This window comes from Hibiscus syriacus, unplaced genomic scaffold, assembly GCF_006381635.1.
Source record: "Hibiscus syriacus cultivar Baekdansim isolate YM2019G1 unplaced genomic scaffold, ASM638163v2 tig00006507_pilon, whole genome shotgun sequence".
In the NCBI taxonomy this organism is placed as follows: Eukaryota; Viridiplantae; Streptophyta; class Magnoliopsida; order Malvales; family Malvaceae; genus Hibiscus; species Hibiscus syriacus.
The window spans coordinates 44,904-116,992 of record NW_024062101.1 but is presented as its reverse complement, the minus strand read 5'-3'; the positions used below and the strand labels follow the sequence as shown (position 1 = coordinate 116,992).

General features: G+C 34.8%; 4 protein-coding genes across 4 annotated transcripts; 1 reads left to right on the top strand and 3 right to left on the bottom strand.

Annotated features, from left to right (window-relative positions):
* Nucleotides 1–36,572: 36,572 nt before the first annotated feature.
* LOC120200729 (protein FAM133-like) lies at nt 36,573–39,357 on the top strand. The gene is made up of 5 exons (XM_039201494.1): nt 36,573–36,839; nt 37,698–37,799; nt 38,450–38,591; nt 38,690–38,736; nt 39,015–39,357. The coding sequence occupies exons 1-5, from the start codon at nt 36,753–36,755 to the stop codon at nt 39,231–39,233; spliced, it is 597 nt and encodes a 198-aa protein (XP_039057425.1). The 5' UTR covers nt 36,573–36,752; the 3' UTR covers nt 39,234–39,357.
* Nucleotides 39,358–43,041: 3,684 nt separating this feature from the next.
* On the bottom strand, nt 43,042–46,591 carry LOC120200728 (mitogen-activated protein kinase homolog MMK1-like). Its single transcript, XM_039201493.1, has 6 exons — nt 46,320–46,591; nt 46,076–46,205; nt 45,001–45,138; nt 44,132–44,464; nt 43,794–43,974; nt 43,042–43,318 (listed from the first exon to the last, which is right to left on the bottom strand). The coding sequence occupies exons 1-6, from the start codon at nt 46,568–46,570 to the stop codon at nt 43,137–43,139; spliced, it is 1,215 nt and encodes a 404-aa protein (XP_039057424.1). The 5' UTR covers nt 46,571–46,591; the 3' UTR covers nt 43,042–43,136.
* Nucleotides 46,592–48,576: 1,985 nt separating this feature from the next.
* LOC120200727 (dihydroxyacetone phosphatase-like) lies at nt 48,577–58,517 on the bottom strand. The gene is made up of 8 exons (XM_039201492.1): nt 58,513–58,517; nt 53,704–53,810; nt 53,020–53,089; nt 52,718–52,877; nt 52,264–52,345; nt 51,113–51,329; nt 49,949–50,013; nt 48,577–48,904 (listed from the first exon to the last, which is right to left on the bottom strand). Exons 2-8 carry the CDS (start codon nt 53,794–53,796, stop codon nt 48,650–48,652), a joined length of 942 nt encoding a protein of 313 aa, XP_039057423.1. The 5' UTR covers nt 53,797–53,810; nt 58,513–58,517; the 3' UTR covers nt 48,577–48,649.
* A 3,939-nt stretch (nt 58,518–62,456) lies between these two features.
* On the bottom strand, nt 62,457–63,826 carry LOC120200719. The gene is made up of 3 exons (XM_039201485.1): nt 63,552–63,826; nt 63,112–63,395; nt 62,457–62,896 (listed from the first exon to the last, which is right to left on the bottom strand). The coding sequence occupies exons 1-3, from the start codon at nt 63,824–63,826 to the stop codon at nt 62,457–62,459; spliced, it is 999 nt and encodes a 332-aa protein (XP_039057416.1).
* Between the last annotated feature and the right edge of the window lie 8,263 nt (nt 63,827–72,089).

The following is a 72,089-nucleotide window of genomic DNA, read 5'->3' as shown; positions in this document are numbered from 1 at the left end:
TCGAAACAAGGTGTATGATTGACAAAAACTGTATGTGGCGTATGATTGCAAAGAGGATAAAAGATTGCGAAATGTTTCAAGTTAGGACTTTTTATTGATAAACATACATGTTCAAGAACCCAAGTTTTTCCTCACCATAGACAGGAAAACAAAAAGGTGTTGGGTGGTTTTCTGGCTGAGTTAATGTTTTTGAATGGTAGGGTATATCGGGGACATGAAATTATGACTGGAATTAATGCTCGGTTCAAGATTAGTATCTCATATTCTCAAGCTTGCAGAGCCAAATGTTATGCCTTGGAATTGTTGAGGGGGTCGGCAGAAGCATCGTTTGCCCAACTGACGACTTATTGTCACAATTTAAAGCTGAAAAATCCTGGGTCGGTAACTCATATCAAAACAGATAGAGATGGACACTTTGAGTTGCTGTTTATCGCCATTGGTGCTGCGGTTAGTAAATCAATATAATTTTGTTGACTCATTTTTGTTTAGTTACATGCATTTCACATTTAAATGATTATATTTCTTGTGTATATGATTTTGTAGATTCGTTCGTTTATTAATTGCATGCGCCCAGTTATTATAGTTGACGGAGCACATTTAAAAGGTCGATACCTTGGAGTAAACTTATTAGCAGTAGCCATGGATGCTAACAATGGGATACTGCCAATAGCTTACGGGGTTGGCAAATCTAAAACCTCTGATTCATGGACATAGTTTATGGGGCATCTTAGGGATTGCATAGGTCCTATTAGCAATCTGACAATCATATCGGATAGGGCAAACTCAATTGACAACGCTGTTAGAAGGTGTTTCCCAGATGCTTTTCATGGACTTTGTGGTGTTCATTTGTATAGAAATCTAAAATCAAGGTCTGCTGGTATAAAAAATCACAAATGGACATACTGGAAGGCTGTAAAAGCTTATCGGGAAGTGGATTTTAATAAGAATATAAACTGTTTAAGACGTGTTTTGCCTCAGTGTGCTCAAATACTAGAAGATGTCGGGTTTGAAAGATGGTCAAGAGTACATCAACTTGGAGCAAGATATGGTTTCATGACGTCTAATAGTGCATAATCAATCAACGCTCTAATTCGTCATTCCCGGAAATTACCCATTACTATGTTAATGGAGTTTTTTCGAGCCTCTATTCAACAGTGGTACTACAAGAAAAGAAACCATGCATATATTATGTCTTTAAATTCGTAACTTATCATATATTTTACTAAGTATTATTTTATTTAAATTTACAGGAACATTGGAACATCGTGTTACACCATGGACAGAAAAAAAGATAACGAAACGTGTTGTGAAGTCAACGTCATAGAGAGTTGAACCATGTTCAAACACTTTGTTTGAAGTACTGGATAATAACTTAAATGGCCTTGTCGATCTAAATGCAAAGACGTGTAGTTGTATGAAATGGCAAACATCTGGTTATCCGTGTGGCCATGTTATAAAAGTTTCTCTTCATCTAAACCAAGATGATTCAAGCGCATACGCTATGGATTGCTACACTCAGAAGTATATCGACAGACTTATGGAGAGATTGTCTACCCTATTCCACATCATTCTGAGTGGGACATACCAGATGACTTACAAACAGTTTTGCCACCAACCATGGACAGAAGGCTACCTGGCCGACCAAAAAGTCACGATCGTATACCGTCTAAGGGTGAAGAGAAGAAGAGATCGACATGTAGTCGGTGCAAGGAAAGTGGTCATACAAGGTTGACATATGGATCACCAGTGCCATCACAATCATCTTTTCCTCTACCAAAATATGGATCCTCATCAAAATCCAAAGCTCATATGGTGTCAAGCAAAAGGCAATCAAAATTGCAATCATCTTTAAAATCCCAGTCACAACCGGCTTCACCTTTTGGGACTGTTAACTTAGGTGCTTTTTAAATGCAAACGTTGTATTATGTGGATTTTATGTGTGAACTTTTAACATTTTCAGTTAGGCATGTATTAGTTGTTATCACTTATTAGGCATTCATTTGACTATCGCAACACGGAAATGACGTTCGCAATCATCTTAATGTCTATCACAACGCGGAAATTACTATCGCAACGAGAGAATTGCAATGCGAAATGAAAATCGCAACGCGAATATGAAAATCGCAACGCGAAAATGACTATCGCAATGAGAAATGAAAATCGCAATGACAAAATCGCAACGCGAAACTAAATTCGCGTTGCGATTTTCATTTCGCTTTGCGATTCCCTCGTTGCGAGCGATTCTCTCGTTGCGATTTTCATTTCGCATTGCGATAGTCATTTTTGCCTTCAACATAATGCAGATTGAAATCAACAAAATCAACCATTACATTTCAATCAATTAAACAAGCACAAATAAGAATTATGTTCACATCAATTAAACAAATCAACTTTTACAAATCATCTTTTACAAATCAATTAAACAATCAAAAAATAAGCAATAATTCTTATTTCCTCATCTACTATTGAATCAACTTTTGCAGCCATACATCATTTTCACGCAGCTCACTTCTGAGATTAACCTGCAGAAACCAAACATTTGCTCAAACAACACTTTCTACACATCTAAAACCTACAAACAGTAAATTATTGAATTCTAGGTACTTAACCAAACATTTTCAAACCAAAAGCCTATAAACTTACCAATTGTTTATGGACATTTTTATAACGCGGATGCAGGTAGGCAGCGTCTCGTATATATCGATCTAGCCATATAATATCAAAACCACAAACCTACGGCAGCTCTATCTCTATCGGTGGGAGGTAGATACTTTATACTTTCTGTGATCAAACGCTCCAACGCCAAGCATACGAGAGGACCACAATCCCCTCTGACTCCTTCCGTTTGTTGTGGTGCGGTCTCATCTCTGCTAACTGTAATATTGAGCTTCTTTGGCTTCTTGTTTCCAGAACGAGTCAAATAATTTATCTCATCCAAGAATTTAGCCAAATGAGAGCTCCATCCCTTAATAATATCTCTTAAATCAGCCAATGATATGTAATTTATCATGCTGTCATATACTATTGCCTTAAGGGATGGGAGCTGAAGCTCGACGAGAAGCCAATGTTTACGTTCCAAAACAGGGATAAACACCTGCAATCATAAGTAATAATTCATTCATTTGCGCACTTATTTATGAATACCTTTAAACTCAATCTAAAATAAATACTAACCTTATCGACCTCCCACCATGCAGGATAAAGTTTAGCTTGTCCATTGCCCAACGCAAATGATTCATCTCGTTGATTCTTCAAGTGAACGGCGTTAAAAGACGTCGTCATAATTGTATATCGTGTATTTCTTTTATTTTCCTTAAGTTTCCTAATTATTAGAAGACGTGACACCCACGGATCGATATGTTGTTTTACAAAAAAAGACATATATTAGTGACTTACATAAATTTCAAAAAAAAAATAATCAAATTGAAATATAAGAAAAATATAAGACTTACCCCTCCATCGAAATAGCCATTATCTTCGACCCCTAATAATACACCCCACCAAGACCGATCAAGCAACAAATATATATCATCGTTGAGCTTGCATATGTCAGTGAAACACCCCTGGCTCCGCTCATGTAGATAAAAATCAACTGCGGTCTTAGCCCAAAGGGTGTTATCCAGAATTGTGTCCGGTAGTTGTCTCCTCTCCACTTCAGATACCGGAATGGTACTGGCCGGTAACTCATACGAGAGCCAACCCTCATCCATCATGTCCGGCACGTCAGAGGGTTTCTCAAGAATCTTACATATGACGCCATGTGAATCGGGCTCTTGAATGGTGGGAGGGACCTCTTCAACGATGACAGTGGCCTCTTGAACGGTGGGAGGGGACTCTCAAAGAATGATAGGGGCCTCTTCAACGATAGGAGTGGACTCTTGAGGGATGACAGGCGAGTCGGGCTTCTTCTTGCGGTGTCTTCGCACTATTGGGGTGTACGGAGACTTAATAGCACGTGTACGCCGTCTGATGCGTGAACTCTGTCGTGCAAGAAAAACCCGACGTAAAGCATCCACCTTATCGAGCCGCTAAATAATTAAATACAAAAATCAGTAAATAAACATACATGATATTTATCATCAAGTTAAATATGGAAAATCTTAAACTTACCTCGTTGTGTAGAGTATGAACCTCATTCTGCAACGATACTACCATCTCACGTAGAGCGGCAACCTCACCACGTAAAGTAGATACCTCTACACGCCATGCACCATTGTTATCGCGTAGAGTACCGATCTCATCACGCAAGGCATTGACCTCATCACGTAACTCCCTTGACTCATCCCGTGGAGGTGGAGGTGGAGAACAGGGAGATAGAAGTCGTGGCATCTTTGTCGGTCGCCTATCATGAGGTGATGGTGGAGAAGAGGCTCGATGATGTGACTGGATAGGTGATGGCTCTCGTTGTAGAGGTGTATAGTCGGGTCGATCAGGTGATGGCTCTGGGTGAGGTGATGACTCTCGAAGTGGAGAAAGTGGAGGCTGCTCATCATTCGTGCCATCAAAAAAACGCTGACTAGCTTGCCACCAATCAGTGGCAAGCTCAGCCTCCGTGGGTGTCAGTCTCTGTAATGGAGTGTTGGCCTCCTAAAAATATAAAAACTCAAACAAAGTTAAACGTCTACTATTAATAACTTGTTTATATATGATAGTATTTGTGTTAACTTACATTATTTATTGTCGCATATGGTATTAAGTCTTCCCAATCCAACATACGTTTCCTCTTCCAGGAAATAGCCCTAGGAATATCATTTGAAGTTTTTAATGCATATGTCTGCATGCTGGGGAAAGCCTCGAATATCCAAATCTACAAACAATATAATAACAAACATTAGTAATTGTTAAATAATTAATTATAATTTTGAAAATATTATATAGAAATTTCTAACCTTAATGGCCCAAACAAAGCCTGACAAAGTGTATTTCGACCCATCGCCACGCAAACTTTGCGGTCATCAAAGGCAGACGACAACTTAGTCCAGGTAGCTTTCCATATATACGAACCCCACGGAAACAGATTCCATGCATTTAGGTCCTCTACCAATAATATTAGCTCCTGATGAATAGGTTGTCTGGCCTCTCTGCCTAAAAAGCCGTCATACGAAAGTACTAAAAGGCATACTCGGACAACATCGACGTCATTCATCCGAGTAAAACCATCTTTCTTATTAAACAGTTTCTTCAGGTCTTCGACATGTAAGTTCGGCTTCTCTATTGACTCATTAGGAAAAACCCGGGATAACCATGATGGGCGGGTGATATGACGAGTGTACCAGCCTACATCATCGTGTCCGAATCGTAGACCAGTGATTAAGCAGAACTCTTTCCGCCCAAAACAAGTATACGCCGGTGAAAAATGAAACCATATCTCTTCCTCACCACGTTTTATACTGTCGGGTAGATCGCTAGTCATGGTCTGAAGCCACAAATGGGTCAAATTAGCATCTCCACCCGGATGCTGTACTCTTAGCCATGGCCCGAAGCAGGCTTCCTCAAACAATTTTCTTTATGCAGGTGAAAGCTTCGAAGCAATTGTAGTGGCTAGGCTAACTTTATTCCTTAATGTCAATGAAGCCGAAAAAAATTTATACAAAAACAATAAACATACCAAGTTAGATATACCAAAAACTACACTGTGAAGATATACCAAAAACAATAAACATAAAGAGTAGTAGTTTATTCTTGAAACTAAAATTTGCAACATTGTTTTGTCTTTTGGTTGAAATGAAAATCGCAATGAGAGAATGACTATCGCAACGCGGAAATGACTATCGCAATGAGAGAATAGCAACGCGAAATGAAAATCGCAACGCGAAACCAAAATCGTTGCGATTTTAATTTCGCGTTGCGATTTTCATTTCGCGTTGCTATAGTCATTTTCGTGTTGCGATAGTCATTTTCGTGTTGCATTAATTTAACCAAAAGACAAAACAAAGACAAATACTAACTTCATAGGGTTAAAGACTAAACAGTTTAGCAGTATTGGCAGCAATCGAATGAATTTAATAAGAAATCTAAGTGAAATGGTTAATCTATTATTGAAATTACCAGTAAACTTATCATCAATTTCAATATGAAAAACCTAAAATAATGCAAAAATTTCAAAATAAAAATAATTAAAAAAACTAACCCTCGGAGGTTGATTTTCCATTTCTGAATGATTGTGAGAGATTTCTGACCGTGAATGGTTGTGAGGGATTTCGCCGGAGATGGGGACGGAAATCTTCGGAGATGGGGACGGATTTCGCCGTAGAGAGTGAGAGATGGAGATGGGACTGAGTTGTGATTTTAGGTTTTAGGTTATGAGTTGCGATTACGGGATATACTGTGGATGGTTCAGTGTTCCGATAATTAATATTCGTGTTTGGAATTTGAAAATAAAATATGCGTCGCGATTCTAATGGCGCTTTAAAAATCGCGTTGCGATTTACGGATACGCGTTGCGATTTTACGTATTGTCGTTGCGATTTACGGATACGCATTGCGATTTACGTATTCTCGTTGCGATTTACAGATACGCATTGCGATTTACGTATTCTAGTTGCGATTTACGGATACGCGTTGCGATTTTACGTATTGTCGTTGCGATAGTCAGAATCGCGTTGCGATTTATATGTTCGCGTTGCGATTTTCATATTCGCGTTGCGATTCTGGAAAATCGCAATGCGAATTTGTACTATCGCATTGCGATTCTTCATAATCGCGTTGCGATTCTGGGAACTGATTTGCGATTCTGGAGATCGCGTTGCGATTTTTATTTCGCATTGCGGTTTTGTTGGTCATTTTGGCAAATCCAAAAAAAGTTGGTTAAAATCGTATATTATAAGGCATTTTTGGTCACTGAGGTTATTTTCTCATTAAAATATATGTCCACAACCTGAATCAAGTTACCATAGTGATTAAGGGGTTTATTGTTATCCCTTGAGGTCTCATGTTTGAGTACCGCGTATGTAGGAGTACGAGTGTTCATTGTCAAATATTGAGTTTTTTTGAACATATACTATTATTACATTGTATTCACCTCAAATTTATCAAAAAATAAAATAAAATCTATGTCCATAGACCGGTCGATAAAGCAGAGGCATGTTGTGTGCGATACTTGGGTTCGATGCTAGGATTGTAACTGAGACGAGATAGATCGCAAGTTATTCTATATCAACTCGGTCAAAGTTTGGTCAATACCGAATCGAATCAACTCGATTCGAGAACTCGAATCGAATTCTTAGTGAGCCAAATCGAGCTACTTAATACTCAACTTGAAAAGCTTACGAGCTAATCGAAAAATAATATATTAAAATTTTAGATTTTTAAAATTAAATATTAATAATATTAACTTTTATATGTTATTTAAAAAAATAAATATAATTCTTTCATGTATTTAAGGTTCGGGTTCGAAATCAAGTCGAGCTTTAAATTTTTTATTTCGAGTGAAGCTTGAAAAATTTAAGCTCGTGAGCTTTCGAGTCGAGTCAAACTTTAATTTTTTACTCAAATTTGAGTCGAACTTGATAATTTTAAGCTTACAAATTTTTAAATCAAATTTAATTTTTAAAATTTTCAAATCTTAAACTCAACAATAGTTGAAGTCAACTCGGCTGGTTTACGTCCATGATGAAGTTTAAAGTTCTTAAAATGAACTTCTAATATTCACCTGCACTCAATAAAATCCATAATTTGGCAACACCATCCAATTAAGCCACCAGATCTAAATTTCATTCAAAGTAGTCCCTCAAGTATCAAAATTTAATTTAATTAAATCCTTTCTACTTTTCATTTCTTCCAATTAAGACCTAAACTTGAAAAAAATATTAATTTCGATCTCTGATTCACTCACACGAACGTCTAAATCGTATTTCAAAATGTTAAAAAATATGCCCAACTATTGCACTTTTAATGTGCCTTACTAAGCTTTAATATTTTAACATATGATTTATTTTCTTACATAGGTAAAAAAAAATACACACAAGAAAGTGATTTAGATCCACAAAAAGTGTTTGAGCCACAATCTTTTGCACTAAGCATCATCTCATTTCCCTTATGTATATAAATATTTGAGTTTTGCATTTTGATAATATGCTGATGTGAAGTGTGCATGAAAATAGCTTAATTTGATTTTAAGAGGTTAAAATAAGTTAATATGATAATCTAGAGATGTTGGCTTGTTAACGTGTTTAAGTAGTGCATTTTAATCATTTGATATGTTATAAATTGTTGATATCCAAATATTACATATAGATGCATGATTTCTTAATTTAAGATTATGTGTACATAAGCGTCTCTTCCTCATCCACCAATCAATGTATGATCGTTCACACAACATATGAATATGGGAGATGAACATTCGTGGAAAAATTGAGGCCCAGAAGAAGGAAGAAACGATCGGGGTAGGGCAGATTGGCACTGGAAAAGGGATGCTGAAGGTAGAAGCGTGCATGGAAAAGAAGCTGGAGAAGATAAAAGGGTTATGAGAAGGCTATGTGCATCAGTTTTTTGTGGATAACGTCAACAAAAGAGAATCGCAGATGATGCTGAAGGATTTTTTCCAAACTTACGGAGTCGTACTAGATGTCTACGTAGTATATTCGAATCCGAAGAAGAAAATGAAGAGCTCAACGTTTGCTTTTGTCAGATATAGAAACTTGGATGAAGCTAAGCGTGCAGTCGTAGAGGTTGATGGAAGATGGATCATCGGTAAATCGATTAGGGTGTTTCTAAGCTTGGAAAATAGAAACAACACTCCAAATAGGAAGATAATGGTCACAAAAGTTTGGAAAAGGTCAGACTCACCTAAGGATAAGAGGTATTTCAAAGAAGTAGCGACAGGCAAAGAAAACCTCACCCCGAGCCTGGAAGCGGCATTAGCCAGAGTGGACAAGTTATAAATGTAAGGTTTCTCGATGATAAGCCAAAGAGTGATGCCTCGCATGGAGACATTCCGTCGAACGAGATAGCGTTGACAAAGGAAAAAATAGGTTGGAGAAGCAAATGTCTGGTTGGCTATATTAAAGGCATGTACAATACCGACATAGTCCAAGAGGAACGCAAATCCGGCGGTTTTAGGTTAAATGTGTGTCCCTGGCATATCTTGTTGACAGTTTTGTTTTTTGATAACAAGGAGGAAGTAAAGAAGGCTTGGAAGAGTAGAGCGGAGCTACTCCACTCCTGGTTCGATTTACTGGAAAAGCTTGAAGGCTTCGACGGGATGTGGAGCATAAAAATCTGGGTAACCTTACAGGATGTCCAATTCAACTATGGTGTGATAGATGTTTTTCTGATATCTGTAGCAGGTGGGGAAGAATCCTGAAAATAGACAAAGAGACGACCAACAATGATCGCTTGGACATGGCGAAAGTATTACTATCTGTCCAAAAATAGTTTTGTGTTCCTGACAGAATCTCAATTAATGTTAATGGAAACGTCTCAGATATAATCGTGTGAACAGAGGAGTATGACGAAGACCAATTATTCATTGATGGTCGTTCGCCTTATGAGACGACGGGTGAGGAGAACTTGATCGTGCCTGGTACAGTGATCGAGCAGGATGGAGAGAATGATGACGACAAAGTTTTTAGTCCCGAGAATGATGGAAATGATGAAGCAAGAGCCAACGGTTTTTGTCAGGAAGTGGCAGGTAACACAGTAAACGTGTTGTCCATGCGATAGGAGAGTTTTTACCATGTTAGTAAAGAGGAAGGTTTTGAATGAGCAATTACATGACGTGCCTGTGGAATTTGGAAGTTGGACGATATGCATGGATTCTTTGGATCGAAGTGGGCCACCGATTGTCCCATTCCCCTCGATCTCAAATGGGTCAAGACTCTAAGGTGGTGTTTGTTTTTGAAGAGGTAAAAGGTCTGTGGTCTGCGGATTACATCTGTAGATATCTGTAGCAAAAAAGGTGGACCAAAAGTCTGCAGTCTACAAGTAGAAGACTGTTTGTTTTTTAACGTCTGCAGACTGCTAAAATAAACTGAAATATAAAATAAACTGATTTTTTAAATTTAAAAGAGTTTTACAATACTGAAATTTAAATAATTTTAGTTTTATAATACTGAAATTTAAATAATCCATACAACTACAATAATAAATTTTTTAAAATAAATCAATTCATATTTTAAAATAAATCAATCCATATTTTAAAATAAATTTTTTCATAATTTAAAATAAATCAATCCATATTTTAAAATAAAATTTTCCATATTTTAAAATAAATTAATCCATATTTTAAAATAAAAAAATCTATATTTTAAAATAAAATTTTCCATATTTTAAAACAAATCAATTCATATTTTAAAATAAATTTTTTCATATTTTAAAATAAATTTTTTATATTTTAAAATAAATCAATCCATATTTTAAAATAAATCAATCCATATTTTAAAATAAATCAATCTATATTTTAAAATAAATTTTAAATTAGATTTAAATGATTTTAATTTTCCCGCATACCTTTGAAGATATAAAACTATGTCTGCACCAAGAAGAGTTCGCGCAGACGTTTGAAGAGCTTCTGTCTTCTAAAAAACAAACGGTCTACAAAGCCTAATATTTATGTGTAGTCTACGCGACACACACATAAAAAGATTTAAAAATGTTAGTACAGTAAAAACAAACTACCCTAAGACGTTCCAATCGAGATGGTGAAGTGAGTGAGTTGGTGAGACGAGGGCACATGTAGGGATGACAACTCAATCCGAATCCGACGGGTTCCGACCCGACCCGACCCGATCGTGTCGGATTTTTTTAAAAAAATTTCGGGTTCGGGTCGGGTCGGGTCGGGTTTAGGGTGAAAAAAATCCGACCCGACCCGACCCGAAAATATATATAATTTTATCCTATATTTAGGGATAATTACAATAATGTCCCCCATATATAATTTTTTTCAATTAAGTCACTGTTTTCATTGAATAAATTTTTTTTTATTATTATTTCGGGTCGGGTCGGGTCGGGTCAGGTTTCTAAGTCATATATTCGGGTCGGGTCGGGTCGGGTGAAACCTTAATTTTGTCGGGTCGGGTCACGGGTGAAAAATCCTTTCTTCTCGAGTCGGGTCGGGTGGCCCAAAAACCCGACCCGACCCGACCCATTGCCATCCCTAGGCACATGTAGCATCCTCAGACAATTATATATTGTTACCTTTAACTGCCACGCAAGTAGAAAGTATTCCTATTACGGGTGGGTTAGACCAAATTAAAAGAAAAAAATATGAAGAAGACAAAAGGGAGGGGAGGTGGAATAAACCGCAAGGGAATGCAGTCAAAGGGTAAAGGGTATGAACCTCAAATTGATCCCCTAGACATCGACAAAACATATCGGAGAGAAGGGCAATCGGAGGCTGAATTGACATTAATGGTGGTGAAAATTTTAGGAGTGGAATTCCATGAACAGGACAGAGAGGTGATAAGAAGACTTGAACTACTTGAGAGTGATATTGGAAGATAATCCAATCGATTCAAAATCCTGGTAAGTGTGTTTCTGTAAAGATTTACATGAATTTTGTGATTGTGTCGTTGAACGTCAGTGGGTTGGGTAAAAGGGATGAAGTGAGAGCAGTGAGTAGAGTCTTGACAGAAAATAAAGCAAAAATGGTGTTTATTCAAGAATCAAAATTATCATTTGAAAATAAAATGGTGATGAAGCGTTTACAAGGAAAGTCTTTAAGGGGGTTGTGCAACTGCGCTGACGGATAGTGCGTCGAGTGGCCTAATAACATTATGGGACCCAGATTTTCTCTTGGTGGAAAATATCAAAACAGAAAGAAGGTGGATTGTAGTTGTGGGTTGTTTCTCACAGCATAATTTGCATGTTGCACTAATCAATGTTTATGCACCTAATGTGTTAGCTGAAAGAATATCATTTCTGCTGGAGCTGGAAGCATTTATCAGAGGATTGAGAATGCCAGTAATCTTGGGTGGAGTTTTTAACTCGGTGAGAAATAACGAGGAGAAATTCATAGATTTAGCATGTTCGGCTGGGATTCAGGTTTTTGAGGATTTCATCCAGGGATTAAATCTGATTGACCTTCCGTTGGAAGGTAACTCCTACACCTGGTTTAGAGGAGGTCATTCTGTGAGTGCATCCAGGCTAGATAGATTTTTGGTGACATCGAAAATTTTAGGTTGTTTAACGAATTTGATGCAAACTACGAGACCAGGAAGCCTCTAGGATCATAATCCGGTGGATTTGAGCGTAATATATAAAAATTAAGGTCTCCGCCCTTTCAAGTGGTTTTCCCACTGGGAAGATGACAAGGGGTGCGTTAATCTGGTGAAGGATGTAAGTAGGAAAGTTCGAAGGCGTGGAATTATATCATTGCTGAAGGATGTTAAAGGGGTTGTCAAAGGTTGGGTGACAGCAGAAAAAATTAAAAAATCGTGTAAGCACTGCTGATTTAGAAAGAAAGCTAGACTCTTTAGAGACATCAACCCTGGATTCGAGAAATAATTTGAGCATTTTTTAGGAGATTCATTCAGTGAAACAAAAGCTGTGGTCGAGATACATAAGAGATGGAAGAGAATGGTGACAATAATCGAGGTTAAAGTGGTTCAAAATGGGCGACCAGAGTACAAAATTTTTCCATATTTCAGCTTCGTTAAGGAGAAGAAGGAATTTCATCTCGAAGATCCGAGTTGGGAATGATGAGATTAAGGAGCTGAGAGCGGTTGTTAAGGAGTTTGAGAAGCACTTTAGAAGGTCTTTTAACGAAAGTTGCACACTGCCGGTGAGAAAATTTGGCTTCCAGTTGCGAAAGATTAGTTCAACTTCAATGAGAGCATTGGAATTGCCGTTCTCAGAAGAGGAAGTGTGGGACACAATCAAATCGACAGACGGATCCAGAGCTCCCGGGCCAGATGGTTTCAATATTGATTTTTTCAAGAAGTTTGGTTCGAGAAAAAAATGAGAGGTGATGGTATTTTTTTTGAAGATTTTTATAGAGGTACAGTGAGAGATCAATCTTTCAATCACTCGTTCATTGTCCTCATTCTGAAGAAGAGAGACGCTAAAAAATTTTACGATTATATACCAATCTCTCTAGTGGGAAGCCTGTACAAGATATTGGCACGAGTTTTATCAAGGAGGTTGGTTAGCTGCATCAACGAAGTTGTTAGCGAGACACAATTTGCTTTCCTGGCTAGGAAACAAATAGCCGATTGTGTCTTAATTGCCAATGAATTACTTGATGACATTCGCCGTAGGAAAAGAGAAGTTTTCGTCTTGAAAGCAGATTTCAGAAATGCTTACGACTTGGAAGACTGGGGCTTCTTGGAAATGATTCTCCGAAAGATGGGCTTTAGGGGAAAATGAAGGAAATGGATGAATCTCTGCTATTTATCTTAGTTGGAGAATGTTGAATCAAAATAGAGTAAAAACTCTAATTGATTGAGAAAAAGAAAAATTCTCTTTGGAATAATCTCACAAAATTGTAAAAGGGAAGAACTCTTAAGAAAGTTTTCAAATGCTTATAATTAAGCTTTGATTGTTGGATGATAAAACTCAAATACAAGTAGGGTATTTATAAGTTACAAGAAACAATCTAAACCACTCATTAAAATAATCACTAAATAATCTAAACTACTCATTAAAATAATCACTAAATAATCTAAACCATTAAAATTAAAACATGAGAAAAATACTTAATTTTCACCTAATTAAATTGATGTAAGCAATGACATCAAAACTAAATTGATGTAAGCAATGACATCAAATTAATTTAGGTGTGAACTTATTTAGGCTAATATTGAATTTTCAACACTCTCTCTCAATGTTAGCCTCCATTATTTGAATCACGCCATGCTGACGACGGAAATGTTCAAACTTTCCAACACTCAAGCTTTTTGTAAACAAGTCAGCAATTTGCTCATCTATCTTGATTTGTCTCATCTCAATCTCTTCTTGCAAAACTTTTTCCCTAACAAAGTGGTAATGTACTTCCACATGTTTAGTTCTTGCATGAAAAACAGGATTCTCCGCCAGCCGAATTGTCGATTGGTTGTCACAATACAACGAAATTGCATAATCTACTGGTTGATGTAGATTATTCATCAACTGTATCAACCATGTACTCTCTTGAGCTGCCATTGTTGCTGCTCGATAATCAGCTTCAGTGGTTGACAATGAAATCATTGGTTGTCTCTTGCTACACCAAGAAATTGTTCCGGAGCCAAGCTTAAACAAATACCCAGTTGTTGATATCCTGGTGTCATGATCTCTTGCATAATCAGCATCACAATAACCAACTAACTTGCAGTCTTCACCTTTCTTGTACAAAAGACCATAGTCAATTGTAGTCTTCACATATCTCAGTATTCGTCGAACTGCTTCCAAATGAGGCTTCTTTAGATTTTGCATATATTGACTCATCACACCAACTGTATAAGAAATGTCAGATCGGGTCAAAGTTAAGTAGATTAGACTACCTACCAATTGTCGATACATTATTGCATCTTCCAAAAACTTTTCCTTCATGTGCACACATTTTGACATTTGGTTCCATTGGTGTTGAAGTTGACTTGCATTCGAGCATTCCAAACCTCTTCAACAAATCTTTAGCATATTTCTGTTGACACAGAAATATTCCTTCGTGTGTGCGATCAACCTCTAGACCAAGGAAGTTCTTAAGTTGTCCAATTTCCTTCATCTAGAAACGAACTGATAAATTCTCCTTTGTCTGAAGAATTTCTGCCTCATCATCACCAGTTATGATTAAGTCATTCACGTACACTAGCACGATAGCTAGCTTACCTTCATTGACTTTGACAAACAAGCTAGAATCTGCAGGTGTTACTGAATAGCCACTTTTTGTTAGAAATTCAGCAATCTTACCATACCACGCCCTAGGTGCTTGTTTCAATCCGTAGAGTGCTTTTCGCAGCTTACACACATACTCAGGATGATCTTGACTCTGAAAACCCCTTGGTTAGGTAATGTAGATCTCTCGATCTAGCTCTCCATGAAGAAAAGCATTATTCACATCCATCTGCCACAAATTCCAGTCTTTGTTGGCTGCAAGTGCAAGTAGAACTCGTACAGTTGTAAGTTTTGCCACTGGACTAAATATTTCATCATAGTCTAGTACATATTATTGAGAAAAACCACGAGCTACTGTTGAATACATTTTGATATTTCGATATAACAAATTAATATAAATGAATTTTAAGATTTTCCAAAAGATTTTCTAAGTATATTCGATATAATTATTCGAATATCAAAATATTACTCCAAATCTTTCAAAAGTCATTTTTAATCCTTACTCAAGTGTAAAATTAAGTTTTAATCTTAAAATAATTTTACAAAGTATTTCGAACCGTTTCAAAGCCAAAAATTACAGTTTGTCCAGAGGAAACCGATTCCCCCCAAAGGGGGTACCGATTCCCCCCTGAATGATTTTGCTCCGAGAAATAACAGTGTGCTCGGAGGGAACCGATTCCCCCCAGGGGGTATCGATTCCCCCCACTGTTCAACGGTAGAATATTTGAATTTTACACTTAGGGAACCGATTCCCCATGAGGGGTACCGATTCCCCCCACGCTCTAAGCAGAAATATTAATTGTTTTCACACTTAAACGACTCCAATAACTTCATTAATGATCCCCAACATTCAGAAATGATTCAAGGTGTATTTAAACAAGCTTAGAAGCCATTGATCAACAACAAGAAACTTCAAGCAACTAGAATCAAGAGAGAATCAAAGAGAAAGCATCAAACCTCAAGTTTGTGCATTTCAAGCCTATTTTTCATTCAATATTCATTTTACTTTCAAGAACACTTATTGTGCTCAATTGTATTCATTCTTGAGTGTTCTTTTTTTTGTTCTAGAATTATGCAAACAATCTACCTTGTGAGTATTTCCTTGTAAGTTTGCAAATTTGTAATCTTCTCTTTGGGAAAGAGTGTTCTCAAGAATTGGGGAATAATTCTTGAGGGTGTTGTAAGGTTATCTCTTTGGCCACAAAAGAAAGAAAAAATTAATGAATTTGTTGGGAAATCCTTAGTGTTGATAGCTAAGGTAGTGGACGTAGACTTTGATTGAGAAAGTCGAACCACTCTAAATCGCTGTGCAATTACTTTCAATTTTTTGCAAAAGCTTCCACAAAATTTTAATTGCCAATTCACCCCCTTTTGGCCGATTCTGTCAATCGATTAACTTAACAATTGACATCAGAGCCTAACTCATTTGAAGGTTTAATCACCTCTTGAGTTGATTCGGGAAGAGTTACATCGATAATCAAAGTCATCAATGGCCTCTACTTCAAACTTCGACTCCGGTCTCGATTCGATGCCCTTCAACAAGCCTCCTTTCTTCAATGGGGCTAACTATGCCTATTGGAAAAATAGGATGATGTACTTCATTCAAGAAAGTGACATGGGAGCATGGAATGCCGTAGAAGAAGGATACATCAAGCCTCTCACTCATCCAAGATTGTGGAGTGAAGGAGAGACAAGAATGTTCCAGCTCAACTCCAAAGCCATCCATATCATATTTTGTGCTCTTGGACCAGATGAATACGGAAGAGTTTCATCTTATACAACCGCCAAATAAATATGGGACAAACTTCAATTCACTCATGAAGGTATCGATGAGGTAAAGAAATCTAAAATTAGTATTCTAACGCATAGCTATGAAAATTTCAGGATGAAACCAAATGAAGATATCAAAGCTATGACGGATAGATTTTTCAACGATAGTCAATGGTCTCAAATCATATGGAGAGATCATTTCAAATGAAAAGCTTGTGAGTAAGTTAGTCCACTCCCTTCCAAAATCGTGGCAATCAAAAAAGACGGCAATCATCGAGTCTAAGGACCTAACGTCCTTAACTCTTGAAGAACTAATCGGTTCCCTTCTCACTCATGAAATGATGCTTGAAGATGAAGTGGACCTCAATAAGATTGATGAGACACCAAAGGAGAAGGAGAAGAAGAAAAAACATTGGAGTTTCTCTCAAATCCACAAAAGATGAGAGTGATTCGAATGACGATGATGATGACGAGGAAATGCCATTATTTTCCAAACGATTCAGAAAGTTGATGATGCCCAATCGAGGAAGAAAATTCAAACGTCATGAAGGCTTCAAAACTGAATCGAATGAGAAAGACCCAATCATTTGCTATGAATGCAAAAAGTCGGGGCATGTCAAATATGATTACCCACAATTGAAGAAAAATGGTCAATCCAAAAATAAGCACAAGGCTCATGTAGCTGCATGGAGCGATGAAGAAGGTTCCGATGAAGAGGAACAAGAAGTTACAAACTTGTGCTTGATGGCTATCGGGGAAGATTCTAAGGTAACCTCTAAATCATTCGATTTGGATGAATTATCTTATGATGAGTTATTAGAGGATTATAATGGGTTGGCTTTGGATTATAAAACTATATTTTCAAAATACAAAAATGATATTTCAAAATTGAAAAACGAAAATATTCTTATATCCAAGACCAACAATGAGCTTGAAAGTAAGATCAAAGAATTGCAAATCAAAATTAATGATTTTGAAAAGAAAAATATTGATTTCCATAACTTACTTTCAAAAGTTCATGATAATCATCAAAAGAAGATTGATGATCTTAAAACTTCTTTTAATAAGGTTGGAACAAATTTTTTTGAAAAATGTGAGAATTCAAAATCCAACTTTGTTAAGAAAAGTTTTAGAAGCTACAATCATAGAAGTTCTCAACGAACCTTGAATGGTAAAATTGTTAGGATTATATGGGTTCCTAAAGAATTCATTACTACTAAAGATAATGATGTCCTTCATAAATGGATACCAAAGGGGACAAGGATTTTAGAAACTAATGAATATGGACCCAAAAGAATTTGGGTACCAAAAATTAGAAATTAATCTATGTTTGTAGAAAAAGGAGCATTGCTACAAGGCACAGAAAACAAATCCAAATTCATGGTACCTTGATAGTGGATGCTCGAGACACATGACCGGAGACAAAATCCGGTTCATAGAGCTTAAAGCCAAAAATGGAGGAGAAGTGACTTTTGGTGATAATTCAAAAGGTCACATTGAAGGTATTAGTACTATAGGTAATACCTCTTCCATACAAATTAAAAATGTGTTATAAGTGAATGTATTAAAGCATAATCTATTGAGTATTAGTCAATTATGCTATAAGGGATTCAATGTCATGTTTGAAATTAATGGTTGTAAAGTCATTGACATTGCATCTAATCGGGTTATGCTTGTTGGTAATAGAATAGGAAACATATACATGGTGCATTTAGATTCTATTATTAAGATTAATTTGTGCCTAGTTGCTAAGGATGATCATGATAGTTGGTTATGGCATATGAGACTAGGACATGCTAGCATGAGTGTTTTGCAACGGTTAGTTCAAGGAGAATTGGTTCGAGGGCTGCCTAAACTAAAATTTGATAATGATAAAATCTGTGATGCTGTGCTAAAGGAAAACAAAAGTGAGTTTCTTTTAAATCCATTAATGACGTATCAACTAGTAGAGTATTATAATTGATCCATATAGATCTTTTTGGGCCAACTAGGACTACTAGCTTGGGTGGAAAATAATATGCATTTGTCTTGGTAGATGACTATTCTAGATATGCTTGGGTTCTATTTTTAAGTACTAAAGATGAAGCATTAGAACATTTCATCACATTTTCAAAAATAATCCAAAATGAAAAAGGTTACTCTATAACTAGTGTTAGGAGTGATCATGGCACTGAATTTGAAAATCTTGGATTTATTGAGTTTTTTTAATTCTAATGGTATTAGCCATAAATTTTCAGTACCTAGAACCCCTCAACAAAATGGAGCTGTTGAGAGGAAAAATCAAACTTTAGAAGAAATGGCTAGAACCATGCTTTGTGAAAATAATTTTCCAAAATATTTTTGGGCAGAAGCCACAAATACCGCTTGTTATGTTGTAAATCGAGTAATTATTAGGCCAATTTTAAAGAAAAATCCATATGAAATTTTCAAAAATAAAAAGCCTAACATTATCTATTTTTCATCATTTTGGATGTAAATGTTTTGTTTTGAACAACGATAAAGAAAACCTTGGCAAATTTGATGCTAAAAGTGATGAAGAAATTTTTCTGGGTTATTCCTTAAATACTAAAGCTTATCGAGTATTTAATAAAAGAACTTTAGTTGTAGAAGAGTCTATACATGTTGTTTTCGATGATAATCCCCTTCCGAGGAAGGATTCTTGTGTGAATGATGATGTAGGTATTATAAATACAAATGAAGTTAGACATGATGTTGGAGAACCATCATCAAAGGAAGAAACAAAAGATGAGGTAACTCATGATCCTCTTGAGAATCCAACCATTGAAGAAAGGGAAGTATCTTATCCAAGAGAGTACAACTATGTCAAGGATGGTGAGATTATAGGTGATCCATCCAAAAGGGTAACAACTCGATCTTCTCTTAGAAATATTTGTAATTATGTTGCATTTATTTCATGCATCGAGCCTAAGAATATTAAAAGAAGCATTAAATGATGAACATTGGATTATGGCTATGCAAGAATAGTTAAATCAATTTGAGAGAAGTAAAGTATGAACATTAGTTGAAAGGCCTAGTAATAAATCTACTGTAGGTACTGGATGGGTATTTAAGAATAAGCTTGATGAGAGTGGTAATATAGTGAGAAACAAGGCTAGACTTGTTGCTCAAGGGTATACTTAAGAAGAAGGCATAGACTATGATGAAACATATGCTCCCGTAGCTAGGATGGAAGCAATTAGAATGTTATTAGCATTTGCATGTTTTCATGAATTTAAATTATATCAAATGGATGTTAAAAGTGCATTTTTAAATGGTTTTATAAAGGAAGAAGTGTATGTGGAAAAACCTCCAGGTTTTGAAGATTCAAAATTTTCGGATCATGTTCTTAAATTGACAAAAGCTCTTTATGGTTTAAAATAAGCTCCTAGAGCTTGGTATGAAAGATTGTCAAATTTTTTAATTGAAAAAGGTTTTTCAAAAGGGAAGGTTGACACTACATTGCTTTTAAAGAATAAAGATAAAGATTTATTAGTAGTTCAAATTTATGTTGATGATATAATATTTGGTTCTACTAATGACGTTCTTTGCCAAGAATTTTCTAAGCTAATGCAAAGTGAATTCGAGATGAGCATGATGGGGGAGCTCTTATTTTTCTTGGGACTCCAAATCAAGCAAATAAAATATGGTATCTTCATCAATCAAGCTAAGTACGTCAAAGATATGCTCAAGAAGTTTGGACTGGAAAATGGCAAACCTCATGACACTCCAATGATCTCTTCAACAAAGCTTGACTTAGATGAAGGAGGTAAATGTGTAGATGTTAAATTATATAGGTCTATGATTGGATTTTTACTTTATCTAACTGCAAGTAGACCGGATATTATGTTTAGTGTTTGCTTATGTGCTAGATTTCAATCATGCCCTAAGGAATCACATTTATTGGCTGTTAAGTGGATCTTTAGATACCTTAAGGACACTCCTAGTTTAGGACTATAGTATCATAGAGACTCTAGCTTTAGTTTGCATGCCTTTTCTGATGCGGATTATGGAGGATGCAAATTAGATAGGAAAAGCACCTCCGGTACTTGCCAATTTCTTGGAAATATGTTGATTTCTTGGTTTTCAAAGAAACAAAATTGTGTTGCATTATCTACCACTGAAGCAGAATACATTTCAGCCGATAGTTGTTGTGCACAAGTTTTATGGATGAAACAATAACTTTTTTATTATGGAATTGAAGTAGGTACTATTCCTATCAAGTGTGACAATACTAGTGCTATTTTTCTCACTAAAAATCCCATCCAACACTCTAGAACTAAGCACATTGAAATAAGACATCACTTCATTAGAGACCATGTCACTAAGGAAGATAGTTCTAGAATTTGTTGATACTTTGCACCAATTAGCGGATATCTTTACAAAGCCTTTAAACAAGGAAAGATTTTGGACACTTAGGAGAGAATTAGGTTTAACTGACTTATCTTCACTTAGTGTTTAAAATAGTTTTTAGCACTTTTAAGAATAAATGAAAAATGCTTATAATGGTATTTTTTATTGCATTCATTGCTATTAGTTAGGAGGAGTTTATGAATCTTGGTGAAAATTAATTTTATGTTCAAAAGTAGTTTAATGATATATTTGATTGATTGAACATAATCAATTTTTGATATATGAGTTTCCAATACCACTAGAGAAGATTAATTTAGCATTTTGTGTGTTTAAACTTGGATTTTAGCATTTTGGGGCAGAGGGAATCGATACCCCCTTGAAGGGGAACCAATTCCCCCTAGGGGACTCGATACCCCCTGGGGTTCTGGTTTTAACACGGGCAGAACCCAATATTCTCTCAAAACCCTCTCTTCTATTTTAAACATCGTTCATCCTCTCTTTCTCTCTAAATCTCCACTTTTGCCAAAATCATCAAATACAAGTCGGAATTAGATAGTTCTTCAACTTCTGATCCTGCTAACATCATTAAATCCTTGCAAACAACATCACATTCTCATAAAATCCAAAATTTCAAGGTAATATTTCAAAATCCTCTATTCGTTGATTTTTGAACTTAAGAATAGTTTTAATTAGTTCTAAGATGAACATTACATCGGACATTGGTTATATGATGATTTTACAACCAATTTCATCAAAAACACTCAATTTTTCAAAATTATCTTCAAATTTCGAAATAAATAAAAATTCGAAAATTGTTGTTTTAATTGATGTTTTTGATTCAATTATATTGTTTTCATAAAAACTATACGTATTATGTTTTTCAAACATTATTTTCCAAATAGTTTTTCAAAACATTGCCCTTTAGGATTCGGTTTAGAAAACCTTGAAATATTGAGAACTCATTTGAGTATTGGGTTTGTTTATATTACATACATGTGTTTAAATTTGCAGGTTACATATTCTATTTCGATTCTTAAACCATGTCAAATCCTAAACGACCTAGGACATTGTCTAGTCGCTCAAGTCAAAACCAACCTCTTATTCCTCCACCCAATTCAAATAACCCAAATATAACCATTCTGAACTCTTGTTTCACGTACCTGGTCGTAGAAAAGATCTATATCATAAGTACCATACTTATTTTGAGTCATACAAAATCCGGGAAGAACGTATCCCTTCGATTCAAGCTATAGAAGATATGGACTTCCAATATCTTCCTACTGTTAAATCCTAGAAGTTTGATAAACTCTTTAAACTCAAACCTTTGGTTTATCATCAATTAGTCCGCATTTTTCTATTCCATTATGGTATGTGTCCAAAACGAGCGCCGATATGAAATTATAGGAATTCAATCCTATATTTTAGGACAATTCATTTTTATTGATTCCGGCACAATCGCTACCCATTTTGGACTAGATAACTCAGGTTTAATGAAAAAGAGACTGTGGATTCACCCTATAAGTTTAAGGATAGTGAGAGTACCCTAAGATCTTATCGTGATAGATTCCTTCATTATATGATCTCTTGGTGGTTTAGACCATCCGGAGGTAGATACTCCTCCCTTAGGAATATAGATATACGGTGGATATACTGTATCCAACATAAAAAGAAGATTAATCTACCACAGATCATATTTAGTGAGTTTCCATAAACACTATTCCTTCCAAGAATATAGAAACCTTGGTTTATGGTTGTCTCCTTAGTAATTTGTTTATCAAACTCGGTCTTAGGGTATCTTCTGATATTCCTATCCCTCTTCAAAACCAAATCAATCTTACTTCCTTGAAGAAAGCAAGATGGAAAAAGGATAAGGAAACAGACCAATGGATTTATCATCCCGAACTCAAAACTTTGAATTATGAAACATTTTGATGTTCATGGATTATTTTATTTTGGATGTTTGAATTTGATGGATAATTGGATATTTGAACTTATATGCTTATATATTTGGTTTGGTTTTAACTTTCATTTTGAGCTTAATGTTTATTAATTTTTGCATCATTTCCATATTAGTTGCATTATGACCAATTTTGCCATGTCACATTGTTTATGAATATTGATTATGAAACTAATGGCTAACGTTTCTCTTGATTATGATCTTAGCAGCTTAAACTATATATAATCAATTGGCTAAATGATTTCAAAACCTTGTTTAAAATCTTTTATGAGTCTTTTTGATTTAACAAAAAGGGGGAGAAATGTTAAAAAGTGTTTTAAAGAGGAGTAGTGTTAGAGTAAGGGGGAGTAATTTCAAAACTTGATTTCAAAATCTTAAAATTATCAAAATGTTTTGTTATATCAAAAAGGGGGAGATTGTTGAATACATTTTGATATTTTGATATAAAAAATTAATATAAATGAATTTTAAGATTTTCCAAAAGATTTTCTAAGTATATTCGATATAATTATTCGAATATCAAAATATTACTCCAAATCTTTCAAAAGTCATTTTTAATCCTTACTCAAGTTTAAAATTAAGTTTTAATCTTAAAATAATTTCAAAATAATTTTACAAAGTATTTCGAACCGTTTCAAAGCCAAAAATTACAGTTTGTCCAGAGGGAACCGATTCCCCCCAAGGGGGTACCGATTCCCCCTGAATGGTTTTGCTCTGAGAAATAACAGTGTGCTCGGAGGGAACGGATTCCCCCCAGGGGGTATCAATTCCCCCCACTGTTCAACGGTCGAATATTTGAATTTTACACTTAAGGAACCGATTCCCCATGAGGGGTGACGATTCCCCCCACGCTCCAAGCAGAAATATTAATTGTTTTCACACTTAAACGGCTCCAATAACTTCATTAATGATCCCCAATGTTCAAAAATGATTCAAGGTGTATTTAAATAAGCTTAGAAGCCATTGATCAACAACAAGAAACTTCAAGCAACTAGAATCAAGAGAGAATCAAAGAGAAAGCATCAAACCTCATGTTTGTGCATTTCAAGCCTATTTTTCATTCAATATTCATTTTGCTTTCAAGAACACTTATTGTGCTCAATTGTATTCATTCTTGAGTGTTCTTTTTCTTTGTTCTAGAATTGTGCAAACAATCTACCTTATGATGATTTTCTTGTAAGTTTGTAAATTTGTAATTTTCTCTTTGGGAAAGAGTGTTCTCAAGAATTGAGGTATAATTCTTGAGGGTGTTGTAAGGTTATCTCTTTGGCCTCAAAAGTAAGAACAAATTAGTGAATTTTTTGGAAAATCCTTAGTGCGGATAGCTAAGGTAGTGGACGTAGACTTTGATTGAGAAAGTTGAACCACTCTAAATAGCTGTGCAATTACTTTCAATTTTCTGCAAAAGCTTCCACAAAATTTAAATTGCCAATTCACCCCCCTCTTGGCCGATTCTGTCAATCGATTAACTCAATAGCTACCAATCGTGCCTTGTACCTCTTGATTGACCCATCAGGACGGTGCTTTATCTTGTAAACCCATTTGTAAGATATGGGTTTCACATCTTTTTTCTTTGGCACTAGATCCCAAGTTTGAATTTGCTGAAGTGCATCGATCTCTTCTTTCATAGCTATCATCCACTCAGAACTCTGCGATGCTTCTTCGAACGTCTCAGGCTCTGTTACTTCTTCAATTATGGCTGTATTGGCATATTTGGGATTTGGCCTTCGTATTCTTGTTGACCTTCGGAGTTGAGATTGTAGAATTGATTCTTCTGTTTCACTGGGTCTACCTTCTTCGTTTGGCTGTTGATACATGCTAGTTTGCCAAGGATTCTGAGTCACTCTTTGTTCGACATCATCGCCAATTAGATCTTCTGATTTATCTAAACTTGTTTGGAGTTGAACAACATTCTCGCCCATCTTTTGTTGTAGCTTGTCTCCAAATTCTCTCGAATCTGGAAACACCTCATTCTCTGAGGACCACCAAGAATATGCTTCATCAAATACCATATTTCGTGACGTATAGCATCTTCCATTAATTGGATCACAACATTTTCACCCCTTTTCCACAATTGTAACACTTGTCATCGAACTTTCTACTATTACCACGATTCTTGAAAGCTTCCCCTGAATGGGGGGCTCCCTTTTCTTGGTAAATTTTCACCTTATCACCATCCTTTTTAGATCCACTGCCAGTATACCACTTAAAATTGCCTCCGCTTTTGCTTCCTCTTCACCCTTCAGCGAGACTCCTCCCATTTGTTTGGCCATGGCTTCTTGACCTGCAAGCAAATTTTTGAACTCAACAAGTGATGGTTGTGTCGGCCATCCCTGTACAACGGCAATAAACCATCGATATTCGGGGTCTCAACCCATGGATAATTATTCTTTTTATCATGGCTTCCCCAATAGCAGCTATCGGATCTAATTCTGAAATTTTGCGGCATATCGACTTCTCCTTGTGAAAGTATTGAGCAATCACCATGTCGCGTTGCGCCATTGATAGAAGTTCATTCTCGAGAAGTTGTAATTTTGTATCGTTCCTCTTCGAAAAGAGTATAACAAAAGTGTCTCATGCTTCCTTTGGTGTTTTAGCATCCCGGATGTGCTCCAACATTTCTTCTTTAATTATGGTCTTTAAAGCAAACATTTCTTTGCTTGCTTTAATTTTCCACTTTCATAAGATGCCATTGGCATCTTCTGCCGCCGGTTGTGTAACTTCACTACCACCGACAACCTCCCAAAGATTATGACCTTGTAAGTATGACTCCATACAAGCTTGAGTAACAAACGTGCATAGTACTAAATTACTCTAAACACAAAGAAGCTCCACAAGGTTTGTAATAACCCCGACAATAACTCAAGAAATATTTTCTGATGTGGAAGATCAGTTAAAAACTGCAGCCACAGAGCATACTCGGAATTTCAAGAGACCTTAAAAACGTGGCTCGGATACCAATTATTGAATCAAAATAGAGTAAAAACTCTAATTGATTGAGAAGAAGAAAAACTCTCTTTAGAATAATCTCACAAAATTGCAAAAGGGAAGAACTCTTAAGAAAGCTTTCAAATGCTTATAATTAAGCTTTGATTGTTGGATGATAAAACTCAAATACAAGTAGGGTATTTATAGGTTACAAGAAACAATCTAAACCACTCATTAAAATAATCACTAAATAATCTAAACCATTGAAATTAAAAATATGAGAAAAATACTTAATTTTCACCTAACTAAATTGATGTAAACAATGACATCAAAACTAAATTGATGTAAGCAATGACATCAAATTAATTTAGGTGTGAACTTATTTAGGCTAATATAGAATTTTCAATAGAGAAGCTCTTAGTGGGGTCATAACCAAAGCGGCAAAATGCAATTTGGTTAAGGGAGTAAAGGTAGAGCAAAGCAAACTCTATTTGACACACATCCAGTTCGTGAATGAACTCATTTTATTTTTGGAGGGTAGTATAGATCATCTATTGAACGTAAAGAGAATACCAAGGATTTTTTTAGCTAGCTTTAGGGTTGAGACAAAATCTCAGAAAAATAAATGTGTATGGGTAAATGTTGGCACTGATCGTATTTTATTGTGGGCAAATGAGATCAATTTCGGTTGGGATTCATTCCCCATAACTTACCTCGTGTTACGAAAGACGGCTATCAGATAGAGAAAAACCGCAACTGATAATTTGAGAAAATAAAAATGAAGATAAAAGAGACACAAAATTTTATATGGAAAACCCCTAAATAATATAGAGTAAAAACCACGGGCAACGGTAGAAGAATTTCACTATGAGAAAATAAGAATTACAACTTCTCTCGATCTACCAAGGAGAAAACAATGATAATTCTCTCTTGATAAAAAAGAGAAAAAAACTCTCAATAAACTCTCTAAATTCTCTAGTATTGGGAGAAAGCTAGAATGATTTGGGATGGTTTTGAAGCTAAATGAGCTAGGGTATTTATAGTTGAAGCTTAAGGACTAATTTATAAATACTCTAAATTACAATGGCTAAAAATGAGATTTTACCATTTTTGAAAAATCAACAAATGCTACACCGAAAGTTTTGCCAGCCCATCCACCGAAAGTTTCTTTAATTTTCAACAATTGATGGCTTGACTTTTATCAATCTCCCACTTGAAGATTTGATTGGAACAATCATATCTTCACATCATTCTTTCTACCTTGTACCTTTATGTTGCTTACGTTTCTGACAAGCCACAATAGGATCGACACCGCGTAAATTTATCAGCTTTGATCGCTTTCATCATGAAATCTGCTATGTTGTCTTTGATATGGATCTTCTGCATATCTATTGTCCCTTCTTCCACCTTTTCACGAATGAAATGGTACTGAATTCGTATGTGTTTTGTCCTTGAATGAAATGTTGGATTCCTTGCTAGATGCAAGGTGCTTTGATTGTCCCAAAACAAAGAGACATACTCTTGATTGTGCCCAAGCTCCTCCAATAGCATCTTCAACCATATTGTATTTTTACTGGCTTGTGTAGCTGTTACATATTCCGCCTCTGTTGTGGATGTAGCCACAACTGACTGCAATTTTGAAACTCAGCTTACAGCTCCACCAGCAACTTTGAATACATATCTTGTAGTATATTTTCTTTTATCCAAGTCTCCTGCATAGTCAGAATCGACATACCCATTGATAAGTAAGTTTGATCCTCTATAATATAATGCACTATTTGAGGTCCCTTTGATGTATCTCAGGATCCTCTTTACTATATTACAATGCTCTTTGTCTGGATTCGACATGTATCGACTAACTATTCTCACTGCTTGTGCAATGTCTGGTCTTGTGCATATCATAGCGAACATTAAACTTCCCATTGCCGATGCATACGGTACTCGAGACATCCCCATCCTCTCTTCTTCACTACTAGGACTCGTACTAAAGGATAATTTGAAGTTAATATGAAGAGGGGTATAAATTGGTTTATAATCATGTTGAATCTTGACAAGATCTTCTTCAAGTAATTCTTTTGTGAAAGCCAAATCTTCCTATTACTTCTGTCTCGGTGAATTTGCATCCCTAGAATCTTGTTTGCTGATCCCAAGTTCTTCATTTCAAATTCCCTAGCCAGTCGTGCCTTCAATTCTTCAATATGATATTTGTTGGGTCCTGAAACCAACATGTCATCTACATACAACAACAATATAACAAAATCGGTATCACCAGACCTCTTGAAATAATCACAAGGGTCTGCATTAAGTCTGTTCTATCCAAGGCATATAATGAAGGAATTAAATCTCTTATACCAACACCTCGACGCCTACTTTAGACCGTACAGAGATTTTTTCAACCTGCAAACCAAGTTATTCTTTTCTTTTTCTTTAAAACCTTCAGACTGGAGCATGTAAATCTATTCTTCAAGATTTCCATGAAGAAAAGTTGTTTTAACATCTAGCTGCTCTAGATGTAAATTCAATGTAACACACATTTCCAAAACTACTCGAACTGTTATTAGTCGAACCACGGGAGAAAACATTTCACTGAAATCAATAAATTCTTTTTGAGCATATCCTTTGACCACCAGTCTTGCACGATACCTCTTCATTTGATCGTCACTATTTCGCTTGATTTTGAAGACCCATTTGTTATTAATTGGCTTCCTTCCTTATGGTAGTGGCACAAGGTCCCATGTATTATTTTTATGAAGGGCTTCGATTTCTTCTTGCATCGCCATCATCCACAGTGAAGCATCTGAGCTATTTATTGCCTCCTGAAATGTTGATGGCTCACTGTCCACTGTTAAAAGGCAATATGCAATATTTCCTTTTATAACATAATCTGAGTACCAATTGGGACGTCTTCTCACACGATATGATTGACGAGTTGTTAGAGCTTCAGAACTCTTTGGTTCTTGTTCATCATGTGTTGGTTCTACTTCAGAAGAATCTCCTCGTTCAAGCTCCTTTTCCACATGTATCTGTGTAGTCTCTTACTTTTCAACGCTATCATTGTCTTCTTTTCTTTGTAGTTTATCTTCTACAAAGATAACATCCCTATTGATGATCACTTTGCGAGAAGTGGGATCCCACAAGCGAACTCTATCAGCATACCCCAAGAATTTACATTTCATGGATTTTGGATCTAACTTCAAAATTTCTTGGGAGTTATACATCATGTACACTATACTTCCAAATCCATGGAGGTTTGAATAATCAGCTGGTTTTCCAGTCCACATCTCCATTGGTGTCTTCAGTTCTATTATAGTTGATGGAGCCCAATTAACCAAATAACAGGCGGTATTGACTGCTTTTGCCCAGAATGATTTTTCTAGGCCTGCATCCCCCAACATTGCTCTTGTTCTTTCTAACAAGGTTATGTTCATCCGCTCTGCCACTCCATTTTGTTGAGGAGTGTTCGCCACTGTGAATTATCTTTTGATGCCTTCTTTCCTACAAAAGTCATCAAATTCTTCGCTTGTATATTCTCCTCCATTATCTATTTTGAAACACTTGATCTTATTTCCATAATCAAGTTACACCCGCGCTTTGAAGTTTTTGAAAGTTGAAAACATATCTGACTTCTTCTTAATAGGGTATACCAAACATCTCCTGGAGTAGTCATCAATAAATGAGACAAAGTATTTTGCTCCACCTAGGGATGTAACTGGTGCTTGCCATACGTCAGAGTGAACCAATTCTATAACATTTTTGCCTCTAGAATTTGACGTGTTGAATTTCAACCGGTGCTGCTTACTTGTTATGCAATGCTCACACAAAGTAAGTGATACCTTTGTTAAGCCTGGAAGTAGCTTTTGCTTCACAAGGACTTTCACTCCTTGTTCTGACATGTGTCCAAGTTTCTGATGCCATAGCATTGCAGAATCTGAACTACATGAAGGAACAGAGGCTTCTGATTCTAGCAAAGTCTCTCCCTTCAGCATGTACAAGTTTGCAGTTATCTTTTCACATTTCAGCACCACAAGCGCTCCACGAAACACCTTCATGATTCATTTTCGTGTTTCAATCTTGCTTGCATTATTATTTAACAATCCGTAGGATAATAAAATTTTTTTCAGGCCTTTCACGTGCCGCACATCTCGAACAACTTTAATCATTCCATCATATATCTTCAATTTGATGGTTCTCACACAAACGATCTCTTAGGCATGATCATTGCAACTATACACAGATCCTCCTGAGACAGGTTCATAATGATGAAACCATTCTCTTCTTGAGGTCATGTGATATGTTGCTCCCGAATCAATGAGACATATATATGCATATCTCTTTCTACCTTCCACGGTGGTTGACGCTTCACATCATAGAGCATCTCCATCATATGAAGTGTTTACGATATTTCCTTGTGGATTGGAGTTTTTATTTAGACTCCAACAATCCTTCTTCAAGTGACCCTTCTTTCCACAGTTGTAGCACTTTAAATTCTTCTTGCTTCTTGACTTTGATCTACCATGTTTGTGACAACTGCTTTGGTCACGTTCTGTTGATCTCCCTCTCATCGTTGTCAATGCTTCTGCTTGTTACAGATTGACTTTTCTGTCTTTCTTGTTCTTGCGCCGATTTTCTTCTTATGGAACAACAGCTGCAACGTCATCGAAGACTAGACTGGTGACATTACTGTTTGTCAAGTTGATGATGAGTTGATCATACGAATCAGGTAGACTTTGAAGTAGAAGTTTAGCACGTTCTTGTTCTCCTATTGTACATCTTAATGATGTAAGCTAAGAAAATAAAGTGTTCAGTGTATTTAAGTGCTCCGTCACTGAAGTAGATTCTGGCATACAAAGAGTGTATAATTTCCTCTTAAGGAAAATTTTATTGTGCAACGATGTTGCCTCGTACAGTTTAGTGAGATGATCTCATATCTCCTTAGTTGTCTTCTTCTCCTCGATGCTTGACAATACTTCATCACTTATGCTAGATGAAAGTTTGTCATAGTATTTCTGTCCATTTCGATCCATTTGTTGTCATCGTTGAAATCTACTAGCCTTTCACTGATAAACAACTTCTTTCCTCAGGATGGCCTTCATCTTCAATTTCCACAATGAGAAATTTCTCCCATTGAACTTTTCAATATCAAACTTCATTGTCATAGCTTCTATTACAGATAGTTTCCACTATTTCACTATCGTGAATAGTTCTCTGGAACCTTCAAAAAATGGGTAATACCTTCTTACTTTCTTATGTTAGAGGATCCACCTTTTGGTGGCAACCACAAAGACAATAAGCAGATATTACGCACTCAAATCTGACTCTGATACCAATTGTTTTGGAAGACGGCTATCGGATAGAGCAAAATCGCAACTGATAATTTGAGAAAATAAAAACGAAGATAAAAGAGACAAAATTTTACGTGGAAAACTCCTAAATAATATAGGGTAAAAACCACAGGCAACGATAGAAGAATTTCACTATGAGAAAATAGGAATTACAACTTCTCTCGATCTACCAAGGAGAAAACAATGATAATTCTCTCTTGATAAAAAGGAAAAAACAACTCTCAAGAAACTCTCTAAATTCTCTAGTATTGGGAGAAACCTAGAATGATTTGGGATGGTTTTGAAGCTAAATGAGCTAGGGTATTTATAGTTGAAGCTTAATGACTAATTTGTAAATACCCTAAATTACAATGGCTAAAAATGAGATTTTACCATTGTTGAAAAATCAACAAATGCTGCACTGAAAGTTTTGCCAGCCCATCCATCGAAAGTTTCTTTAATTTTCAACAATTGTTGGCTTGACTTTTATCACCTCGGTATGCCCTTGGGATATTCGAGGAATTCACCCAAGATATGAAAGCCTATTGAGGAGAAATTCAGTGCTCGTTTAGAAAGTTGGAAAGGCATTTTACTTTGGTATGGGGGTCGTGTTATCTTGATCAAGTTTGTCTTAGCAAATTTGTTAATATACTACCTATATCTGTTTCAAATGCCAGATACAAAGTTGAACAAAATCATTTTTAAGTTCCTTTGGGGGCTAAACGGTAGCAGGCCCACATTGGGTGAAATGTGAGAGCATATGCAAGACTCGTCAAACAGGGTAGCCTTGGCATTACAGATTTATGACTAAAAAATATAGCTCTCCTTAATAAATGGATCTGGATATTTGGCATAGAGCGAGAAGGTTAGTGGAAAAAATGCTAAATGCAAAGTATGGATACGAGGCTGATTCGTTGTTTCCTTATCAGAGGGTATATAAGAAAACCTCTTGGGTTTGGAAAAATATTGTACAATCGCTATATAATGACAATAGTTTTACAAAGAAGCTCAAAATTCCTATTGGTAACGGGGAAGCTACCGATTTCTGGAATGACCCTTGGACCTGTTTCCCCTCGTTGAAATTAGCTTTTCCCATAATTTTTATATTGGCTATCAAGAAAGATGGGAAGGTATATGAGTTTGGTCATAAGGTAAATGATCGTTGGGTATGGCTTGTAGAAATTAAGCACATGTTGTTTTCCTCAAAACAAGAAATGACCATCCAGCTCAATTGGTAGAGCACAAGGTGCTTAACCTTGAGGTCGTGGGATCGAGTCCCACGGAGGACATTTCATAATTCGGATCTCTTACGGAAGCTGCTCTCAACCTGGTATTGGGGGTAGCCTACTATCTTACCTCCCCTTACCCCATATATATGGGAAAAAGGGACAACCATTTGTTTTCCTCAAAACAAGCTCTCTGGGATGATTTATATCGTACCATCAGTGATGCGGCCTAGAATGATTCAAATGTGGATTGTCTCCTTTGGGAGGGTTCTTCGAATGAGTTTTTCTCCCCACAGGCTTTTTATACTTTTGTTATGCTCAACAAGGGTGACTGTGATGATTTCTAGGAGCTAGTATGGAAGAATTTAGTCCCTCCAAAAGTTCAGTTTTTTGTTTACAGAGTTATTCTAAGTAGACTACCCGTCTTTGCAAAACTGGAAAAACCAGGCTTACAGAATTTAGGATATGTGTTATGTGTGTTGTGCTTAAAGGAAAATGAAACTGTTAATCATCTCCTATGTCATTATGAGGTAGTTGGGAGAGTTTGGGCTAGGTGGTTTGGCTTGTGGAATTATCATTTTGTGTGCTCAGGAAGTGTTCAGTCTCTCATCATAGCATGGGATTGCATTCTGGTGTCCACTCATTGCAAAATTTTATGGAATATGGTTTTATTTGGTTTTTTTAAGAATTTTTAGCTCTGCAGGAACGATATTTTGTTCAATATAAGAAGGTTGACTGAAGAGGAGCTGTTTGAAAGTGCAATATCAAAGATCTGTTGTTGGTGCAGTTGGGTCCAGCCTAATTTATGTGTCTCGGTAAACGATTTTGTAAGGAATCTGGATGTGTTCATATCCTTTAGATAGTAAGTACTGCTTTTGGTCTTTATTCTAGGGTCTCTGGGGTTTTGAGCTAGTTCCGTTGGGTGTTTTATGTTCAGTATTTGTATTTGAGTATGTTTTTTATGTTGGTTTTATATTCCTTGATTTTCATTGTTTTTGTGTGAGACTAAACTGTTGATTCTCTGATTGTACCAAGTTTTTGGCGATTTGCTGTTGAGATTTTGGTGTTTCATTGTTTTTTATCAGTAGTAGAGGGGTATGGATCTTGTTTTGCTTTCTGGTTTGTTCCGCTATGCTGTTGTGGGTCGAAAGTTTCCTTCAGCTGTATTGATTTGGTGCTTGGGATTAGAGTAGTGGTTGGTAAATTTTGTAAAGCGGAATCTGAGCGATAGGTTTTATTTTTGGGTGTCTCTGTATTGTATTGTTGTGTATCTTGTGGATGTTCTTCTTAGTTGCAGTATTGTGGTTTAGCCGTCAGTCCTATTAGATGTAGGCTATTTCCAGTTGAGTTGTAGTTGTTGTGAGCTTCTGAAGTCGTTGATTCATTTTTGGTTTTGCGCTCTCAAGCTCACCATGTGGAGAAAGAGCTCCTGTTATCCTGCTGGTTGTCCTCAATTTCCAGTTATAGTTTTTGGATCGAGTACCCTGTTTTGGATATTTATTGTGTGTGGCAAGATTGACTGACTGGCCTTGTTATAGTTTTATGACCATGGTGCACTCTTTTTCCTCCAATTAGGATATAGGGAGTTTTTTTAATGAGGTTCGTGCGTTGCACTTGTATTTTGTATGATTTAATAAAGACATACAAAATTACCCTTTTCAAAAAAAATATTTGTGTACGTGTTTAGAGACTAAAGAGGTTAAATTATAAAATTTACGATTATGTGTGTTTGGACATGTTTAATGCGATGAAATGTGTAATATAACTTGGTGGAAACATGTAGAGCATAATATGATTCACTTAGAGCCTATTTTTGGTTTAAAAGAGCATGAAAGGAATTCATGGGTCAAATGACCAATTGAGAAATAAATTAGGGTTTTATCTCTTTAAATATTTACACGAGTTAACTTTTTAAATGACTGATTGAGTTAACTCGTTCTTTTCACGGGACATGCTGATTTGAATGAAAAATGATATAAAAATAAATAAGAAAAAAATGACATCAACATTGCCACTAAGTTTTTAATGGATAGTAAAGTAGAAAAAATATATAATATTGATTATTGGAGTTGTAAATTTTTTAGGTAAAATACACAAATGATTCAATGACTATAGGTATGTTTTGTTGAGTTCTTTGACTATTAAAAATTATAAAATGATCCTATGACTATAGAACATTGCTTTGTTGAGTCTCTCGACTATTAAAAATTACAAAATGATCATCCGACTATTAATATGTTCCAAACTCATCATTTTTTTGTTAAAAATTGATAACTTTTTGAACTGGATGATAACCTACTAACTGAAATATGAATATGATAGTTGTTTGAGATTCTAGGATTAAATTTTAGCATATCTCAGTCAACAAGTTAATGTACAGCTCAAGTTATCGTCAATCTTTTAACGAAAAAAGATGAGTTTGGAACATATAAATAGTCAGATGATAATTTTATAACTTTTAATAATCGGTGGACTCAACAAAGCATCACTCTATAGTTAAAGGACAATTTTGTAACTTTTTATAACCAAAGGACTCAATAAAGCAACATCCAATCTTCAGAGGACTATTTATGTACTTTACCCAAAAAAATTGATGACCTAAACAAAAAGGTTTAATAATTTGCTAACCAATGAAGTCGCTCATCCCTTATTTTTTTTGGCAATTTTCTTGAAAAAATCATCCTAAAAAGCTTTTATTCCCTGTCAGGCACCATTCAGACTTTATTTTTCGATCTAACACCCTTTGCAGGAAGGCGCGGCCCATGCACTGCGCCTTACGCTACGAGGGGTAAGGCGTGCCCCTGCAACGCACCTTGTCAAATATGTAAAAAACTTAGGTGCTAGTTTTGTAAATATTTTTAAAATGGTAGCTAATATATAATTAATTTCTATTAGGGTAATATTTGTGTAAAAACACCAACTTTATCTATTTATTTTTTATGTGATATTATTTTTAACAACAACTAATAATATTTATTGACTTTTAAAATTAATTGTTTAAAATTATAAAATATTAAAATAAACTTTTAATTACAATTGAAAGATTAAATGAATTATTATTTTTTTAAAAAATAAATAAAAATGAATTAAAAATGAATAAAATTCAATACAAATAGAATGTAAAGCTAAAAAATATCACATCATTATTTAAAATATTATTTCTAATATTAATTTTAAAAAATATTAAAAAATATTAAATTTTAATTTTATCAAAAATGAATAAACATTATTAACTGTTGTTAAAAAAATAATTAATAAATAATAATTAATTTGATCATTAAATTGTAATTAAAAGTTTATTTTAATATTTTTTATATTTTTAAACAATTAATTTTAAAATACTCTATTCTCAAGGCCTAAAGTCAATAACTCAAAATTGCCTAACTGCTGTCTAAATATCAACTAAATTGTACCACGAATAAACATCCGATCAAAGAGTTGATTTTTTCTGCTCAATCTTCACAAAAATTATTTTGTCTCATCATTTTCTTCCGCTTATGAGCTCATTTCTTTTTCAATTCTTTTCTGTTGAATATAGTTGCCCACGTGCACACAGAAAAATCAAAAGTAGAATGACTTTTATTGCAAAAGTCAATTGTAATTAAAAAATTGTTTTAATATTTTTTATATTTTTAAACAATTAATTTTAAAAGTCAATAATTTTTTCAAAAATATATGAAATTTATAATTTTTTAAATTATAAAATATTTATTATCATCATCATCATCATTTTGGAAAAGAAATACTAATTATAATTTTTTTATAAAATTATTCATATTTTAAAATATTTACCCTCAAAGTTTTCTTATACTAGATTAAACGTATTGTGTAATTTTATGCAAAAATTAAAATTTGTAGAAAGTTTTTTTCACACACAAAAAATAAATAAATAAAATTGACGTTTACTTAAATATCATCGTAATAAAATTTAATTACATATTAGACATCATTTTTAAAATATTTATAAAATTAGTATCCGAATTTTTTACACATTTCACAAGGCGCGTTACAGGAAGCACACCTTACCTCACGTGACGCCAGATCAACATAAGGCGCGATGCAAGAACTGAATCATTTTACAAATGATGTTAAATTAAAAAATAAAATCAAAACGGTACCTGACAAAAAAATAATGATTATAAGATGATTTTTCGAAAAAATCGCTTATTTATTCTTACATTTGTGTGCTTTGCCTTCAGATAAATTATTAAAAACCTAATTTTATATATATATATTTTTTAAGAACAAAATCTAATAATTATTTGGCGTCGAATGAAAAAGAATTGAGATCCCCCTCCCGCTTTCTCCCAAACCCTTATTTGCTGAACACAAATCCCTTTATTCTTTCATACTTCAATATGGGTATTTTACCCTTAATATCTTAAAACCAGAGAGCAAATTTCTTCCCCCCCCCTCTAATTTCGATTTTTCTGGATCTGTGTATTTCTGAAAATGGGGAAAAACCAAGCCTACAAGGCTATGCAAAGATCCAGGCTTGGCGCTTCCTCAGCTGGCGTTGAAGAGATCGAGGATGGCATGGTTTGTACCCTTCCATGTTCAGACAATTCTATATATTTGATTTATGTGAAAAAAAATTGCTTCTCGATAGTGACTTGCACTTTTTTTTCGTTTGGGTGCTTTGTATTTGTTGATTTATTTCCATTTCGTTTATATTTGTAGTTGTGTTTCTTTGGGCTTCCTAAGTTTGCAAATTTACTTTTGGGGTCTTCTAAAATCTTGTTGACTTATCTTGTATCAAATTGTTAGTCATAGTTGTTGGATGGATAGGTAAAATTTGTATGTAGTTGATTCAGTGTTGGATGTTAGAAGTGATTTAATGAAGCATTGATACTTATCTCTCACTAAAGTATTCTGGAGTTTGATATGTTGATGTATAGTTGTTATGATCTAAAAATACATTCTTGGAAAGCCTGAATGGGTCGCATTCAGGGTATAATAACATTAAAATACTGATTTAATTTAGTTCTTAGATAAAAACAGGGTGTAATAGCATAGATATATGCTAATAAGGGAATATGTTATCTGTTTTACTTCAGTGTAATCTCGATTTGATGAGTTATTCTATACTGGGAGATTATGGTTTTGAATTCATCACTATTTTTCTTATTTCTAGGTAATCAGTGTACTAAATGTTATGTTTCTTGAAGTATGCAATCCTTCAAACTTTTTCGAGTATTTTTGGTCTATATCAATTAAGTTCTTTTGTAGCTCGACGTTTTCCAGCTTTAAATAATTGGTTGAGGAACTTAAGAACATTGTCTGCATATCAAGTTTTGATGGAAACATTGCTCTCTCTTTTTTCCATAAGATTGTGGATATTTTGTATTCTTAATTATTTTTTGTTTTCTGGAGCATTTCTGATGAGGAGAACCGCAGGTGGATGGTTCTTTTCATTCACCAGAGTGGCATGCTGCTCGTTTGGCCGGTCTTAAAACTTCTCATACGGTTACGTGGGAAGAGTTTAAAAAGAAACAAAAAGTAAGCTAGAGACCCACTTTTTTCTATCATCTTTACTTGTTACAAAAGTAGCTTAAGTATCCGTATCCAATCCGATAAAGATGCATAACGAATCACATGTTTCTGTTATTAATTATTATACAAGCTATGTATTGGAAGAAAATCATTAAGAAATCCGTTTTCTGATAAACATGTCTACTTAGTTATTCATATTCATATGACTAAATCTCTTTTAAATGATCCACAAAACTTACCTGCCTTCTGATTTATTAGTTGAATGTAAATATGCCATTAATGTTATTACAGATAGGGAAATAAACTTTTTTTCTCGCACTTTATCAATTTAGTGTGCATTGGAGAGAAACTTGATACCTTTTGGGTGAATTGGTTGACCAAAATACCGCAGTTGAGCATTATGTGTCAATAACAACCATGCCATATTGATACTAGTTTCAAACATCAGTAGTGAGCTTTATGCAATTGAGGCTTATCATCTAGGCACTAAGGAGTTTCTTTGTCGAAGATTCTAAGTTATCTGTTCATTTGCTAAATATGATAACCATAAAGATATTATATTCTTCAGACTAGCCTGGTTGTCTATTTGACTGTGCTAACAACACGACTCATAAGGTGGGTTTCAATGTTGGTTTCTGTATTTGTTGATATGATAGGAAGATGCATTGAGAAAGGGGGAATTAGAAGCAGATACAGATCGAATGATGCGGGAATATAGAGCTCAGCTAGATGCTGAAAGGGCAAGCAAGCTTGCGCATGGTAGAAACCACTCCAGGAGTAAATCTAGCCATAAAAAGGGTATGTGTAAAAGGCCTTAAATAGGCTGGTCTTCTCATGCCCGTGCTTTAGTTACTGTATATTCTTCTTGCTTTCTAAGTGTATTGAATTCATTGCAGATCGAAAAAAAAAAGATGCAAAGAAGCGCAGCAGCAAAAAGAGAAAGGTACTTGTGGTTTCTAACAACTTTATGACTAATTTTTTTGTTTTGTACATGAACTGAAAATGAAACAATGAAGTTGCAAACTATTTGCAACTATTTTCATTTTTGGTATGCAATCTATTTTTAGTTCAGTTCTCCTGCTATCTGTAATTAGATTAGAAATCAAATACGGATGAAATTGCTGAAGCTATAGAATCAAACTGTATCATCCCTTTTATCATTATTGTTATTACAATCAATGTTAACCGAAGTGTTCTCATTAAACCTTTGACTATATGAAGCGTTCAAGACGGAGGTCTTCCGACTCTAGCTCATCAAGTTCATCCTCAGAATCTTCCAGTAGTGAAGACGAAGAGAGAGAATCACGAAAATCGAAGTCTAAGTCTAGGAGAGAGAAGAAAAAGAAACACAAATCAAGAAATAGGAACTCAAGCACTGACAATGAAGATGGTGAAGGTCCAGTGCCACTTTCAAGATTTTTTGGGAGTGTGAAGAGTTAAAATGGTATGTTAAAAGATACCAAATTGTGTAACTGATACTTAATTTCTGCAGTAGAAAATGATTTTTCTCCCATATTTTCTGAATTAAAGGCTTGTAATGATGTTTAATTCCTTTTTTTTTCTTTGGCTTTTGTTTTCTGCTTCATTCCTAGTTTGTAGTCATTGATGGATATAGTATTTTTTCTGAATTGAAGGCTTGTTGTAATGATGTTCTGTATGCCTGTTTGCATTAAAAAAACATTTTTAGTTGCTGAAAACTTGAGCATATATCAAGGAAAATAAATTGAATTATTTGGACTTTGATTAGACTTAGACCGATCATGACCAGGGGTAGGGTACACAAAAAATCTGAATATCCGATTTTACGAGAAAAATATCTGAAATCGGATTTGGGAAAAATCGGTTTTTTTTTTAACCGGATCGGATTTTTTTAAACTGGTTATTTTAACCGGTTTGGAAAAAAAACCTAGACCGGGTTTTTTACCGGATAAAAAACCGGTTTGAAAAAAATCGGTTAAAAAACCGGTTTTTATCCGAAAAAAAAAATCGGTCTGTGTTTAAAAAACTAGCCGTTAATATTGTCGTTGGAGGGGATTTTGTGATCGTTTTTGACCTTTTTTTCTTTAAAAAAATTACCATTTTACCACTCTAAACATTTATAAATAGGTTGGGGATGTATTTGGTTGATTATAACTTTCTCAAATCTTATTACACAACACCTAAACATCTCTCAAATCTTATTTTTGTAATTTTTTGTTCATCATGAGTAACACGGCTGAATCTTCCGTCGAGGGAAACCTTGAAGTCGTGAGAGTGATCGAACACACTCGAAACAAAGATATTTGGGATCACTACGATTTATGTGAGATGTCAAATGGCTCGAGGGGGGCGCGTTGTAAATTTTATCTAAAGTTGCTTGCATCGGAAGGAAACACAACGTTGAAGAACCATTTGACAAAATCATGCAAGGCACTTCGCTCAAGATCGAATCCTAGTCAATCGATTCTTACACCGCAAGGTGGTGTTTTTGTTTACGACAACGAAAAATTACGATAAGCGTTTACAAAGTTCGTGATTACAAAAGCATTGTCGTTCGACCACTTCGATGATGAAGATTTCACGACAACAATTCAACAACTAATGCAACCACGTTATACTCAAGTAAGTCGTACTACCCTTAGAAGAGATGCTATAAAAATATGGCATACGGCGAGGGAAAAAATGATTTTAGGATTCCAAGAACACCGTTATGGTGTGTCGCTTACATATGACGTTTGGAGTTCCCCTCATAATACCGGAAATTCTTTTTTAGCCGTTACGTCACATTGGTTAGATCAAGATAATTGGCAAATGATGAAAAGAACAATCGCGTTTGAATTATTCGGTGAGACGCATACCGGTGCTAATTTATTTACACTTTTAAAAAGGGTAATTTGTCTTTATAAATTAGAAAATAAAGTTTTTTCTATATCCTTTGATAATGCATCGAATAATACAAACGCGGTTCCAAGATTGAAAATATTACTTTCACCGATTTTAGACGGTGCGTTTTTTCATACCCGTTGCGTTGCACACATAATTAATTTATCTGTACAAGCCGGTTTGGAGGTTATTGAGCCGATTAGATTAGAATTTAAAACAATGATAAAATCGGTTCTTTGTAACAACAACAAAAGACTAAATGATTATAAACGATTTTGTAAGTCCGTTAATAAAAAAACATTGGGTCCTAATTTGGATTGTCCAACTCGTTGGAACTCAACTTGGATGATGATGCATACTGCCTTAAGGCAAAGGGAAACATTGCAAACATTTCATGATCGGCTTTTCGAGAGAGGTCATGCCCAAACATTTATCCGGATTCGAGTTGGGAAACTATAGCCAAAATAACTGATTTGCTTGGGGTTTTTAAAAATGCAACAACTTTTTTATCCGGTGTTTATTACCCTTCTAGCCCGTTGGTTCTTAATCAAATATTTTTGTTGGCTACCCGACTAAATGACTTTGAATTTGAAACCGAAGTTTTTCAAGAAATTGGCTTTGCAATGAAGGAAAAACTTTTAAAATATTTTAAGGAGATTCCCCCATTTTTACTTGTGCCGCCGCTTTAAACCCAACGTTAAATGTTGGCGGGGTTGAAACACTAATTGAACAAATTGCGTTTGCTTTTAATCTAACCGATGATGAACCCAACTTTGTCCAAAACCAAATAAATTATTTTAACAAATGTTTTCGAGACATGTTTGCAATTTATTTAACTAAATACGGATCAAGTAGTGTAATACACGATCAAATGAGAATGAATGCGGAATCATCTAGTAGACGTCCAAGTAACATAAATTTGAATCTTTTTAACACTCTTGTAAATTCCCAATCCAAACGATCACGTACTACCACCCCAAGTAGCGAGTTGAGAAATTATATGTCATGCGATTTTCTATCAAAAATGACATTTGAAGAGTTTGAAAGTTTGGATATTTTGGCTTGGTGGAAAGAAAAGGAAGCACAATTTCCGATTCTAGCCGCCATGGCCCGTGATTTACTAACCGTCCAAGCTTCTACGGTAGCTTCGGAATCCGCTTTTTCTGTTAGTGGCAAGGTTATATCGCAACGGAGATCAAGACTAAGTCCTGAGTCGGTGGAAGTATGCATTTGTTTAAAGGATTATTTGGATGGAACGGCTCGTAAGCAACATATCACCACCCTAGAAGATGCAATTGATGCCGATTTAAAAGCAAACTTACACATTGAAGAAGTCGAACTTAGAATATCCCCTCCAAACGAAGAAGGCGAAGATGATGAAGAAGAGATGGCAATGTAGTTTATTTTTAAACTTTATTTCAATTATCGTAAACTTTGTTTCAATTATCGAACTTGAAGTTTTTAAGTATTTGAATTTATCGAACTTGGAAGTTTTTAAGTATTTGAATTTATCAAACTTGAAAGTATTTAAGTATTTCAATCATCGTAAACTTTGTTGCAATTGATGACGATGCAATTTTAATAATATTAAAATCGGTTTTTTATAACCGGTTTTTTAAAAAAATCGGTTTTTTTAAAACCGAAACCGGTTACACCGGTTAGGATATCCGGCCCTCCAAACCGGTTAGAAACCGAACCGGTTATTTTATAAACCGGTTTTTTTTCTATGGGCAAAAACCGGATCGGATAAAAACCGATCCGGATCGGATTGAAATCCGACTTCTATGCAACCCTAACCAGGGGTGCTTATCAAGTGAGTCGATCGCGAGTTGAATAGTGTTCGAATCATGTTTGTTAAAAAAATTGTTGATTGATTAAACTCGTTGCTCGTTAAAATTTTACTTGACTCTTGCTATAAATTAGTAATTAATAGATTAGCAATTTATATTTTTTTTATCTATTAGTAAATTAATAATTTTTTTAATGAAATAATTTTTTAAGCTAACTTTGTTTGACTTAACTTGTTATGGTATTGAGTCAAGCTTAAGTTCGAGTTGAATCAACTCGAATCAAATTTTTATAACGCTTTGACGGAATGGAGTTTAAGCTGCTCAACTCGTAATCATGAGCGCAAATCAGAACCAATTGCTTTTATTTCAATTGGTTATAATTTTGATGAATTGAAAGAGGTAAATGATGAATTAATTTTAAAATTCGAGATAATGTTTTCAAAGCACAAAAAACAAAAATGATATTCTTTCCAAAACTAATAGAGAAAAACCAAGACAGCCTGTACAAACACTAATACAAGAGTTTCAGTTTCATGCAATTCTGCCCTTATCTCAAGCTCAAGAGCCCATCCTGTTGTGGATGGAACCTATGTACAGGAAAAAATCAATCACCGATCCCTACAAATACAAGCATTTTACAACACTGGTTCAAAGCCACTGTAAATAAATGGCATATCAAGTAAATGACTGTTTACTGCTGGTGAAATTCTGGGTTGAATGCAAGTGCCTCCTGGTATATCAGCTCCTTCATTTGCTCCCGTGTTAATGCACGCAGATCGAAGTCGAAGTCGTAGTTAAAGGGGATCATACAAACAGGCTCATCGCTTATGTCGTGCAGGGTTGTTAGATAGGGGTGAGCAAGGGCTTCTTCAACTGGAACAAATAGGAAGTAGAGTTAAATGGGTTCCAACTCTGAACAATGGCATTGAAACATGCTAACTAACATAATCGTAATTATATAAACTCGACTCGACTAAAAAAATCTCAAATAAAGTTTATGTTATAAAATAGGACTCGAATAACTTAAATGACTCAAAAATTTTAATAATTAGTGCATTGGTTTTTAAGTTCAAACCAAGTCCTTCAATTCTGCATGATATATGTATATTGCATATGAAGAAATATATATGTATATTGCATATGAAGAAATATATATGTATATTGTATATGGTTACAGAAAATCGACTCGACTTGAAAAAATTTCAAATAAAATTTGAGTTATAAAATATGATTCATCAACTCGACTAACTCAAAAGTGTTTTACTTAACTCGATTGAATATTCACTCCTATTAAGAGAGGAAAAGAACAAAAATGAGAGAAATGAGCTTTCTTTTGCTACAAACTCACCAGTAATCCTTTGTCTGGGATCAAATCTCAACATCTTTTCAACAAGATCAATAGCTAAAGAATGGACTTTGGGGAATTTTTCGGCGAAAGATTGACGGGGATAAAAAGGAAATTTCCGAATGTATCTCTTAACAATTTCATTCAAAAAATCCATTTCAGCTTCTGATGGAGTGCCAATTAGCTGCAAGGCAAAGAGCTTAGTGTACACAGTGAAATATTACAAGCATTTTTGTAGTTTACCGTTTCTTTTTCCTGAAATGCTTATGGCACCCTATTTAGCAACATATTTGTTTGTGTTTTACATAATTTATATTGGTTGCAGGATAAAAACAATTTACCTCCAAAAGCAATTGCAGCTGATGCAAAGGATCCCTTTCAGGAAATAATGGCTTCCGAATCATCAATTCCATGACAATGCAACCCACTGACCATATATCAATGGCAGCAGTAGAATGTGAAGAATTTAGCAAAATTTCAGGTGAACTGTACGATCCAGCAGCAACATATTCTGTCTGAAAATAAGTTTCAGAGGTGAGACAAGCCACTCCAAAATCACATATTTTCAAGTCACAATTATCTTTCAGTAGAAGGTTGCTGGGTTTCAAGTCCCTGTGCAGAACATTTGCAGAGTGTATATACTTCAGGCCACGTAAGATTTGATAGAGGAAATACTGCAAAGCATAAAGAAAGGTGGTTAAATTGATTTTAAGGCTCAAATGGCAACCCCATAAAAATCAGTGGGGGTTATAATTAACTAAGATACTTCTAGTTGTTGGGGTTTTGTTCTGAAAACAAAAGGCAATGAAACAATATTTTCGGCAAGTTTTAAATTAAGACTGTTCAATATGGAGTTACTTTTATTACCATTAACTTCTACTTCGATGCTTTCTATGAAGAAATAATGTCAAGTTTTAACTTTTTAACAATTAGAGGCTTAAAGAAAGCTCTCTATAGCATATTTGTCAAGTACAATAGAAGGGTAATGATTGCATTAATAGCAACTGCTATTACCAATTCAATGAAGTAAGAAGATAGAGTGACTAGAAAGAAGCAGAGTTCTGTACTGGCTAACGACTTGGATAGGAGGGAGGAAAATTAAGAATCTAAATTACCTAGTCAAATGGAAATAGCCGTACCATTAAAACGTTAGCTAGTAACTAAAGGAATATGACTATTATAAAAACTAGCCACGAGTTTATATTCCAACCTGATAATGCTCTTCTGTAAATTCCCGATTAGAACGGAGCATATGACGCAGGTTAGTATCCATCAGCTCATATACAATGTAAACATCATTAAAGCATTCCCACTGGGGTGGTAGGATTATATCCCTGATTGCAACAACCTGCATTAAATGCACAAATGAGACCAACACATAATGATAACAAAAAGGAACATCATTCTTCCTAGCTCTCTCCCTCTCACTCTGAGTTTGTCTATTCACAACTAGAGAAAAGAATTCACATAAACATATAACAGGTTATAACCAAATAATGTCAAGGGTTTTACATGGTAAGATGAGGTTTAAACAAACACTAGTGATGCATTACAAAACACAAATCAACAATATATTTCATCGATCTTAACAACCAAATACAGAAAGTGCAACCATTGTAAGATGGAATGAAACTGTTTTCATTAGCCATCTACAAAAGAAAAATAAACACAGACATAGTTACATAGAAAAAGAACTTCTGTTCTTCGCTTGAGGAAGGTTCCTAAATGCTGGTCTTTACCAATGTAGCATAACATGCAATGTTTTTGGTAATTATAGAAATGTATTAATTATGTTTGTGCAAAGAATTGGAATCCACTTGCACACAAAATAATAACTGTCACCTTGTTAGATTCTTGAGTTCTGTTCTATGATTGGTAAGCAGTGAGCAAATACTCCTATGTTGCTTTGACTCTTTTCCACCCCGCTTGTTGGGGGTGTTATTGTTCTCTCTGAAAATTTTAAATTCTCACGTAGTTAAAGTATTTTTTTAAATATTTTTATTGATGATCTAATTTCGCATCCACGAAATAAAATCTTATGTCCATTCTTGTACTCAAGCACATTAACAATTCAAAGTGGAGAGGAAATAAGGTTCTGATTCCCCAAATATAGCAAAAAAGTTTAAAAGGAGTTTGAACACACCAATAGCACAGCCATAACAACAACATTAGAACAGCAACAAAGAAAATAAAAAAACTTAAAGAAATTTATTAATAACAAATGAACTGCACAAAAAGCAAGTTAAAGGAAACCAGAAAAAGAAAATAAGATTCTACTCACTGACGTTTTCATGGCCCAAGTGGCGAAGCAGCTTGATCTCACGAAGAGTTCTCCTTGCATCAAATCCGTTATCAAACGCATTCGGTATCTTCTTTAATGCCACGGTTTCATTTGCCTCGGAATTAAACGCAGAACTAAACCCAAATAATTGAAAAGAATCAACATGATGGCAAAGCTTTAGGGAACGCAAATCAATCAAGTAAGAGCGGAATTAAAAGAAACACAATCAAAAGAAGAACAAGAATTACCAAAAGATTCTGTGGTCGCGTTTACCGATAGGCACGATAGGGGCTTTATATTTAGCAGTGACCTGAAAGATGTTGCCAGAGATGTTATACTGAATAAACCTGCCGCCATAGGTAGCATTGGCCGGAATTTCAATAACGTAAGGCATCTGCAGTCGATTTTTCTGGTGGTATTGTTGGTCAGGTTGTTGCGGCGGTGGAGCTGCCTCGGACATCTCGGTTTCCGCCGGCTGAGGTGGACCTTCCTCTTCCATTCTTTTACTTCAAATTTTATTGGTCAAATTGATCTGTTTCTTTTCTTTTTCTCTTCTTCGGCGAGGGAAAGGTTTTTAAATTAAGAGGGAACATGACAATTATGTTTAAATAATTATTTAAGTTATTAAAATTCATGATTATTAAATTATTATTAAATAATTATTAAATTTTATTGAACTGTTACAAGATGATAATTAAATTTTATGGAGCTATTGTTATAACGTCAAAAAATCATGTTTATAATTTTAAATTTTAATAATTAAAATAACCATTTAAACATAATCCAATGACCTCTAGTATACCTTATCCTTAGAATAAACATTGAGTTTATTTAGGGGTGAGTGTTCGATCGAGTCGGGTAAAAAAATTCGAGTTATTTGAGTCGACAAGTCCTATTTTATAACTCAAATTTGACTTGAAATTTTTTTCGAGTTGAGTCAAGTTGCTCGAGTTTCTGTTTAAATTTAATTGTAAATATTTATAATATTATGACATTATTTGACTCCAATTTAAATAGTTTTCTTTAACTATATACAATACATATATGTTTCTTCATATTTTTTCGTATATTATATACATATATCATACAGAGTCAAGAGACTCAACTCAAACTTGAAAATCAATCCACTTATTACGAAAATTTTTGAGTTACTAAAGTTGTATTTTATAACTTGACTCAAATTTGAAATTTTTTCGAGTCGAGTCGAGTTTTTTTTTAGTCGAATCAATAAGATCGGTTTTTCAAGTTGAATCGAGTTTTGTTCATCTCTAAATTTATTCATTAAGAAATTTAAGCTCAAGTGTTAATATATGATATGTTATAATACATAAAAGATACTACTCAAATTATAAAAGATAGAAATTGGTGCCAATTCCACTAGAAGCAGTTGTGGAAACTGAAACCTCCCTATAGGATTCAAGTATTCCTAATATGGAAGCTGTGTAATGACTATTTACCTATTACGAAATGTGCTTTCGCTATAGCTTCCATTCATCAACATTCATCAATGGATCCAACAATGGCTTTCCTCGAGATCAATTGAAACACCGAAAGGGATTCGATTCTACATCTATTTCGTTGTGATCCGCTCATCTATCTTGTCAATCCGTTACCGAATCCAACGACGAGTGTTATACATGACCAACAAACTGCTGAAACTCGGATCTTCTACTCATAGCCTTAATGTTATTTGTTTGTTTTCATGTATCAAAAAGATATGTGAAACTTGTTGAACTCAATTGATCAAATATCTATCAGGATACATCTTACAGTAATTAAGATAGAACATCTATAGTTTTTATAGCTCAAATGAAAGTCACTCCTGGTTAGAAATTTGATGATTCAGTTAATAGTCCCTCTGTCCTAATGATATTAACATGCTAGTCTCTCTGTCCTAATGATATTAACATGCTAGTCTCTCTGTCCTAATGATATTGACATGCACACGTTCTGCAGACGCATCTACTGATGTGCTATTTAAAAGCTATATTTGATGTTCGAAAATATCATTTAACTTCTAAATTTTCTCTCGACCCTTAAGAGACGAGTGTCTTGGTGAAGGACATGATTTGTATATCGTGTGGTGCTTCATATTTGGTCTTAGTGATTGCCGTGTATGATTTCTGCGGTCTCTAACATAGAAATAGGACATAACAGTTGTCTTACTATGCATTTGTTGTTATCTTAAGTTCTTCTAAACATATCTTTAGCTGTTTATATATATATAAACATTTGAAAATTAACGTCCAATCGTCATTGAAGTCACTGGTGTTTAAACTCATAACCTCTAGGAACAACAACGATTCCTTTGATCACTGAGGTAAATTGGTTCGTGCAAGTTACTTCTATTTTTAACTTCATCTCATATTAATTTATCACATTTAAGATCTTTAGTTTAAGCAAAAACTTTATCAAGCAACACTGCTGTCTTATTTATTTGCAGAACGAACCTTTGGAACTGATGTTCGTCCCTTTGCATTGCAGATTGAACTTTAAACCATTTAAGAGGCCTCGTTTTCTGAATCTTACACCAAAATGAGTTCATAAATGTAAACTGCATAACATGGGAGAATAAATTCTACCATGTGAAAGCTGGAAGGACGTAGGTTGGATATGCATCGTATTTGGACGCAAGGGCCTTTACAGAGGATGAATCTGCAACTTGTCCGAAACTATCCAGTCCAAGCTCAGTTGCATGGATCCCTCCGGTGATAAATGCTGACTGGATTCCGGCTGCATTTGCACCCTTAATGTCGTGATGAAGAGAGTCACCGACGGCAATAGTATTGGAGGCTTCCACACCAACCATGGCCATGGCTGATTCATATATTATCTGAAAAAAGAACCAACAGGTGTAAATAAAAATTACAGTGCCATTGATGTGCTTTAAGGGAAACAGCAACAATCGAAAGAAATAAGGCTGAACAAACAATTAGGAACGAAGATGAAACTCTAAAAGACTAGGGGTTTTAGAAAACCTCTAGTTATTCTATCAATTCAAAGAAAATAATAAGAATAATGAGGTTGTAAATATTTTACAGCTTATTCATACCAGGGTTACAAATAAAGTTTTAATCCTAGCCTTAGATTTAAACCCTAAAGATTACTTATAATCCTAACCTTAGATTTAAACCCTAAAAATAACTAATAATCCTAACCTTAGATTTAAACCCTAAAAATAACTAATAATCCTAATTGTCTGTGTCTGTCTATACGTCTAATAAAATAAATAAGACAAACTTAATCAAATAAAATAATTGTAAAGCTCTTGCATCAGTCATAGGGGAAATGTTCATCCAAATACAAGATAAAAGAAACAGTGATATAATCATATAAGGAGAAATAGTGGCACACTACACTACCTACTGACATTTCAACATAAAGCACTCACGTTAGATGCTTAATAGGTTATCTTCCGATGCTAAGTTCAAACTTACATTACGACTTAACCATAACCATCTGCTTAATAAACCTAAATAGAATAATCATAGAGAAAAGAAGTCAGCTAAAACGACAAAACATTATTTGGCAATATAGATCTATCAACTAGATTGATCTAACTTGTGGTTGCTAGGTTATCATACATTTTAAATCCTAAACAAACCCACAAACAGTTTCTGACTGTGCTCAATTTGTTTAACAAGGTAAAATATAATGAATTTTTATATATTAAGAAAGAATTAGGAAAGAAAAGCAACCAGATAAAGACATCCCATGACAACTGCAAGAAGACGTATTATGCACAAATGATCATGGTCGGTAGAATAAACTTGCAAGACTGTTTACTAGAGCAAAGAAATGGCAAGATCATGAATGGCCCTGGATTTAAGAAAGAAGAAATAGGTAACAAGTATAAAGAACAAAATGATCATATCACCTTATCTGGTTTCCCCATCCATTTCACTTCACCACCAAGCTTTTCATATTTGGCGGCTAAGGTACCTAACACAAACCAAGATGTTTTAACTTTAAAGAATCTTTCATGCATCACAGTGAAGGAATTTCATTTTTCACAACATGCTTGTAAAGTTAAATAGTCCCAACCAAGGAATCCAGGGGCATAGAATCCATGTAACTGTTATTTTTTTCATTACTTTTTGAGGAAAGAGCAGCAATTGTCTAAAAAAGTGTCAAGACCCGAAATTTTAAATGACAAGAATCACGATAAATGAATTTGATGTAAGGTTGCTTTAAGGATTCAAATCTTACAATTATTTGGATTTTTTGGCATCCATTAAAGTTCAAGTTCTTTCATATTTTCACTGGACCCAAGCGATAAACAAATTGTTGAAAGATCACAGAAAAATCTGTCTTGAGGAGAGTGCAAAACCTTGACAAAATAAGTCTTGAAAATCTTAACACTGCCTTTGAAAGTAAAATCAACAGGGATCTCAACTAAGGTTAATTATTACAAGATGATAAATCAAGTAACATTCCTGGTAGTATATGAGAGTGGGTGAATGCACACCCTCAATGTAATATGCAAGAAAAATAAATCATATTTATATATGTTCTAATTATCAAATACATTTTTTGTTGAGAATAACTTCATCTAAAAATAAAAGCAGAAAGCCAATTGTAAGCTCACAGGAATAAACGTCAAAATATTGGTATGAATCACAAAAAATAAATTCAAGAAACCAATCCAAACAGATTTAATACCATAAATATTCCTCAGTATATGAAATTAAAAAAAGAAAAGAAAAAAAAGAAGAAGACGCTTAAGTTAAGTTTACATGTATAAAATCGATAAGCGTTTAATAGGTGTCAACAATCTGAAGACAATTAAATGAGGAGATCAGAAAAACAACTGAAATGACATACACAGAATTAGAAAGAATGATCCCCATTACACAACAAAAAAGGAGATATGCTTCGACATGCTAAAACATCTATTTGAAAGGAGATGAAGACAATTGTCTGCTTCTCAGTTACTGATGAATTGTTTTTGGTTCCCATAGAGCAACTATAAATGTGATTTAAAATTATTACTATTGTTCTTCAACCCAATTTTGCAATCGAGTAAATCTTTACAACTTACCAGGCATGACACTCAAAGCTCTAGCTTCGACAGTCACAAAGTCTGGATTAGCTACCACCATTGGAATCTTTTTAGTTGCACAACACTCCAATATCTTCTCAAGACCCTCAAGACTCATGGGACGTACCAAACCTGAAGGAAGCCCTAAGGCTTCAGTGCCATGCGCCAAGATAAAATCAGCCTCTTCAACATTCTCAACAACTTGTAAGCCCAAACCCTACAAGAATAAATTGATATACTATGACATGTTAATTCAATCACGCTGCCAAGTCATTAAGTCTGAATATAACTAGTAAAGCAATGGAGATGATAAAAGTGTTTGACTGGCACATCAATGGATGGACTAGGTGTCTAATCCCCTTTGAAAGCCAACGGCTGAAGTTATAGTTCTTCAACAAGAAAGAAGTCCTTCAGTCCATGGCAATATGTTTTGACAGTGAGCAGGTTCTTAATAAAGTAATTATTTTCTTTTCGATACCTAACAGCATTTTGGCAGTTTTCAATTAGCTGGAATGGGCCTCAATTATGGCCAATATGGTCATATCTTCATTCTTTTAATTAATTTATTAGGGATTTTATGTTGATTTTATTTACCTTCTTCAAATATAAATCCTAAACTGTTTAAATGAAATATCTCTGACCCTAAACTTTAAGCAGGTAAACTTTCTAATCTTCCCCATTCAGTTAGTAGCACAAAAACTTTCATTTCATTCCAAAGTTGAGATAGTTTACACATCTTGCAAAGCCTCTTTCATATTAAAAAGCCCATGGCTATTGTCAAGCAAATATGAAATTTTGGCTAGATTATATTATAAGCAAATTAGAGAAGATGTAGCAATAGAAAAAATGTGTACTTCTAGGGGACTGCAGCAGCTAACAAGTTATTGTATTCAATTTGATAATATGCATATGACAATTACAGACATATCCTCAAGTGAGAAAGTAGACTTTTAGTTTACAAGGCATATAGGATGTTTATTAGAAAGTAATAGAGCATGAATTAGGAATATTCCATCTTTACACTACAACCTTTAAATGGGGCGAAGGGAGAGAGAAGCTACATGAGGTTTCTTAAACTGGGGATGCTCTTCGGGTAAAACAATAAACAGGAAGAAGGAACAATTACGAAACACTCAAAACAGTTTGGATACCTCAAGAGATATAGCACCCCTGTCACTCCAGGTCATATGAATGCAAGACCTTCCAAGAGCAGCAAACCAGGAATTGTCTCTCCTGAATGTAATAAAATACAGGTAAACTCTAGAAATGTATGTTACATGCTTACGGAAGGAAAAATTCAAATAAAAGCAGTATACTATAACCATAAGGAAGTGCATGTGGAAAATCCATAGACATAATTGGATATTAAGTAAAAAAAAAGGTTGTTTAGTTTCTTTTTTTTTAATAAAAATCTGTAAAAGAGGAAACCTTTATTAATATTAGAACATTGCATGGAACTCAACAGGTGTATGTATTTTGCAGTACAGAAATTTGGTCAGACTAATCTAATGCACAATGAATTCAAAAAAAAAAAAGAGTAGTGTTATAGTCTTATAGATGTTGGAGATTTCACCATACATAAGAATAAGATATGTAAGGGCAAACCTTTGCAAGTACTGATGCGTTAATTCTCCACTGGTGATGGCTCCCACAAAGAGAGAAGGATCAAAGCCTAGGTTCTTCAATTTCTCTATTGTTATTGATGCTCGTCTTGAAGAATTACTTATGATCACCATCTTGGCACCAGTGCTTGCCAGCTTTTCCACTGTCAGCCATAAGGATTGTATCTTTTAGGGGAAAACGGAAAGATAATGCATTAACATGCATCTCACCTAACATGTCAAAAATCCAGCATGTTGGCAAAGAAAATATAACCAAAATGCTAAAACTCACAAATGAAAACATACATGTCGAAATTGCTCCTGGGTAAGGTTGTTTGCCATCATGAAGGACTCCAAATTGATCCAACAACCAAACCTGTAAATGACACCAAAGTATCCAAAAGCAACGAATGTGTTAACAGTATGTATTAGTACCTAAAAATAAATTCAAGGCTGGCATAGTTACCTACATTTATACACTACTTAATTAGAAACGCACGTATAAGCACGCTAATGAATGGAAACAGCCAGTGGCTAGCTCTAAGTGTATAGTTAATGTCAAAACTAAGAGATTTGATTGACATCCAAACCGGATTATTTTCCTTTCCTCATAATTAAGATTCCTAATTTAGACTTTTGATTTCAAAGCATAAATTTACAATGAAAGTTTAAACTTTTAACCTTACAAATTCTTGAAAGCCCAGTTTGATTTCTCCTCCAAAGGGTATTTTTTGTTTTTCATCTCCAAAAGAAAAGGGCAATTAGCATATGAGTTCCATTGAAATTTAAAATAAAAGCCTTAAGCAATACGAGAAATCAAACTATTCAGAAGTTACAGTCAAGGCTAAAAACCTATATGAAATAAATTCAGTTGCACAAATTATAGCTAAAACTAAACCTTTGATTAGCTAAACGCTACTTCGATTGACTAGAACTGAAAACAGATATTTGGGGGAGGAAAAGCAGGGAAATAAACTACCATTTGAGTACCTTGAAAGGACGCTTTTCGGCAAGTTGTTGAAGGCCATTGAAGGTCTGAAACAGAGGTTCAATTGATGTAGCAATAGAGCATTTGGCCATCATTTTCCTCTTGTTTCCTTTCTTATGTTTTTGAAATATTTTCAATCCGAGTTTTCTCGAGGACTTGCACTATATGGCGAAGAAATTTCGATCTCTTATCAAAGTTTTTTAAAAAAGAAAATATATATTTGTCTTCTTTAAAATAATTAATGTTTTTAGCATATTTTTAATTTTACTATTGATGTTTTAAAAGTTATAAATCAGTCACTAACATTATCATTTGTTAAAAATTTATCATTTGACATTAATAATCGTTATTGTGGGTGATGGAAAGCTGACATGACGTGTTAACTATTGATTTGACATCATTTGACCCTTATTTTGACCAATCCTTTCTGTAATCTCAAGATTCGACCTAAACGTTACGACCTAATCTTAAAAGTCACATTAATCATCGAAGTGGGCTAGAATTTAATTCAAAATAATTTATCAGATATTAAATTAAAATAATAAATAATTTATACATTTATTATCATTTTATCGAAAAAATATTTTATATCAAAATATAATTTAAATCTGAGACTCTGATCATTGAGATGTCGATCTAATTTAACATCTTAAAATATTTGAAAGAGATAAATAAAGGGAGTGAGCTATAGAGTTCAGTGCGGTTAAGATGTACGAAAAAACAAAGTATTCAGAAAAGTCAACAAGCATAATTATAATACAAGTCATTATATTCATAATATGAACAAATATGCAGATGTAAATGCACTCATACACCGCACACTATCTGAAGAGTATGTTCCCCGAACCATTCTAACTACTCACATCATTCGAAATGGGTCCATCACAAAGGAAGAGACCTCTGAATTCAAAGTATAAATGAGCTTCCACTATCAATTTCATCCTAATATCATTGCATCAAAATATGATTATCTGAATTCTAATCCAATCTGAATGTAAAAATATTTGCATACAAGTATCCGAATATATTGCATATACTCCGAATTTAAAATATCAATATAATCAATATTACGAATGCTCAACATACATTCTTAATACAACAAGTCAATATAATCTCATGGCATCTTCCGAATTACATTTATTACATCCACTATCACAGAACAATTAAATTCACAAATCATATCAAACTATCAGGTAATCAAAAAAATATTTAGCATTGGACAAAGACACACCAAGATTCAAACACATCACAACAACATAGAATTAAAACAATTGTAGTACGGTAAGACACACACCTATATAATAACCGGAAGAAAAATCAGTGTTTCTCTTTATCATCGCATCGTCTTACAGTTAGTTGGGAATGATTAACAGAGTAGCGACAGTGGAAAGTTGGGAAATAAAATTGACGAATTAATGTTCGAGTTTGGGAGCAAAAACGACAGAAAATAATTGAAATCCCATTTAAAGACAATGTTCTAAACCAATGATTTTTGAAATATAGGATAAATAAATGAGCAATGGAATTAAATTAATTTAAAACGAGAGATAATAGACGCATTGATCGGAGTTTCAGTGAAACTAAATTTCAAATCTATTTATGGGTTAATAACGTGAAAGGTTTCAAACTTTCCTGAGTTTATAAAATTTCCTTTAGAAACTCTAAGAGTTTTAGAAAACATCTCCAAAAGTGACATTCATTCAATTTAGTCAAAAATTTAAAATTAAATTCAACATAAATTTTGAATTATTAAAACAAAAATATTAGCCTCGATTTTTGGGATATGACACTTTCTTTCCATCTTCACTCTATCATCTCCATACTTCTTTTTAACTCAAAACCCACCATTTTTGTTAGTCTTTCTTCTTCAAACTTCATCTTCATGCTCATCCCACAGCTCTCTTTGTCTCGTACAAAGCCCATGGCATGGCAGCAACATAATCAGAACCATTAGTTTTCAATTTTCATCCATATTAAGAAGGTTTTTGCACTGAAAATGGCCACTCAATATAAATATACCTACACTACTGCAATTGCAGGCCTCTCAGAGTAGTATAATAAAGTATTCTTCTTCATGTTAAAGTTCTTTCTTTTATTGAACTTCGAGGTTTCTCATTAACTTTGCTTGAATGATGATGAGTGGAAGAAACAGACATCCTTTTGCTGTAACTCAATGGGGGAGAACTTGAACATCAAGCTTTAATCTTCAAGTATATAGTCTCTGGCATTCCTATACCATCTGATCTCATCTTCTCCATCAAAAGAAGCTTCTTGGAGTACTCCTCATTTTCTTTCAGGTTTTTCTCTTACCAGCCTCAACATGGTAAAAACTTAAAGCCCCCATTTTTTTGTAATGAATTGTTGTTGTTTGGTTCTAGCTTTAACATGGTGTTTCATTGTTGTGTTTGGTAGTTGGATGGAAACGTTTCAAGGGGAGAAAAATGAACCCGGAGCATGGGAGGTGTCGAAGAACTGATGGGAAAAAAATGGAGATGCTCGAAACAAGCTTACATTGATTCCAAATACTGTGAAAGGCACATGCATAGAGGCAAAAACCGTTTGAGAAAGGATATGGAACCTACTGCTACAACAATGGCGAACACTCCGACAACATGCTAAATACATCGGTTTTCAGTCTTGGCTCAATGACCCCTTCATGTATCCCCATGCCTCAAGAGCTCTCAACATTAGGCTGTCACTTCAAACACATGCCACTAAGCCTTGTAGGAGCTTCTCAGGTTCATCAATGGAGGATTCATGGTAATTTACGCAATTAAAAACGAGCTTATCTTCTACAAACCATAGGACAACAATCCATCGTTTCTTTGATGAATGGCTACAAAAACATCGAGACTCATCATGGTTTCTTTGCTCGAGACAAAGAGAGTTGTGAGATGAGCATGAAGATGAAGATTAAAGAAGAAAGCTTAATGAAAATGGTGGGTTTTGAGTTAAAAAGAAGTACGGAGATGAAAGAGTGGAGATGGAAGATAAGGGTGGGTCAAAATAATAGTTAAACAGTGTCAAATCACTATGTCAGCTTATGTTACCTACAGTCACGATTGTTAATGTGATCAATTTGTAACAAACACTAATATTAGATAGTGGCCGATTTATGACTTTTGAAACATCAACGGTGAAAAATTTTACTCAAATATTAGTGATTATTTGCGTAGTTTACCCAAAAAAATCATGTACACAGTTTGATGTCAGTATAATTTTTCCTTAACTCTTCCGTTTAGTGTCATACCTAATGATGGGCATGTGACCCGAAATTAATGGGTTTCGGTCTCCCGATTGAGTTAGGTTTTTGAAAGAATTTTGGGTTTGAGTCGGTTTTTCAGAGAATATGTTTGAGTTGGTCGGGTTTGAGTTTAGGGTGAAAAATATCCGACTCAAAAAAATATAAATTTACCTTATATATTTAAGGATAATTGTAATAATAACCCTCTATATATATTTTTTTCAATTAGATCCCTATTTTTATTGAATAAAAATAATATTTTTATAAATATATTTATTTTGAGTAGGGTCGGATTTGGGTTTTATCTAAAAAAATTGGGTCAGATTTGAGTCGGGTGAAGTCACCCATATATCGGACTTAACCTGACCCATGTCCACCCCTACTCTTCTTTCTTCACTCATACTTTTTTAAATTTTAAAATAAAAACATTTATTTCCCCACTAATTTTTAAATTTTTAATAAAATTTTAAAATGACAACATTTTATCTTCTCTATTTATTTCATAATTTTTAAAATTTTAATGAAATTTTAAAATTAGAATTTTTTATTATCTCTTTCCTCCCTACATCATTAATAATAGTTTACAATTATTGATATTTTAAAACCATTTTATATAATATAATTTATAATTTAATAAAATTAATAATCAATAAATAAATCACATAATAAAAATAAATTGAATAAAAAATAAATTAAAGTTATTATTATTAGTGATATAAAAATATAAACGATTTATTTATTATGATTTACACATGTAAAAAGTAATTTTTTAATCTAATGATCATAATTAAACTTATTATTTAATGGTCATAATTAATTATGTGCCTTAAATTATGAAGAGTTACTGTTTAATATATTTATCAAATCATAAATTATTAATTTAATTTAAATTTTGAATGTATTTATATATTACATTATAAAAATAAATTTATTAATTTGATTATCATAATTAATCAGTGCTTTAAATAATGAAGAATTATTTTTTCAATTTTCATATTATAATATTAATTGACAATTAAAAGTTTACAACTTACAAATCAAATAATTATCCATTTGGGTCTATATACATATAATTTAAGTTAAATTATTAATCAATTATTACATCATAATAATGATTTAAACTTATTGATATTTAAAAATCATTTTATATAATCTAATTTTAATCTAATAAAATTAATTTAATAATTTTAATCATTGTAAAATTTTTTAATAATTATTTAATCTAATAATCATAATTAATTTAGAAAGTAAATTTACTAATCTAATGGTCATAATTAATATATAAAAATAAATTTATTAATTCAATTATCATAATTAAATTTATTAATCTAATGATTATAATTAATAATTGGCTTAATATAAAAATAAGTGTCCAAACTATATCGCTTTTTACAAATAGGTGCCTAAACTTTTTCTGATCAATCCAGGTGTCAAACGTTACCGATTTAGGTGCCCGGACCGTAACTGTCGTTAAAAAACTCTGTTAAGTGACACATGTCACTTTTTGGTTATTTTAATTTTTTATTTAAACTAAAAACATAAGAATATAATTTTATTTAAAAAAAACTCAAAACTTTTGAAAATCTAAAAAAAACCCAAAACTTTGAAAACTTTTATTACAACCTCGATACCCACGGCTCCAACGGCAGCCACAGTGGTTGGGGCAAGGACGACTGGCAATGGAGGTGGCGAGGATGACGAAAACGTTGATGGTCGTGGTCGGAAATAGAGACATTAGGGTTAGGGTTTGGGATTTAGAGATGATTTTAGGGATTTAGAGATGATTTTAGGGATTTAGGTTTTTTGTAATTTTAGAAAAATTAAGATTTTTAAAAAATATAATAATATTTTAAATTTTTTAAAATAAATTTTTAAAATTACTGAGTTTTTTAACGGTTGTTACGGATGAGGAACCTAAAGTGGGGCAAGAACGTGACATGTGTCTCTTAACGGGGCTTTTTAATGGCCGTTACGGATGATGAACCTAAAGTGGTAATGTTTGTAACATTAGGCACCTGGATTGATTGAAAAAAAAAAAGTTTAGGCTTTGAAAAAAAAGTTATTAATTTAATAGAACTTTTGAGTATATTTATAGATTACAATTTATAAATATAAAAAGTAAACATATTAATTTAATGATCATATTTAATCATGTACCTTAAATAGTGTAGAATTATTTTGTCACTCTATGTTATAATAAATTCATAATCTCATAACTTCATCAATTGCAACTTACAAGTCAAGTAAATACCAAGTAGAATCAATATCAGATTATTTTAATAAGGCTTAAGGGTCACTTTTGCCCATGTAGTAGACTCAATTTATCATTTTCGCCCCTATGATATTTTCGCATCAATTTAACACTCAAAGTTGTATAATTGCATCATCTTAAACCCTAAACCCTATAGTAAATATTTTAAACATTGATGCAATTAAACAACTTCGATGGCTAAATTGATGTGAAAATATCATAGGGGCAAAAATGATAAATTAGGTCTATTACAAAGACAAAAATGACCTTAAGTCTTTTAATCATAAGTCAGATAATTTACAAGTTGATTCAATTACAGATCAAGTTCATAGCAAGTCAGATTGATAACAGGTCAGATAATATCAGTTATGTATCAGGTTAATCTCGGGTTCGGTTTCATATCAGGTCGGATTTAGTTATGACAATATCAGGTTCAATTCGGGTTCAAGTCATTCTCAAGTCAGATTCATATCCAAAATTGTCAAGTTTAACTGATTTTAGATCAACAACAGTTTTGACTTGAATCGATTTCGGATCATTATCACCTCAAGTCACAAACAATTTTAAATCAAGTCGGTTTTAGTTAGTTTTGCAGGTGGAATAAGTTTTTTACATTTCTAATTGTAAATAGGGATATCTACCTGAATTGGAATCTCAAAAATGTGTCTGCTAGATAGCTAATGTGGACTGATTACTCTACAAGTGGTTTTGGTTTATTCTTGGATTGCAATACAAATTTACATTCATCCAAAAAATAATGCTAAAATAGCAGCAATCGGGCTGGAGGGAAATTAAAAAGTAATTATAATTGAAAGAAACTTTCCATTTAATACTATTTTAAATTTGGTGCTTATATTTAAAACACCACATTCAATACTCAAGCGGACAACTACATTGAAGAAAGGATCTGATTGAAATGATAGTAATAGTTGGATGAATTATTCAGAATGTTTTGAAATTGGAAGAGAAGTTCAAAACCTGAATATAGTTTGGGGATGTATGGTGGAATTCGCCTATAAAGATTTAACTAATGTTGAAACCCTAAAATAAAAACAAAACATCTGTATGTGCGCTTATTAGATTCAAGGTAAGCTGGGTGAGTGTGAAGTGAATGAAATCGTTGGGCTCATAAAAGTTTGTTATTAATTTGGGTTTTGTTCAACAGAGAGGAGGTGAATTATGAGCCGTTACACTAGTAATTCCTGGAATCACCTTGGCGTTCGAGGGCGATATGGAGTGCTGGAGGCATTGCCTTTCCGTGCTTGGATATATCGGCCGGATTTGTTGAAAAGAGTATGGATATTATACAGATCCGACAGATGGGGACTCATTTTTCATCGTTGAGTGGCACACTTTGAATCTGCAAACTGAAGAAATCAGTAAGACTCTGAGTACAATGCCACTCGAGGCTATTCTTTCTGGAACTGCCGTTGCCAATGGCAACCGCGTTTACGTCCTCGGGGGAGGATGCAAGGGGATCCTTGCTGTGCCACTGCCATCAGCTGGAGCCACGCTGTCACCATTCTCGTCGTCGTTCACCTCACAAGGCAAAAACCCTATTAAAAATCAGAAAATCTAATCAAATCCAAATAAATAATAATAAACTCAAAATCAATCTAATCCCGAATTTCATGCAAGCAACACCCTGTTCAACCATAACCCTATTACTGAGCCCTACCTCAATCATCAGGCCTCCTCTAACTTCACCAAACTCCAACAATTATGAAGAAAAGAGAAACAACCATAAATAAAAGGGATTCGGTGAGAAAAAGAAAAAAATGAGGAGACCCAGAGAGATTTTCGAACCCAAAAATACCGAGAGAGATTCGAATCCAACAAAACCCAAAAAATAAAAGAAAAAAACCCGAAAGAAACTTTTACCTTTAGACCATCATTTCATTCACCGGAGTAGAGAGACCTGTTTGAGTCAACAAAGGTAATCTACTTACCTTTTGGGGGTTTGGGTTCAGTTGGGTAGAAATGTTTTTGGCTTAGGAGAGCAAAGAGGGTTCTGTGAGGATTATTTTAAGTGCTAACCACCGCTCGGTCGTTGGAAGCGTCGTAGATCGGCGGCTGTTGGGAGGATTTGGGGAGAGAGTTCATAACTCTCCCTTTTCTTTTCTTTTTTTAGGAAGAGGAGATAATGGGAGAATAGGGTTTTTTAACCCTTAAAAGTGATATATAACCACTTAAAGGAACGACGGCGTTTTGCCAAGAGGAATGGGCCGCGTTTTAAGAAAGGGGATAATAATATTTTAAGTCCCTGGACATTTGTAAGGTTTCGTTTTAGATATTAATGAATTTTCATTTTCTTCTGATATGGACTTCATGTTTATTCCTCATTCTATTTTCGTCCTATGTTTTTTTTGGATAAGTAAGTTATATTTCATCCAAAAATGCAGACTAGTTGCTACAACTAACAAAATTACCTCACTAGGACATACCCCAATTCAAGTATAAATGCCTATTAACATCATCAAGCTTGGACATACCATATCTACACAACTTGACTCTTACAACCACTTTTATACTATTTACAATTACATCAACCGATCGAGACAAGCCCCTAAAGGGCCTATGGTTATGCTCTTCCCAAATAGAATACATCAGTCCATTCCAAGAAAGTTTCAGGATACAAAATCTGAGGGATTTACCCTTCAAATTTGTAATCAGCCAATTAAAAAAATCATCCCAATTGTTCAGGTCATAGTGAACATCACAGGAGGTTAGAATAATATCCCACACTTCCCTAGCAAAAGCACATTCAGCAAAGAGATGATCTCAAGATTCAATGCCAAAGCCACATAAACCACAACATTATCAATAGCCAAACCAAAACGGACAAGCCTATCTTTAGTAAGCAACCTATCGAGAATGACCATCCATGAGATTAAAGAGAATTTAGGGATGTGAGCAAGGAACCAGATCAGCCTGTGCCAGTTTACCTTCACACTGCAATCCCGGATATTGTCCCAGATCCATTTGCCTTTAATAAGGCTCCAGTTGGTATAAGGAAAGAATAACCGTCTAACCTTCTCTCGTATACTCAGAAGTTTGCTCAGGATCCAACTGAAATGAACTTTGCACTCTACATCCCAAAAGCTAGCTATTTTGAGACATTACTCTTTAATCCAGGCAATCCAAAGAGAGCTTTCATTAGACAATATGATTTTTACAAGTAGCAGACAACAAGCTTTATTCCATACCACTAGGTTTCTAAGACCCAACCCACCCTCAAGCTTCAAGGAGCATATATGATTTCATCCCACACGAGCTCCTTTTGCTGGGGAATCACTTCCCTTCCAGAAGAATCGCATACAAAGGCATTCAATGTCCCTGATGATCCCCTTGGGTAAAACCAGCTGCCTACTCCAGTAGTTAAAAATGCTGAACAATACAGTTTTAACCAATTGGAGCATACCACCATAACTCAGGTTCTTGTTAGACCAATGCCTAAGCTTGTCCTTAATCTTTGTCAAAAGAGCTTCACAGTCTTTACCTGTGAGTTTGCGGGTCACCAGAGGCACCCTAAGATACCTCATTGGGAGTTGTCCCAACCTAAACCCAGTAGCCAATCGGATCTGCTCCAGGTCAAGCATATTCAAACCACAATCATACAGTTCTGTCTTCTGAGCATTTAGTTTAAGACCAGAATGCTCATAAAACTTATCTAAAGTGCTTTGCACTCCCAACACAACATCTAAAGAACCATGACAAAAAACAAGCAGATCATCCGCAAGCAAAGGTGTGTGAGAGATATTCTTCTACACTTAGGGTGGAACTTAAAGATACCATGTTTTGTAGCAACATCTAAGAGAGTGGTCAGAACATTCATGGTAATGACAAATAGGTAGGGAGATAAATGATCTTCTTACCTAATCCCCCTAGCTCCTTTGAAGTACCCCACCAAGCTACCATTTAAAGAGAGAGAGAACATTGGAGTAGTAATGCAGGCCTTAATCCAATTATAGAAAATATCAGGGAGCCTCATAGCAGCAAGTACATTCAACAAGAATTCCCAACTAACAGAGTCAAAAGCCTTTTGCAAATCAATTTTGACAGCACATCTAGGTGAAAGGCTCTTCCTATAATAGCCATTAATAATTTCCTGAACTAGCAAGGTGTTATCAATAATGTTTCTACCCTTGACAAAAACTGATTGACTAAGGGATATCATGCCAGGGAAGAAAGGGGCTAGTCTATTAACAAGAATTCTTGTGATAGTTTTATAAACTACTGAGCAACAAAAGATGGGTTTAAATTCTTTTTCTAGGCATGCATTAAGGGATTTAGGCACCAAAACTATGGCAGTGGAATTGAATACAGGAAGTAAACAAGAGGACTGGAAAAAATACCTCACAACAGAAATAAAGTCAGTACCTACAATGTCCCAGGCAGCCTTGAAAAATCCAGAGGTATAACCATCAGGGTCTGGGCTCTTGTCCTTTTCTTGCTTAAATAGGGCCTCCTTAATCTCCATATCACTCACCTTTCTAGTTAAAAAATCAATAGCTCCTTCTGGCAAGGAATAGTTTAGCAGACCTTTTAGATCCTCAGCAGAACTACTCCTGACTAAAGGGTCCTCAACACCAATCAGGTTAGTGAAAAAACTCACTAACTCAGTAGCCATGCCTTCAAAAGTGTCATAATATTGACCATATTCTCTTTTCTTTTCTTATTAGATTATATCCTCTGGTGAAAGAATCTAGTATTGAGATCACCCTTATTTAACCAATGCATCTTAGCCTTCTGTCTATAGAACTCAGATTCAGCTACTTCCAGATTCACAAGCTCATTATAAATTCTTTTCTCATTATCATCTCTCCTCTGCTCAACATGAGTCAGATTAAAAATCTGAATTTGCTCCAGTTCAGATTATTTCCCCTTCACTCTGTCAGTAATATTAGAAAAATGCTCCTTTTTAAGCTCTTTTAAGAGAGGCTTAATCCTTCGCAATTTACTGAAAAGGACTTACATGGAAGAACCTTCACAGTGCACTTACCATGAATCTTTAACTGTACTCAGAAATTTATCATGTGAGGCCCAACAATTAAAAAACTTGAAAGGTCTAGGTTTCTTGATCATAGCATCCTTATGTGTCCATAATAACCTAAGGCAATGATCAGAGACTCATTGTGCTTTGAGTTCAACAAAAGACTCAGGGTAATCCAGTAACCACTGAGAATTAACCAGAACCCTATCTAGCTTCCGAGTTAAAAAAGATCATTCCTGCCTGTTTGACCATGTGAACATAGGCCCAAGAAAAGGATGGTCCATTAAATCAAGCTCCTCCAAACAGTCTTGGAACTCCTTTATGTCAGAGGATTTGTGCACTCTCATAACCTTAAAGTCTGAACTTTCCTCAGCTCTGGCAATAATATTGAAGTCCCCACCAATCACCCAAGAGGAAGAGCCAAGATCATTCTTTACAATCCTCAAATGCTCCCAAAGACCTCTTCTAGTAACACCACTATTGCTTCCATAAACTGCAGTTATTCATGTTCTAAGCCCATCAATATTTCCAATAATTCAAATGGCCTGATTACATCTTCTTTGAACAAAAAATGACAGCTGTTTCTCCCAAAGAATCCACAATCTACCCCCATCCACACAATCATAAGTTTCAACCAAGTTCCAGTCAATAGAAAGGGCAAAAGAGAATTTGGCAGAATTTTTTTCGTCTAATCCTAGACTCCATAAGACAAATAACATCCACTTCACAAGAATCCAACCTCTTAAGCATTTTCAACTGCTTTAGGGGGTTATTAATCCCCTTAACATTCCAAAAGCTCACTATCATCAAGATGAGGCAGGAACATCATAACTAGTACCCCAGATTCACCACATTACACGTAACTTTATCCAGATGATCCCTTTTCTTTGCCTTGATCTCATTAAGCAACATGGCTACACCCATAGATGCAACCCTAGTCTTCCTATGACCATCCACCAAGTTTTCTGACTTGCTAGAGGAATCAAAAACCTCTTTTTTCTTTCCCCTAATCTTCTTCTTCAGAGAATCCTACAGTGAAGGGAAATCACCAGGCTTGACAACATTAATACCCACTCCCTCATCCCCCAGGCTGTTCACAAGTCTACTAGAGTCAACATTATGATCCTCTATTAGAGTGATCTTATCAGTAGTAACAACTTGCACAGAAACAGTCCCCATGCCAGCAATCTGGGTAACCTCACTGGTTTCTTGTAGATCATGAACATAGGACTCCATAGCAATACCAACCTGGAGATGTGAATGGTGAATCCCCCCAAATGAACTGTCAGGAAGAGAATCTGAACCATGAGACTCAGTAGCATTAGTAATCTTCACATTAGGTTCATCAATATTGATATTCATAGTTTCCTTACTTCTAGACTCAACAGTATATAGGTCTTCTTTCTTCCTCCAGACTTGGACTTCTTTGGGTTTCACGAAAGTCTACCTAACCTCTACACACGAACTGACATGATGCCCAAACACTTTACATTTAGCACAAGATTGAGGCATCCATGGCACATGCACCTTAATTATCACAGACGACCCATCCTTTATAATTACATGAATAAAGTAGGGAATAATACTACCAGCTTCAATCTCCACATAAAGTTTAGCAAATTCCAGTCTCTCACGAGAAGCAGTAATGGAATCCATATAAAGAGGAGTTCCTAGCGCACTAGCTATGTAAGTTAGCCCCTTTTGAGAATAAAGCTCGAGTTGAATATTGTAAAGTTGAACCCAAATAGACATTAATGCTATGTCAAAATTGAGTTTCTGTAAACCAGTTTCCCACCTCCTTAGAACCAGAGGTTTATTCTGGACATGCCAAGGGCTGTTTTCAAGTACCCAGTCCCTTAGATTAACATCCAAAAACGAAAACACATAAAGGTTAGGACCAACTAAACTAACCTTCACCTGCAAAGAATTCCCCCAAATCGAATCAATAATACGCTGCATTGAGATAAAACTCATAGCCACATCAATGAACTGTCCCACTAGGGCATGATTCCAGTCAGCAATGCCTTCCTTAATCACCTCAATTGGGGGTTTAACCGTGACAGCGCCGTCCTGGTTCTCAAGGGGAAAAAATCGAGCGATTGATTCTTCGATCCCACGAATAATTTCCCCAATCGAGACTCTAGAGCGTCGAATCCATACAGATGAATCAAGTACCAACTACAAAAATCCCAGCTAGCAAGAACGCAGAGAGAATCAGAGGCAAAGAGGAAAAACTGATGACCCATTAGTCCAGCTAACTTGCATCCAGAGAAACTTCATTTGCCTCTTGATATACTCGTTTGTTTACTCGTGCGCCCAAAAGAGACTTTAGTTATCGTCCTATGTTTTATGTTTACATGTGTACGATGATATTTTACTTTGAGCACAAAATTTTTAAATTATTCATTTTAGTCATGATCTTCTCTTTAGAGTATTTAGTTTAATACATGTTCTAGGCTTTTAGTTTTGAATATTGTTTATTTCAACCTCTCGTATATACTAATATATAAAATTGTGGATTTTATGCTTTGGTTCCTATGTTTAACATAGTATTCATTGTAGTCACTGTATGTGTTGAAGAAGACAAACTTCATTTTGGATCAATAAATAGAAACACCATATGATCGCAACATTGGTTTCAAAGTGGAAGATGTTGTTCTCCCGAGACATCGAATGCATCAGAACAGGGGAAAGCAAAGGGAAAAGCTACAGTGATACCCCAAAAGGTATTTGATGATGAATCCCACCAACAGTTAATGAGCCCGTAACAGAAAAACAAGCACAAGAATTTTTGAAATTTCTGAAACATAGCGAATATAGTGTGGTTGAGCAGCTACATAAACAGCAAGCGCGAATTTCAATTCTTGATATGTTGATGAATTCAGAAATACACAGAAATGTTTTGATAAAAGTTCTTAATCAAACATTTGTCCCTGAAGATATATCTCTCAACAAACTTGACAGGATTGTGGAGGCACATAGCTGCTGATAAATACATAACATTCACCGATGATGAAATACCTGAAGGTGGAATGGAATCAGTGAAGGCTTTGAATATTACTACACATTGTCATGGCCATGTGTTGCCAGGAGTATTGATTGATAATGAATATGCTCTTAACTTGATGCCTTTAGTCACACTTCAAAGGATGCCGGTGGATAAATCGCACATGAAAAATTATCAAAACATAGTGCGAGCTTTTGATGGCACTCAAAAGGAGGTACTGGGAAAAATGGAAATACCACTACTGATCGGACCAATATTGTACAATATCGATTTTGTGGTAATGGTTATCCACCCTACATATAATTGTTTATTGGGAAGGTCGTGGATTCATTCTGCAGGAGCTGTTTCTTCTTCATTGCATCAGAAACTGAAGTTCGTTGTTCACAATCAACTGATATGTGTAGGAGCTGAGGAAGAAATCATTGCTTCTGTAAAAAGTGATGCTCCGTATATTGAAACCAATGATGATGCTCTCGAGTGCTTTTTTCCAAGCTTTGGACTTTGTTAATGCAACCTTTATTGCCGAGGGAAGCAAAATTCCACATCCCAGATTGTATGATTGCACCAAAATAAATGTACGACAGACTTTAGGCATAGGAGCTAAAACTGGGAAAGGTTTGGGAAAGAATCTTCAAGGAAGTTCAATTCCTGTAAGTATGAAGATGAAGAAAGATCATTTTGGGCTTGGATTTAAGCCCAAATTTCAGCAAAGGAACAAAGAGATGAAAAGAAGAGGTGAAGATAGAAAAGGCAAGGCTGAAAAGCGAAGAAATTCCATGGGAACACATGTCTTTCCCTCATTTTAAGTCTACGTTCAAATCTGGAGGAATGGTTAATGTAGAACAACATCTTGTTAATGCTCTTAAAGAAGAAAAGTTGATAAAAGATCAAAGTATAGTTGAGGAAGCTATAGAAAGATTAGTTATCAATATGATCACAATTGACCACAAGACTGGCAAATACTTGCCTGGAATTCGCCATTGTCTTCTTAGAGAAACACTCAACAATTGGACTGCTGAGGATCTCCCTATAGTTTTTAGTATTAACTCAGAGTAATACTCAGAGCTAACCTTTATGTTTTAGCCCAAGAATATGAAAACTTTTTGGTATCTTGTAAGAGCAATTATGTTAAGTTCACTTAATATTGAATATAAGAAGTTTTCTTAAAATTCTCAGATGGCAATCATTCTTTATACGTTACATTTTTACATTCATTATTTCTCATTCTTTATATTTATTTTATAAATTTACTATATTGGCTACCTATTCTGGGTATAAAAAATGAGAAATAATGAATGTAAAAATGTAAAGTATAAAGAATGATTGCCATTTGAGAATTTTAAGAAAACTTATTATATTCAATATTAAGTGAACTTAACATAATTTCTCTTACAAGATACCAAAAAGTTTTCATATTCTTGGGCTAAAACATAAAGGTTATTTCTGAGTATTACTTTGAGTTAATACTAAAAACTATAGGGAGATCCTCAGCAGTCCAATTGTTGAGTGTTTCTCCAGGAAGACAAGGGCGAATTTCAGCCAGGTATTTGCCAGTCTTGTCGTCAATTGTGATCATGTTGATAACAAATCCTTCCATAGCTTCCTCAACTATGCTTTGATCTTTCATCAACTTTCTTCTTTAAGAGCATCAAAAAGCTATTGTTCTATATTAACCATTCCTCCGGATTTGAACGTAGACTTCAAATGAGGGAAAGACATGTGTTCCTATGGAATTTCTTCGCCTTTCAGCCTTGTCTTTCTATCTTCACCTCTTCTTTTCATCTCTTTGTTCCTTTGCTGAAATTTGCGCTTAAATTCAAGCCCAAAACGATCTTTCTTCATCTTCATACTTACAGGATCTGAACTTTCTTGAAGATTCTTTCCCAAACCTTTCCCAGTTTTAGCTCCTATGCCTAAAGTCTGTCGCACAGTCATTTTGGTACAATCAGACAATCTGGGATGTGGAATTTTGCTTCCCTCAACAATAAAGGTTGCATTAACAAATTCCAAAGCTCGAAAAAAGCACTCAAGAGCATCATCATTGGTTTCAATATACAGAGCATCACTTGTTACAGAAGCAATGATTTCTTTCTCAGATCCTATACATATCAGTTGACCGTCAACAACGAACTTCAGTTTCTGATGCAATGAAGAAGAAACAGCTCCTGCAGAATGAATCCACAACCTTCCCAATAAACAATTATATGTAGGGTGGATATCCATTACCACAAAATCGATATTGTACACTATTGGTCCGATCAGCAGTGGTATTTTCATTTTTCCCAGTACCTCCTTTTGAGTGCCATCAAAAGCTCGCACTATATTCTGATAATTCTTCACGTGCGATTTATCCACCGGCATCCTTTGAAGTGTGACCAAAGGCATCAAGTTAAGAGTAGATCCATTATCAATCAGTACTCCTGGCAACACATGGCCATAACAATGTTTGTTGAGAGATATATCTTCAGGGATAAATGTTTGATTAAGAACTTTTATCAAAGCATTTATGTGTACTTCTGAATTCATCAACAGATCAAGAATTGAAATTCGCGCTTACTGTTTATGTAGCTGCTCAACCACACTATATTCGCTATGTTTCAGAAATTTCAAAAATTCTTGTGCTTGTTTTTCTGTTATGGGCTCATTGACTGTTGGTGGGGATTCATCATCAAATATCTTTTGGGGTATCACTGTAGTTTTTTCCTTTGCTTTTGTCTGTTCTGATGCATTTGATGTCTCGGGAGAGTAACATCTTCCACTTCTTGTAAAGAATCCGACTTCACTTACTGCTTCAGATGTCGAATCTATATTATGTACTTTCTCTTCTGCTTTTTCCAGAGAAACAAATCCTCCTACCATTGAAACATTGGTAGTATAATTCCAAGGTACCCTACGGGTATCCTTATATGGAAATGGTAAAGGAGTTTTGATAACCACTTTCGACTTTGTTGGTGCAAGATTCATTGTAGATGATTTCACAGTGATAATCACGGGATCACTTATTCTCTGCTTAGGTTTAGAATCTTCATATGCGCAAACGTCATCTTTTTTTTCCTGATTCTTCTTCAAAGAACTTTATCTCTTTGTCATTCATCAGTTTTTGCACTAATCCCCTAAATTCAGGGCATAGTTGAATTCCATGTCCCTTTTCTTGATGATATTCACAATAATTTTCGCCTTCATTAGGTTTTGGCTTGAATTCTTGCTGTATCATAAAAGATAGGGAGAGTTGTTGAAATATCCAACCAAAGGGAGATTTAATTTCATAAACATCAGTTTTTGCTTTCCTTTTGTTCTCTTCCTGAATTGCGTTCACGCTTTTATCTCCATGATTTGGCAGCAGATGATTTGAAGTAGCTGGCGAATTAAATTCCAACTTTCCAGTATTGATAAAATTTTGGACCACTCTTTTGAATGCCAAACAATTTTCAATAGAATGACCCGTAATTCCTTCATGGTAAACACAATGCGCTTTTACATCATACCATGGAAGGAATGGTGGTTGCATGGGAATCAAAGGATATGGTCGTATTACATATGCTTTTAACAACGAATCATAGATCTCGACATATGGTACTGGTAAAGGTGTAAAGGACAGCCTTTCATTTTCCCTACGAGATCCTCTAGGTTCTACTCGATTAGTGTTTGTTTCCTCATTCTTAACCCTTGGCTGGGTTATCGTAAGACTTTTCGAGGTATCCTTGTTGTAAGCGTTCGCATTGTTAACTTCGTTCTCCTTTTTTCGATACATGGGTCTTTTGGAACCAGACCCTTCACTTGATTCCATTTTGCCACTTTTCATGACATTCTCAATGAGTTCTCCCGAAATAACCAAATCTGTAAAATTTCTGGTTGCATTCCCATTAAATGGCCTAAATATGGAGCCTTTAACGTGTGGACGAACATCACTGTGGCTTTTTTTTCTGATAGTGGGGGCTGAACTTGTGCCGCTGTATCACACTATCTCTAAGCGTATTGTCTGAATGTTTTATTATTCTTTTTCTCCAAATTTTGGAGAGTCCATCTATCAGGAACCATATATGTAACATGGCGGTACTGCTCTAGAAATTCTTTTCCCAAATCTTTCCAGGATCTGATGTAGGCTTTGGTCAGTTGAGTATACCACTTTAAGGCTGGTCCTGTCAAGCTATCTTGAAAATAATGAATTAACAATTTCTCGTCTTTCATATGACCTGCCATTCTGCAATAAAACATGGTAATATGGGACGCATGGCATGTAGTACCGTCATATCTTTCGAATTTAGGAACTTTGAACTTGATGGGAATGATTAGGTATGGGACTAAACTCAACTCGCTGGAGTCAAACCCATAGAACGATTTAGTTACCTCTACGAATTTTATTCTTTCCTCCAAGCTCTTTATCTATCTAGTCAATTCTTCATTGGCTTTTTCTTTCTCATTCAAATCTGGAATTAGATGCTCAGCATTAAATTCTCCTATCTTTACGTCTGACATAAGTGGATTTTTGCTTGAAGACACAGGATCCACTTATTGATTTTCATTAGGTTTGGTCTCCTGAAGTGCCGATGTGCGAGCATGGATTTGCACAGGTGTGGTACCAGAATGATAAACCGGTTCCGAAATTAAACCTAAAGGATACATAGGTTCCTAGTCAAAAGATACAGGATTTTCATGAATTTTTCTAATGGTAGCTTACTTCCTGAGCATATCCTCTATTTTCTGCATCATATTGTCTTGTGAGTTTGCAATGTTGTCTTCAATTTTCTCTAACTTCATTCTCATTTATGTTTGTTCTTTATTATGTTGTTTCTCGAGACGTTATATTTTATCCTCCATTTTCTTAGTCGTTTTTCTAGTACCGTAGTGATGTTGAATTTCTCGTTTGGCCAGGATAACTGCGATTGAAAATCT

Bases quoted from the DNA above. Each gene is read 5' to 3' on its own strand.
- LOC120200727 (XM_039201492.1), bottom strand. From the start codon at position 53,796: ATGATGGCCAAATGCTCTATTGCTACATCAATTGAACCTCTGTTTCAG. The intron at 53,090-53,703 runs GTACTCAAATGG...TGTCATTTACAG, and splicing joins CCGAAAAGCGTCCTTTCAAG to GTTTGGTTGTTGGATCAATT. The intron at 50,014-51,112 runs GTAAGTTGTAAA...GGTTTGTGTTAG, and splicing joins AGCTTTGAGTGTCATGCCTG to GTACCTTAGCCGCCAAATAT.
- LOC120200728 (XM_039201493.1), bottom strand. From the start codon at position 46,570: ATGGAAGAGGAAGGTCCACCTCAGCCGGCGGAAACCGAGATGTCCGAG. The intron at 44,465-45,000 runs GTTGGAATATAA...TATGCTTTGCAG, and splicing joins TTACAGAAGAGCATTATCAG to TATTTCCTCTATCAAATCTT. The intron at 43,975-44,131 runs GTAAATTGTTTT...TTTGCCTTGCAG, and splicing joins AGCTGCAATTGCTTTTGGAG to CTAATTGGCACTCCATCAGA.
- LOC120200719 (XM_039201485.1), bottom strand. From the start codon at position 63,826: ATGGCTACTGAGTTAGTGAGTTTTTTCACTAACCTGATTGGTGTTGAG. The intron at 63,396-63,551 runs GTATTTTTTCCA...TCTTGTTAATAG, and splicing joins GACTTTATTTCTGTTGTGAG to ACTAGCCCCTTTCTTCCCTG. The intron at 62,897-63,111 runs GTAGCTTGGTGG...ATGGTTCTTTAG, and splicing joins GTTCTCTCTCTCTTTAAATG to ATGTTGTGTTGGGAGTGCAA.
- LOC120200729 (XM_039201494.1), top strand. From the start codon at position 36,753: ATGGGGAAAAACCAAGCCTACAAGGCTATGCAAAGATCCAGGCTTGGC. The intron at 36,840-37,697 runs GTTTGTACCCTT...GGAGAACCGCAG, and splicing joins AAGAGATCGAGGATGGCATG to GTGGATGGTTCTTTTCATTC. The intron at 37,800-38,449 runs GTAAGCTAGAGA...TTGATATGATAG, and splicing joins AGTTTAAAAAGAAACAAAAA to GAAGATGCATTGAGAAAGGG.